The following is a 72089-nucleotide window of genomic DNA, read 5'->3' as shown; positions in this document are numbered from 1 at the left end:
TTATTTAATGGCTTGAATTAAACTTTAAAAATCAAGTGCCCAATGTACGAACACTCTCCACATCTGGTTCCCTTTATTTTCTTCTTCATTATTTAAAGTAGAGAACAGTTGATTCTCCTTTACATTTTAAACCACAGAAGTGTTCTATTCTCTAGCGAAGGTCACAGTTTGCAAATTGCATTAATTCATAGCAAATCAATGAAAAGCAAATAAAAACATTACAACACGTGTGCAATTCTCTCTAGGGTATTTGCTGCTCTACTGGGCCTTTTAAATAAAGCATCGGCTACTGTCAGCAGTTTGGAGACACACCGCTTTCTGCAGCATGTGAGCTGCCACAAGGATGATCGATGACTTTTCACTTCCAATGCTGTCAGATATAATTTCCCATGTGAGAACTTTGCGTTCTTTGAGATCGTACAAGTGTACTAAATACGATGCGTGTCAGTAACTTGGCTGACTTCGCATCGAATATTGGGGGCTAGTACATGTCCACACACATATGTGTGTGGACATGTATTAGCACCCAGGATTCGATGCGAAGTCAGCAAAGCATATATATATATATATATATATATATATATATATATATATATATACAGCTTCTCTTCATCGGTCTTGATAATGTTCTTGTCCGCTTGTATAGACATGTCAGTCAGTGCTCACCATGTATATCCTTTTGCTGCGCTCGAGAATTATTGGATTAATTGTGTTTCGGCTTCTTATTTGCGTGGGCAACCATGTTTCGGGTCATGTTGACGGTAATACTAATTGTCAGTACAAACAATATCGTTCTTTTTGTTTCTTTTGCAGATACCCCCCGGCCCCACTGTACACGTCTAGCTATATTGCCATTGCAATTTCAACACCCTCGGTTGATCAGCAACAGAAGCGTCTTCTTCTTCTTTTTCTTTTTCTTCTTCTTCTTCTTCTTCTTCTTCTTCTTTGTTTTCTTCTCCTCCTCCTTTTTATTATGCTTATTCCGCATCTTTTCTTCCTTTTCTGCTTCTACATCATCTTATTCATCTTCTGCTTTTCTGCTGTTCCCTTTTCTGCGTCCTATGCTTATTATTACTTTTTATTACTAATTTTTAAAAACTCTTATTCACCACAAAACACATCCACGAACTATTTGGGACCATGTATAAAAGAACACTATGTAGAGAGTCAGAGAAACAGGAACCCGGAAGGGAATTTCAAATCCTAACAGTTCGAGGGTAAAAACTATTAGAGTAGAGCCCTCTTGACGTAAATATCCCCCGGTAACCCAATAAGAAGCAAAATCCCATCTTTTCACTAGATACCAGAATTCTGTTTACCCTAACCCTAACCTCGAACTACTAGAATTTGGAGCTCCGCCCGTGTTTTCTACTTTCATAACTGTATTAACATGCAGCAACTTAGATTAAACGCAGACATCTGGTGTACTGTTTGTATTTTTAAAACACATCAACATTAGCCATACATATTTTTTTTTTATTCCAATATAATATTTATAATTAATGTTACTTTACTCACTTTCAGAATTGCTTCATTGTTTTTTTTTTCATTTTCCATTGTCCGATGATTGACGTTATGCAAAAAGAATTCACATGCAATTACGTTTTACGACGTTTTATATACTCTCGCCTTTTTCGTATTATTGTTTTCATTAAATGGTATCGATTCAAGACGCCCGAGTTCGATCCATTTGCTTAATCTTATTTCAATTACACCGATATGGAAGAAGAGATATAGAAAAACATAATAATTTTTGCTTTTTATTTTCCAAACGATTTGACGCATTTTACTCGCATAGTCGTTTTTACCAGGATATCCATGAATTGGCAGAATTAAATAAATGAACAAAGCATTGATTAACATGTTTAAATTTACACGCATTTAACGTGTCGTGTTTATTGTATTTTTGTATTAATTTATAGTTGCAATTTTCTTCTAATAAATATCAACCGAAATCATTACTTTTAAGGAATAATGAAAAAAAAAATCAATATCTCTTGTATTCACAACTATTAAAAAAATGCTATTTTGTAAAATAACAAATACCGGACTAGTGATCTGATGCTAATCCAGGAGAATTTCTATTATTGTTTGGCTGAAACAAAATGAAGAACGAAGTTAAAAAGCATTCGATTGACCTAAGATAAAGGCAGATCAGCAGAAAGTTGAGAAAATAGTGGGAGGAACAGTGTGAGTATGTACAAGAACTCTTGTTCAGGAATTACACATTTATAATATAAAAGGCCAAAATATGTTTAAATGTATGTATGTATGTTTGTATGTATGTCTCGCAAAAAAAAACTTTCGACGGATTTTCACGAGATCAGTATCATATTAAAGCCCGGCCATTCGGACGACAAATATCGAAAACTTGGCCCAAAACATTAATTCCTTCACCCTTAACTGGGCACTTTTCTAGCAAATACCGTTCCTCCATGACAATTTAGCCATACACGCATGCTCAAAAAAGTTATTTCTGTAATTAGTTTAAATATAAAAAAAGTCGACATAGTTTCGCTCACGCGATCATAGACCAGTCGTTATAGTAGCAGCGTCGTTATCTTTAGATTGCATGTTCAAGCTGAGAGGTCAAATAAATATATATATATTTATTATTTTTTTTTCGATTATTAAAGTTTTCATATTGAAACAAAGTTATTTATGCCATATTTTTTGCTCGTTTTTTTTTTCATCATGTTTGCTGTTTTTTCTTGTTTTTGTTTTTCCGTTTTTTTTTTAAAGAAGTTTTAACATCGTTCGTTTATTCTTTACTTTGCATCAGGTTCGCTGTTTTTTAAACAATATTTGAACAGGGTTATTACGTTCGCTTATTCTTTATTTTCCATCTTGTTTTGATTTACCCCCCCCCCTTCACTCCCCAAACACCCGAGCAACGCCAGGTACCCTCACTAGTTTTAAATAATTCACAAACTAATTCTCCAGTCCTAACAGTTCAGTGGGTTCACTGCCTTAAAATCCCTTTAACGTGCACTGATGCCAGATCAATTCTGATTCGAAATGAAAACACCTCTCAGTCTATGCTATGTGTTAAAAATTGAGATGATCGTTTATATTTATAACATATATGCTTGGTAAATCTACAAACCAAGCGTAGCAAAAAAAATAACATGCATACGATTTCGGAATAAAATAACACACTACGCTTGAAAGAGCGTAAAATCCAACAACCAACAAATCAATTTCAGTCACAGCAACGAGGTTATTAAACACACCACTACACACTCATGTGAAAACATCGGCGATTAAAGGATAAACTTTACGATACTTACCTCAACAGGCAATAAAGAATGAAATAAAAACGGCTATTCTCTACGAAATATAACAGCGTTTTTTATAAGCATTACGCAGCACGATTCACTAAATCGGCACAGCATTATCTTATCTCCCTATAATATGTAATACTAAGTAAATATGTAGGGTAGTCATTACATGTCGATTCCCGGGACCCATACGTTGTAAGCAGACAGTCGCAAGAAAACAAAGACAAGGAAATAATTCGACTCGCTGATTTTTTTTAGTAAACAACAGACATTTATTTACAGGTAATTTACAGAATAAGACCTTGTCTCTTGTTCGAAAGTCTTCTCGTACTCGAATGGGCTTAACAAGACTCTGTCGTGTCAAATACGTGATACTCTGTCTTTGCCCAACCATGCTTAGGACGCGTCTATTTCTGTCTTTCTCAGCCACGTCTTTTTACAATCTTTTTCTTTTTTTCCGTGCTGTGACGTCATCTAGCACACGGCTCGGTCAATTGCATACTGCTGTTGCTACTGCTACTGTCATACGCGCATCCACGCTCTGTTACAAATATAGTAAACAAACGGACTATCTGTGCTAGATAAATTCGCATAACAAAATAGTTTTGCACCAATTTTGTTCCCCCTTACGAAGATTGAAATGAAAATATAGTGTTATTAATATTTATTCCAATTTTGATCCAAATCCATGATTTTGTTGCCAGAAAATGTCTAAACTTTTAGAATTAAGCTTAAGAGGTTTGTAAAAAAAAAAAAAAAAAAAAAAAAAATGATGAACCGAAATTAAGAGAATCTTGCTGAATTAGTGCCTAATTTAATCAAAAAGGTCACAAAGACACGACCGGTTATAAGAAAGTTCGAGTGGTTATAACGCATTGGGCCGCACAGATACACACAAAAAACTTCCTTGTTCGAACTCCACGTCGTTAGGTTAAGGACAAAAACAAAAAAACAAAAAAAACAAGACAAAAGACAAAACAAAAGACAAAACAAAAAACACTCCGAATGACTGTTCCGTGCTGACACTTTTATTCCAGATATCAAAATGAAGATAAAGTGTTACTAAATCTTATACCTAGAATATTTATTCCAATTTTGATCAAAATCCATTACGTGATTTTGATTAAAAAAATGCAAAAATTTAAGAATCAAACTTAAGTTTTTGGTAAAAAATTAAATGAAGTTTACACAATCGTACTTAACTAGTGTCTAAAAACTAAAGATAAAATTTAATGCATATCTGAAATATTTAAACCATTTTTAAGTATTGTACTTATATGAGTTCAATTGTCATGTTTAGGGGAAGTATGGTGATAGAGTCCCTTCCCACTAACTGAAAATAAATAGAATTTAGGATCTATTTTTAATATATTAAAACCGATTATACACTTAATAAAACAATTAAATAAAAAATATAGATTAAAACTGAAATAAATATAATTAATATTAATATTGGCATCTAATAAGTAAGGAAATATCGCAAATTCGCAACTTATCTGTTAAAAACGCCCGTCTTCAATGCAAACTATTAAGGACAGTCATTTTTACTTGAGATAAACTTCAGCGTTCACAGCTTTTTGGAAAACAACCGCCATTACGTGCTATAGTTCGGTAATTGGACAAGTATGCCGTTTTATAGGGATGCGAGGCGCAAGAGTGAAAGAGGTTAAGAGAACAGAATTATCGGATCTATTCATGCTACATTTAAAATAAACTTGCTAAATAAAATCAGTACATTCTTAGACGAGAAAACCTATTATACATTTAAAAAAACAATCAAATAAAAAAACGTGAATTAAAAATTGAAATAAATATAATTAATATTAACATTTGCATCTAATAAAAAAGAAAATATCGCTAATTCACAACTTATCTGCTAAAAGCGTCAGTTTTCAATGCAAAGTGTTAAGGATAGTCATTTTTGGTGCTTCAGCATTTACCGACCAGCCATTTCCACGAAATTACAGTAGAATCATCGAAAAAACACTCAAATTGTTACAACCCTCCTATTCATGTAAATCATGGGAACAGTCACTGCAATTCATAAGGTAATACATTGAAAAATTTCTTAATATTCAGAAACTACTTGTCGACTGTTTCCGGCTATTCCCGTCATCCGCCGGGCACACCCTAATAACTTCGTGGAAATCGCGAGTTGGTAAATGCAGAAGTGCCAAACTTTTAAATAGAAGGTGAACCCCCTAAAATACCTCTACAATACCAAAGAAAATGAAATTTGAAAAATATTTATTTAGCAACATCTTTTGTTAAAATCTCTTTCTCTACTATTATAAAAAAGTCAGTTTGTATGTGTGCGTTCCTTCCTTATAGGATCCGAAACGGCTGAGCCTATCTTTTACAAATTTCACACAAAAGTTAATTTATATGTCTGGCAGTGTTCTTAGATATGTTTTGTACAGAAATTCATTCGATAAATATCGAAAATCGAAAAAAAAGTCCGATCTTAGAAATAGCTTTTCTATCTTATAGATAAAAATGAATAATAATCGCAAGGGAATATTTTACGTTACACCGACCAAGGGAAATATTAAAATATTAGCAAATCGTCTCTTCTTAAAAAAGATTTAATCTGGAAATATAGCTTAGTGGTAGAGCATTCTACTACATATCGAATGATACCCTGTTCAATTTCGCATTAATGAACTCAATTTACGATAAAAGAAGAGGCACCATGTAAAATCGCCGTAAATCATTTCTTCGTTTGTATATTTTAAAACTAAACACTAATCAGAAGTGACTGCTCCAGGACATTCATTGTCAAACCGAAATATCCGCTGACGCGATATTGTCAACAAACAGACGGAATTTGATAAACAACATTAGCATTGTTAATTTTCTTTTTTCGAATTAGTCTATCCAGCAAATTATTCTTCGTAATTTATAATAATAAATAAACGATTGATTCTATAATATTTCATACGCAATTTACATGAATTAAAATATCATGTTTAAGCGTATTGTACGACCGGGCAACGGTGGGCTGCCAGCTAGTTTCACATACATCAAAGATATCTGAATTTTAATGAAGAACTTCTACTCGTTTTATCAATCTTTCTTTCGAACACGGGAATCTGCACGGAATATCGAATGGCACCTTTTATTTCATCTATGAGGGTAGAATGCTCTCGTCCCGTCAGCCATGACTGGGAAGAAGTCCTAAGTAACTTGCTACTGTATAATTGTGTACAATAGTCCAATAATTAACATAATAAAAAAAAATACAAAAACATTTGGTTTTGAAGCACATGCTTGAGTTTTGCAAACTGAAAGGGGAAAAATGATTGAGTTTGTGCAAAGTGAAAGCAAAAAAAAAAAAACAATGATATAAATGTTTAGGGAATTAAAGTCAATAAGTCGATATGTACAGACAGACTGATCTGATAATTATAATAAATATATAATCTATACATCTGATACTTATAATAAATATATAATATGTAAATCTGATAATTATAATAAATATATAATATATAAATCTGATAATTATAATAAATATATAATATATAATTCTGAAAATTATAATAAATATATAATATATAAATCTGATAATTATAATAAATATATAATATATAAATCTGATAATTATAAAAAATATATAATATTTAAATCTGATAATTATAATAAATATATGATATATAAATCTGATAATTATAATAAATATATAATATATAAATCTGATAATTATAATAAATATATAATATACAAATCTGATAATTATAATAAATATATAATATATAAATCTGATAATTATAATAAATATATAATATATAAATCTGATAATTATAATAAATATATAATAAATAACTCTGATAATTATAATAAATATATAATATATAAATCTGATAATTACAATAAATATATAATATATAAATCTGATAATTATAATAAATATATAATATACAAATCTGATTATTATAATAAATATATAATATACAAATCTGATAATTATAATAAATATATAATATATAAATCTGATAATTATAATAAATATATAATGTATAAATCTGATAATTATAATAAATATATAATGTATAAATCTGATAATTATAATAAATATATAATGTATAAATCTGATAATTATAATAAATATATAATATATAAATCTGATAATTATAATAAATATATAATATATAAATCTGATAATTATAATAAATATATAATATATAAATCTGATAATTATAATAAACATATAATATATAAATCTGATAATTATAATAAATATATAATATATAGATCTGATACTTATAATAAATATATAATATATAAATCTGATAATTATAATAAATATATAATATATAAATATGATAATTACAATAAATATATAACATATAAATCTGATAATTATAATAAATATATAATATATAAATCTGATAATTACAATAAATATATAATATATAAATCTGATAATTATAATAAATATATAATATATAAATCTGATAATTATAATAAATATATAATATATAAATCTGATAATTACAATAAATATATAATATATAAATCTGATAATTATAATAAATATATAATATATAAATCTGATAATTATAATAAATATATAATATATAAATCTGATAATTATAATAAATATATAATATATAAATCTGATAATTATAATGAATATATAATATATAAATCTGATAATTAAAATAAATATATAATATATACATCTGATAATTATAATGAATATATAATATATAAATCTGATAATTACAATAAATATATAATATATAAATCTGCTAATTATAATAAATATATAATATATAAATCTGATAATTATAATAAAAAAAAAATTGCCTTTTAAATAAATGCGTCTTAATAAAATGTCATCTAATTTCCCGGAACGACGTAATTCTGTTCCACTTACAACATAAAAAAACATTTCGACCAAGACGCGAAAACTACTCACTTCAAAATAATGTGAAAACTTTGGCACGATTCCAGGGGTGGAGTCTTGTAAACGAATCTCGCCCATAAAAAAATAAGAACCAAAATGTTCCGATGTGTCAAGTAAATCAACTGGATGTCTTTTTTTTTTACAACAAATATCGAATATACTTATATTACCGAGCGAGACTTTGTAGCTTCAGTTATATACTGACGTATACTTACAAAGAAAACGCAAGAAGACAGCGGTCGATATGAACTTTAAATAGAGAGAATGAGATGACTTGTTTTGTTGCTGGGGCTTTGGAAGTAACACACATACATGTGTAGTAGTTGCTTATGCTCTAAAGCCGGAAAGATACCTTCATTGAGCTTGTTATTTGAAGCAATTTAGACAATATTATATAGAATATATACCTTAAAAATATATTTGCTAGATAAACTCAAGGATTATATATATATATATATATATATATATATATATATATATATATATATATATATATATATATATATATATTCAGAAGTTTAGATAAATTAAGCCATCTATATTGTCAGTTTCAAACCTGATAATAGGGAACCGTTTTAGGTCCCAATATCAAGCTCTCTTCAGCCTAACTATAAAATGCGATTAGATAGATCGGCTGAGAGAGCTTGATATTGTGACCTAAAACGGTTCCCTATTATGAGGTTTGAAACCGACGGTGCTTATGGATTATCTAAAATTCTGAAAATAAAAATATAAATATTAGGCTCTTATTTTGAACATGTTTCCTTATAATAGATCACTCTGCTGGAATTCTTTTATTTTAAAAATATAACTAATTATATATATATATATATATATATATATATATATATATATATATATATATACAAGAGGCAAAATATCGACAGCAAAAAATATATACTGGTGCATATAGGTTTAATTATCAATTTAACAAGAAGTGTACCTCAATAAAAGAAGGGATTATGAAAGCTCTTTATGTCAGAACATTTCGAAGCCTAATGCTTCGCATCTGAATTGTATAATCGATACCTTTTTCTCTTGTATCTAAGCTCCGCCGGGCATATTAAGCTTTTATTATCGCGATAAGTCTTCATTTAAAGAATTCTTCAATACTTCTTTGATCCTCTCTTGTATATATATATATATATATATATATATATATATATATATATATATATATATATATATATATATAACTACTTCATTTACTCACATAAAATTAATATACGAAAGTATAAATTTATGCGTAAACATTAAGTATTTACTTCAAAAGTGCTCAATATGTAGGTAGAGCAAGTTAGTAATTTATAAAATATATATGGCGATTAAGCTACACTGAATATTCCGCGTTTCATCTACTCTAGGATTCTTCGGGCTTATGCGCGAATTTTGTGGTTGTCTGTCGTTTTTATATATGCACCTTCTATTGAGTTTTCAGTTAGCCAATCAGCTTTCTAGTATCCACCGAACCCTTCCTATCAGCCAATGAACATGCACTTACAGGACAAACGCCCATTTGATCTCTGTTTGACCTGATTCTTTGTGTGTGTTCTATTTAGCCTGGATATCTAGTGTCTTGACCTGTTTTAAATCTAGGTTAGGTTTTCTTTTATGTTAGTTTATATATATATACATATATATGTATGATAGTTTAAGCATATACATGCTCATTTATTTTATTTATTTGTTTATTTTCTATTGTTTTTGTTAGTTTTAAAGTTATTTTGTATCTCTATCCTAGAGTAAATTTTATCCTGTGAACACAGTTGTTCGCTATTTCTCTTTTACAGTTTAATAGATGTTTGGGTTCTTTAAAGTACAGGATAGCAAATTTTTCATAAAGGCATAATCTACATGGGTCGTCTAGGTCTCTACAGGTGTTTGCTTGTCTTACTATTTTCCATTCGACTACCGGCGAACGTCCGCTTTCCTTAAGTTCCCAGTATTTATTTGCTAGCTTTGTTTTCATACGGTATTTTTTATTGTTGAATGTAATTTTGTGGTCATAATATCGAATTTTGAAATCTAAGGAAGTCATACCTACGTAATATTTATTGTTATTCGTGTTTTCTTTCGCGAATATTGTGGCCTGGTAAACTATGGTTTTGGTTAGACATTTATTTTGAAGTGGGCAAAATGTGCGGTATCTACAGTTGCATTTATCTTGTTCGTTATTAGTATTTTTATTTTTATTTCTAGTATGGTTGTTGTTGTCCGGAGTTGGTTTATTATTATTATTATTATTATTATTATCATTATTATTATCATTATTATTATTATTTCTGCTAGTTATATATGTGTCTTTTGTGGTAGTTTTATTTTTGTCAAGGTGTCTACTTTTTTATTGCCTATTTTGTTGTTGTTTATATAGTTATTATTTAATATTTTGTTATTATGTGCTTTAATTATCATCTCTAAATTTTCGCAGCAGTTGTAGGATAATTTAGGGTATTTTTATTGAAAATTTTGTGTAAGGGGTTGGTTGTGGGAAAATGCTTTTCGATAAGATCTAGAAATTTCTTGCCAAGTTTTATTTTTAACATTTGATTGTATGAGGCCGTATACAAGATTATATTTCTTTTTCTTCTATTTTTAATTTTAATTATAATATATAACTATAATATTATAACTATAATATTATAACTATAATAAAATTAAAAATTAAAAATAGAAGAAAAAAAAATATAATCTAGTATACGGCCACATACAATCAAATATATATATGTATGTATATGAATGTGTGTGTATATGTTTGGCCTTGCATATGTCTCTCTATATATACGTGTGTGTGTGTGCGTGTGTGTATATGCGTTCTTGTACCTGCATGCGTATGCGTGTATATGCGTACATATGAGTATATATAAGTGTGTGTGCATATATATGTATATATACTTGTGTGTGTGATTAACCAATATATGTATGGGGTGTGTTAGTGAGTGGATATGCGTGTGTGTGTATACATTTTTATTTTTAATTTTTTAATTTTTTAATTTTTAAATATTTTTATGTATGTAGATGCATACACGTGCATGAGTGTGAGTGTGTGGGTGCATATATATACATATACACACAGTTATATACATATGCACGTGTGTGGTGTGTATGTATGTGTATGTGTGATTGTGTGTGCGTGTGTATGTGTGTGCGCATATATATCAAAAAAGAAAGAAAGTCATAAAAAACCATAAAAATCTTTACTAAATGGACCAAAAAGCCCCCTCCCCTCCAAAAGAACTTAACTCTGATTGGACCCCAGCCCACGCTGACCATTGAGACTGACATTTCTCTGAAAAACACACTCAGAATCATTAGATGTCAAATGTTCTCCAGAATAACCCTTCACTTAAAAAAACTTTATATAAAAATTTATCTGAAGAGAGCTGCACAAAGCTTGAAACGCGTTGTAAAAATATTTTAAAATAAAAAATGATAAAAGGCTGAAAACCCCACGATTGCTGATGGCAACACTCTTTTAAATATATATATATATATATATATATATATATATATATATATATATATATATATATATATGTATATTATATATTATATATATATATATATATATATATATATATATATATATATATAGATAGATAGATAGATTATACCGGATACGGCGTGAAGGCATTTGATGTAATGGAAAACATTTCCAGATCGAAAGCTAGTCAACAGAAGGTGGTCTATGGATTGATTTCACCCCTTTGTCAGAAACATTGGTCATGTAGCGCGAGAACTAAAGAAGAAAACAAGGGAAGCAGGACTTACGAACCTGTCGAATGTAAACCTAATTTTACTTTCTACTCGTGTATATAACAAGGCCAAAAGGAAATGCTTTTTCAATAGCTTTTTCTTATAATCAATCAGACTGCTACTGTATTACATGCAAAAAGAGAATGGCTGAAATTATAGTTGGTTTTCATAAAGTGGCTTGATTACCAAAAACTGTTCTCTTTTTAAGATGCGATTTAATACACATTGGCTTTTGCACTCTTAATGCAATCATAACATGGAAAAAGTGCATCAACGTGCGTATAATTTTAAAGAACAAAAACATGTTTTTGATGAGCAACAACAACTGAAATAACCCACTTCACAATCATGATATCTGATAGAATTATTATGCAACAAGCTATATCGTCTTTCAGTAAAAGACCGACCATCCTTCCTACAGATGAAATGGATATTAACGTGTTTCTTTTTTATGGTACTCGCAGAAACAGCCGACATAGCAATTGCCAACAAAGAATCTGATAATCATCATAAACAACTTCTGTTTTGTCCTGACATGTTATTATAATTTTGTCCGATGTTGTATTCTTCTGAATTAATGTCTGCAATTGAGAATGCTATCGCAAATAATATTCATAAATTTCCTTTTTTTTGGTCAGCGTAGGGCGCACAAGGCTTCGGTCATTGCCCTATCGCCGCAATGTTGTATCTCAGTGCGTGTTTCCAAGTACTTTAATAAAATATGCTCTGATGAGCTCGTAGAACTTGTGCCTTCTCAACGTAAATACTCACCTCCACCAACCGACAAGCAACAAAATTCCACCCTTTACTCTAGAGATCTTTAGATGCGGAAAATCTACATATTCTAATAGTTTCTTTCCTCGAACTGCGAGACTTTGGAATTCCCTCCTTGTGCCCTTCTTCACTTATTGTAGATATTTAAATGTAATGTAAACAGACATCTAGCTGATCAACTCCCTACACAGTAAAATGTAGACAAAAACTAAAATTGTAGTCTGCTACATTCAAGTGGCAATGTTGTTGTGGGGTGAATAAGAGTACATAAAAAATTGTGAATCTCTTAATTTTTTCTTCATGTTCTTTAAGACTATATTGTATTGGGAATCACATATTTTTTATACCTGAAAACACACACACACAATTACAGGTTTTTACAGGTTTAAGCCTCTGTATGTGAAGGTTGTTTTTTAATTAATTTACATGATCAAATATTTGAGCATGTTCTGTCAACAAACACAATAATAAACGAAATCAATGCAGTCCAAACACTTGAGAATAAATTAGGTTTCTATCATAAACCTTACTAATTAAAAGTGGAAATGTGGAAGACCAAACAACTTCAACTTTACGTTTTGCACACAGTCACGCGAGTCTTAATGATAGAAAGAGAGAAGAAAAAACCCTAAAAAGGAACATAGCGAAAAGATCTGTAATTTTGTGTAATATATACATACATACATACATACATACATATATATATATATATATATATATATATATATATATATACACGTATACAATAGAAAAAATGTGAGCATGAAAAGTAATATAGTTAAGCTTAATCATGGAAAAGTAAAAGACTAGTTGTTAAAACTGGAAAAGAAAAGGAGAAAATATTCTAGTAAAAATGTAATAAATTTATAAATTAAAATATTGCAGCATTAAGAATTGATTATATAATGTTATAAATTGAATTAAAAATATTCTTAATACTTCAATATTTTAAGTTATAAATTCATTGTATTTTTACTAGAATATCTTGTCCTTTTTTCCCAGTTTTAACTACTAGTCCTTTACTTTTCCATGTTTAAGCTTAACCATATGACTTTTCATGCTCGCATTTTTCTATTGTATTCCATGATTTTTAAAGGCTTCCATTAAGTTCACTTGTTCTTTGTTTAATATTAGTCTTAAGTTTTTGCCCCATAAACATCACATACACATCTGTAAAAACAATGTACGACACTCGTCTGCTTTCAATAAAATACCCCTAATTATCTACCTTTCATGCTTTCATTCTGTTTTTTTTTATTTGTTACTTCTTTTTTGTGAGAGCAGTGAATTGGTAGTAACACTCGTCGCTGAAGCGACGTAGTTGCTATGGAAACCAGTCATAAAATACGTCGCTCACCTCCTTACGTTTTTTTTTACGATTTTGAACACAAGTAAATTCATCATGACTTTTGTTTTACTAAACGAAAATGGAAATTTTTTTTCACAATATAGCTGAGAAGGTGATCTATAAGCTGTAATAATTGTTTAAAATTTGATAAAAATGAGTGAGCGGTTAAGCTTTAAAGCAGTTCTAAATGACTAAACCTGCCACTTAACCATATATTCAAACACGGTATTGTTTGAACGATATAGGTTAATCATTTACATGAACCATTACTCAATTTGTATACACCAATCGAAATCGATTAAAAATCTTCTTCATGAATAAAGTTTATATAATAAAATTTTTAAAAATATAAATTTTGAAAAAATCCAAGTTCATTTAATACCTTTTTATTGGGTTTCAGAGCATATAATATCGTATCGTAAACATCTGATGAGTACGTGATTAAATATGCAGAAAAATACATAATTTTACAGAGTTGTTAGTTGTAATACGAAACAATATTGTAATGGTTGCCGTTTGAAAACTATAAATAACCATCTGAAAAGACCTGATATTTAGAACTTGGCGAATTAATATATATATATATATATATATATATATATATATATATATATATATATATATGGTGGTCAAGGTCTGGTGTGGACGTGTATTAAAAGCACACAGATGTCTTAGCATCATCCTGTGCTTCGCCCAGACAAATGAACCCCACGTGCACATCGTAACCACTGCCACGCCGTATAACTGGACCTCCACTGCCTAGTGGGCCAAGCTTCTTTTAACCAAAGGCTAAAGGTGAGGTAACCCTGACAGAAACCTCCAGAGGAGCTTAGACCCTGTCTTCTGCGGCATACATGACCCACCGGCGTGTGAAGTATTCTCTGGTGCCCAACAACCTAAGTCCACGTCATGGATCAAATGGCATGGTGGGTGGAGAGGGCTCCCGTAAGCCGTGGTGAACGCAATCTCTCTTGGGGAAGGAAAACCCGGATATAAAACCTGCGGCTACTGCTGCTTCCAATGATGGTGAATTGCTCTTCTTTTTGGTTCAATGTGACACTTCTTTAGAGAGTAGGATTGTCTCAGTGCAAAGTCTTTCCTCACTATAAAAAGCTTTAAGCACAGACATTACTTGATATGTAATGGAATACACATTTTGCAATCAGTGTGTATCTCGATAACAAAAAGGTTGGCTTTAGCCTAAAATGGCAAACGGACATTCAATGAGGACTGATGCAGGTATCAATGTCAATGGCAATAAGGGCTCTGGAACTTCCAACGTCTGGTCTGGTAGGCGTTCGGGGCACCACAGCTTGGCCCCGATCATCAGTGAATGTGCAGAAAATTCATAGAAGTTACCGTCTGGCACGTGCTGCTAGTTGCGCTCATGTTTGCGTCATCTGAGCCAGAGATATATTATGTAATGGCAATACTCGAGAACGAGTTGCTGCCATCATATATATATATATGCCTGACGAATCTTAGTGTGGATGAAACGCGGAATATTCTGTGTAGCTTAATTGCCTTTTATATTTTTACAACTTACTATACATATATATATATATATATATATATATATATATATATATATATATATATATATATATATATACTCACAGCCCGAATGCATTGCAGCTCACATGAGCGATGAAAGCCAACAAACCAGAAGACATAAGTTTCGCCCTGATTTGGGCTTATCAATTAGACACATCCAAACTCGGGATTCGTAAACCTAGCCTCTTGTATGCGAGACGAGCACTCTGCCAACTGAGTAAATGCGCCACGCACAAGAAAATTTATTAACTAACACAGATCAAGCAAACCGCGGCGAAATCAGACAGTTGAATGAACCTACTTCGTCTCAAATTCTTAAATTAAAAAATAGGAAGCTGTACTTTTGAAATGACCTTCGTATATATGTAAGTATATATGTGTACGAATATGTATACCTTTCCTCTTTGCATCAATTTAAATGTTATACCCCTATTAATATATATATATATATATATATATATATATATATATATATATATATATATATATATATATATATATATATATATATATATATACTGATAGGATATAACATTAATTAATGCAAGTATGCATACATATATACGAAGGTCATTTCAAAATACAGCCTCCTATTTTTTAATTCAAGAAGTTGAAGAACTAACCCGACGGGGTAGTACCATTAAAATAAAAAATGCGCGCCTGAATGTATTTTCTACATAGTCACCACTATTTTCAGTGAATTTTTGCTTGCGATGAACAATGACTGGATCGCCCTTTGTAATACGAGTGTCGTTCTAAAAGTAAAACCTAGCATTCCTTTTTTATTTAAAACGCTTAAGCACTTTGTTTCATCTTGCGTACTAATTGTACAACGTAAAAGAAATTCCATCCATGGAAGAGTTCACGAAATTCACAAAACTTCCTGCATTTAATTCATATTTTATGCAAATTAACTTCAGTTTATAACATATTTGTCCACCAAATTTCTGTACACACTGTCCAATACATATTTTACTCGAATTCGCTCCAAACAAGTCAAACTTCCACTGAGGCGTAAGGGGCCACTATAAATTAAGGTCTTTTTCTATAGGGAAAATCTAAGTAGGGAGTTGAACAGTGAGATGTCTGTTCACGTTACACTTAAATTTATGCATGATAGTACATTCGTTGAATGGATTTCAAAGCTGAGAGGGAAAACTTTCAAAGGGATTCTACAGTGAAGATTTTGATCTTGAGATTTTGCTGCTGGTCGGGTTAGTCGACGGTATTTCCGTCGAGGGAGCACCAGTGCTACGAGTCCGTCGCAGCAGCTGCCATTATAAGTGCAGAAGAAACATAGGATGCAACATTGTAGTGATGACAATAGCAAAGTTAACTAATTTGCATATTGCTATGCAAAATGATACTTTATTAATTTATTATACTTTTTTTTTTATTTTTTAATTGAATATAATTAGTATAAATAAATAGTTCTGTTTTATTTCACGAACGAATGTTTAGTAAGTCAATAGAATTCAGAAATGTCAATCATGTTGGGTTCTCCTTGATTTTGATGGTAGGATACTTGTTTGGCACCATTATTGCGTTCCTTTCTTTAGAGGAACTGACTTGATTTTACAACCAGTTGTGATCCAGCCTCCACATAATTTGATTCCTGTTCAGCTTCATTGTGTTTTATTATAAAGTAGAAGATGGAAAGAACAGTAAGAAAAAAGTTTGCAGCTTGTTTGACAGACTCTTCGTGTTTGTATTATTGCCAATCAATGAAATGCACCAAATGTACATTTCTCACTTGATCAATACTAAACATTACGTAATGGTTGTTAAGAAGTGTTATGCTGCTTTGGCTGGATGAAAAAAAAACTGTTGTAAGGACGAAACAAATGTTTCAAAAGGATGGAGAGGTTTCCACATTTTTAATGACTAAATGAAAAGACGATAAGGTCAGTTTGGTGATCGTCTCATCAGTAGACGGTATCATCTTGCACGAACTTCACACTTACGGGATCTTAAAACCCTAAATTCACCATCTTTTTCTTTTCTTTGGTTGTTGCAAAAGCTTTAATGATAACGTTACTGCGAATATTTCTCTCCAACGGACCCAGCATGTTGTATGTAGAGGCAATCGCAAACGAAAAGAGAATACTTTTCTTGGTGGAAGGAAAAGCTATTTCTTTTGTTCATTTCCCACACACCAAACCTGAAGGCTATCAGTACACTGTACTAGAAAATCTTTTGTCGTAAATCTCATTAGCATGGCGACAATTTTAACAAAGTTTGACATTTAGATGGAGTAGAAGGAGAGAACAGGCTCACGATTTCGTCGAGTATAACTTGCCAACTGCCACGCGTCGTTTTCCTTTTCTTTTCTATTTCTTCGCCCCTTTCCTTTAAATCTTTATCCCTGTATATGAATCTGAGTCCGTGATGCCATGCTTACGCAAGACCCCAAATGCTAACGAGATTATGTTGTATAATCTCAGCGAGAACACACTCCACAAAGACGATCGGCGTGGAAGTGCCTTAGTCATATTAGGACGATTTAAGTGTTCTCATATCATGAACCATGTACGGCACAATCACGTTGACACGCCGGTTCTCGCCAGATCACTGGTTAAGCAACATTGAGCCTCGCCACTACCAGATGGGTGACTATTTAGGAAGGCAAGGCCGTGTATGTACCTTCTGGCAAGGTTAGCTTAGGACCAGCGTTCTCATCGCGACAAAAGAACTGCTCTCTTCAAAAGCATCTACAAAGTTGTTGATGACTTATATCCCTCCAGAGTCTCAAGGCTATTGATGGATATCATGAACTGATCTGCATTAGACGGACAATAGTTATTTTATATGATCGTGGCACACAAGACACTTGAAGAGAGATAAATGCAACTATTAGCCCACATCTGTGTAGCGAAAAATTTCTATTGCCAATCTTTGTAATTTGACAATTAGATGCTCTGGACTCTGTATGCGAGCTTTTCTAGTACATCATATCTCTTTATATACAGCATATTAACGTTGATACGCCAGTGAATGAGTTGTTTGACCATTTGGAAATACCAGGCGCTGTATGTTGTTGCTGATAATCATTTACTCATTTCGGATGAATCAGATGATTATTGTTGGCATTCGTTTCTCTAATATCGTTCAAGTTAGAATTATTTCTAGAAATAAATCGCGTATTTACGTGAGGAACCACGTGAACGTTGCCAGCATCCTCGAAGTGAAAGTATTTCTATGGAATAAACTGGATTAGAAATCCATTTACGCCAGCTTGTCACTGAAATCAAGTAGTGTTGATTCAGGAGATGTGTGGTTGAGATTGTGCAACCCTTACTTCAGAATTGACTCACCGCACAAACGCTCTTACATGAGTATTCATTGTGTTTCGAGATAATGAGACCTGAGTATATACTTGCTATTCTGTAGTTAGTAGCAGACGTTTTATCCTTAAACTTGGTAGTTACAAAATGAAATGAAAGCGAAGAATAACTTCTAATACGGTCGTTAATCTTTTGATTGCACTGACAAAAGCCACCAGGAGTTTCATTACATCCAAACTTTGTATTAAATCAGGAAACATATTTGGGTAAACCCACAGAACTCCTACTACAATCATGTTCAGCAGTGTATCTTGACCAGCTTCCCTTAGTGATTCATGTGTTTCTCTCATGGAACTTTTGATAGTGTGAAAAACTACCCGTGGCTTATCAACCAGTCGTACCCAAATCTCTTTAGTTTTTGGTTGAGCTACTAACACAAACTAATATTATAATGATTGCAGCAAAATCCCACCACTACACTAAAGAGATTCATTGATACCGGAAAGCCTTCTACTCAAATTAGTTTCCTCCTTCGAACTGACAGGCATTGGAATTCTTTCCCGGGTTCTTATTTCTGAAATGCAGAAATTCAAGTGTAATGTGATATGACATTTGTCCCAAATATTAGATCTCTTACATCTCTGTGCGTTGTTTGTGGTGAAGAAGCAGTAAAGAAAAGCAAAGCAAGATTTGTCCTACTGAACCGATTTCTCGCTGTGAAACAACTTCATGTGTGAAGAATATTAGAGAAGGGATTTTTATTTTCATAAATTCAGCAAAGAAATGTAATTTTATGTGAGGATTATCCTATATATTAATAATATGATTGCAGAAATTCCCCTCTGGACCAAATTACAGTAGGTTTGAAATAACAGATGCCACATACAATTTTATTATGTTTAAAAATTTTTACCCACCATCTTATGTAACTTTTGAACGCCGTTACAGACACATGTATTCGTTATAATAAAATCCCATCTTACTTTCTACGAGCGACATCACCACGATTGCCAAGATCTACAGACGAAATAGTTCGTATTTTCCTTTCTACCTAAAAGGTCCCCCCACTCTCCTAGTCAAGACCGTGTAAATATATAACCATTATAACTATATTGACCTGATACCCTTACTAACTGGATTAGACATTCATACACATAAAACTACCATTACACTTCACTATTCAAAAATAATGATTTCTATCCATTAACATTCCGCCTATTCTCATTGGCTGCGAACATGAAATTCTATTATTCCGGATTCACACGATCATACAAGAAACGAACACTTCAGCCCTTAATTAAATTATGCCATTTCGCATTATTTGGATTAATATTATTTACATATTGCAACATTAAAACATTACATCGCATCCTTTTTTTTTAACATGTCCGGTTTTATCCTGCAAAATTATCTGATGCAAAAATGAACTGATCTCTTAGTAAAGGATTAGAAACTGTTCTCTGTAACCGAGTATTAACATAAAAACAACGAACCACCGATACTTAAATTACATGAAAACGTTTAGCCAAGAAGCGGCGGACCTTTTTCTTGGATTTAGCAGTAAGTGATGTGGTACGGTTTTTCATAGCAATTAACGAACCAACAATATTTCCCGTCGCTGACAACATTTACACATTAAGTTGCAGCAACTATTTCTTTTTTTTTCTTTTTAACAATACGTGTTATGGTAAGGTTTGTAAAAAATTTGTCTTTTACATAAAACAAAATCGTCCTAGCTTTCTTTAATGAGTTGATTTAATACAAAAATATCGTTGGATCGAGCGTCAAAACTTATAAACTGCAAATATGAACAAATCTCTGGCGGACTTTTATGAAATTGACCCCCCACCCCATGTAAATTGACCCCCACCCCATGTAAATTCAACAATTTACACTTTATTCTCGTTAATCTTATCGATTTACACTTTATTCTCGTTAATCCTATCGATTACAAACTTACTTTCATATTAAAAAAAAATTATATGACGTTTATCGCCGGTGATAAGTTTTCAATTATAACATTCTACTAAATTGAACACGTACTTTGTGACCATCACCGAGAAAAATATTGCGACAATATTTTTCTCGGTGATGGTCACAAAGTACGTGTTCACTTTAGTAGAACGTTTTAATTGAAAACTGGTCCCCGACGATAAAAGTCATAAACTTTTTTTTTCAATTTATTTTGTGACAACATTTTTCTCGGTGGTGGTCACAAAGTACGTGTTCAATTTAGTAGAATGTTATAATTAAAAACTGATCTTCGACGATAAAAGGCGTAAATATATATATTTTTTAATTTTATTTTTTAAATTAGAAAGTTTAGTCCGTAACTGATGATATTAACGTCAAAAAAAGAAAAATGTAAATTGTGGAATTCAGAAGGGGGCAATTTCATAAACGCCGCTGAATCTAGTAATAAAAGAAGGTTGTAGTAACCCCCTAAATCAAAGTGGCACCGAGTCTATATTGAGGTTATATATATTTTGCACTTTCGAAATAATAAAAACTATTTCTTTTTATATAAAACACATTTTTACACCGTAAGCCTAAATTACGACCAGATATATTATCATTTTCATGACTTTTCTTTCGGTTTGTATTTATCTATATTTACGCCAGTTTTTTTAAAACTTTCTTTATCTGTCAAATAATTTACGCCACTAAAGTACACATTTCCCCTTTATTACATTGCCTATGGATATGCTTATTTGTTATATACATTTTTACTATGGTTGCTTTTGTTTAGTTCTCTTTTCAGGACTGCTCAGACATGAACTATTTTAAGTACTTTTTTTTACCTTACCACCAACTACAATATTTCTTTTAAACTGGCGACTTCTATAGGTTTTAGACTATGCTGAATGAATATTTTAACTTTGGCGGAGGCAGGTAGTTTTCGAGATATAATAACATGCATGATGCACTGTAATTCATTGTTCTGCGCACGCGCGACAAAAAGTGTACTTCTCTCCGCACGACACTGCCACCCGTCCCCAATTATTTTTGGTTTATAGTCTTTGCGGGTGGATATGCTGACAACATATATCAAGGTTGAACTTGGGGCAAATACTTTTACAGTCCCAACCGCCTCATAAAATTGGGATTCTATTCCGAAAGCCGTTCTTACTATTGCGAGATTAGTCGTGTCTATTCCATACGACGTTCTTAACATGAGGAGGTTAGGGGTGTCTATTCCGAAACCCGTTCTTAACATAAGGATGTTGGGGATTGGCCACCACCACCAACCGTAGTCTAATTTTTTACGAGGAGGCGGCATCCTTCCACCGGTCAACGTTGGTTAACGGGCCTGCTAGTAATAAATATAATACTTGTGGAACATGTTAATTATTCAGTAATAGTCTCTCCTCTATTAAGCAAATATTCTCATCGTTGGCCCCCGTTCGTGTTTGAGTATAAAGTTCTGCCATTTGTCTTCTATTTTCTTCACTGATGCTTATGTGTGACATGACTTTGAAGTCCATGGTATAAGAGTATATAAAGTAAACCGACATTAAAGAAGTAAATAGAACACTTGATTGCCATTAATTCGCCCAACATAACCAGCATGGCACTGGCATCTAAACTGATATACAATATTACTATTTTGGATGTAAGGCAAACTATCCTTGCGGAAAGACGGAAAAGCAGATCTCGTAGTATATACCACACGCAAGGTCACCGAATTGAAGTATTCGTAAATACTTCTTCGAATCTGTTTTGAAATTCTATTACTCCCCTCCCCTATCCACGGTAATTTCAAATAAACCGGGCATTTCAAGGGTCCAAACTTTTTAGGGGATTTAAAATCCGCAACTTTTTTGAAAATACAACTCTGCTATTGGCCAGCATTTGGTTGACAACCCGTGCTGTGCCGATAGATATAAAATAGATTGGTTCGAGGTGCTACATAGAGCGGACTCCAAAAACCATTTAAAGATTTTGGAGGCCGTCTCTATCGCGATGCGTCAACCTTCTTTGTGCCGGCAAAAAGAAACATCAAACGCATTGTTTCGTTTTGGGGAACTTTGAATTTTTTCTCCCGCTTTTTTTTTCTCCCTCGTTGTGCCAACATTTTTAATCGTTTTTAAACGTAAATAAATTTAATTAATGTCCCCGTACGTTGGCATATTAAATAAGTTCCCCAATAGAACTCTTTATTTTCGTTACAATATTATTTAGATTCCTATCGATTTACTCCTAACGAGATGATAGCCGAAAGAGCTCTCGAGAAACTTCCGCCTAGTATTTTATTTAAAACTATATATATATATATATATATATATATATATATATATATATATATATATATATATATATATATATATATACTAGCATGTTAGGACGCCCAGACGGTCCATATATATATATATATATATATATATATATATATTACTAGCATGCCTCCCGCTTAAATATTTTATTTTGATTAATGCAGATTTCGTATTTATTATTATACTAGCAGGTCGGCCGACTTTGCCCGGTCGTAAAATATGATATTTTGATTAATGCAGATTTCGTGTTTATTATATTATATTGGCCCCAATATGTAGTAATGATTTAAAAAGTTAAAAAAAAAAATTACTCGTGCACCAATAAACAAAACGTTTAGATTACGATTTACTTTTTCCTTTGAGGTTAATGCCTGAGCTATGAAGACATGTTTGCTGTAAAGCTAAAAGCTAAAAATTAAAACATGAATCAATGGCTCTTACGATACACATGCATATTCGTAGTATCGTCGCTTGACCTTCAAATTCCATTTTTAAAATTTTCACTTTTCTACCGATTTTCCTCGGCTTAACCCTAATATAAAGTTTCGCAAAGGATAACCCTAATATAAAGTTTCGCAAAGGATCGAAATTGAAAAATTGAAACTTTTAAGTTGTAAAATAATTTAAAGTACTTCTGAACGCATGCGCAACTTTACATTTATACGTTAATGTCGGTTAAATTTGATATTCATTTGTTCATAGATGAGACAGCAACGAATAACCAATGAGTGCTAGATATTTTGGTTTCGATTCTAGCTGATTGCACCTAAGTCAGTTTTTTAAAAACTTTTTAAATCGCTACTATATACTGGGTACAGTATAATAATCAATACAGTATGAAATTTGCATGTCATATTTGAGTGTATTTTTCGACCGGCCCACACCGGGTGCCCACTACAATATAAAAAAGAGCTGACTCTCTAATAAAAACAAAATCTGCATGAATTAAAATATCATATTTAAGCGTATTTTACAACCAGACAACACTGGGAGCTCTACTAATATGTATATATATATATATATATATATATATATATATATATATATATATATATATATATATAGAGAGAGAGAGAGAGAGAGAGAGAGAGAGAAGAAGTGAGGAGGGAGAAGCAAATATATATCATGTGTATCGAATGTATCCAAATAAGAGTTATCATCTCTCACCATAATCTAATGTCGCCATTTCTTCACCGCATTTTGCAAATAAATTCTGTCTCAAACTACATTATTTTTTTGGTTTGTCCGGTTTCAATCCTTATAGAATTTTCAGTTCTTCCTAAAGTAATAATCATCTCTACACAGAAATCTCTCAAAGAAATTGAACTGGAGCTTTTCGTTTTGGTCTCTTCCTAAGTGTAGCAACCCTTTCTTCTTTATTGGTACGTTTTGAAGTTTTTCCAACTCTTTTTACATGCATGCATTTATTCAAACAGAAGCCTTAAACCTGTTACAAGGAAATGCTGTTACCTTTCCATCTAAATAAGAAGTACATTAGATTTTTTTTTACATAGGCATCACCACTTATCAAGGCCATGAGGCCACTCGAGGATAAGGGTTAAAGAGTGTACAGTAGAAACTGGTTGGTTGGTTGTTTTGTTTTACGGCATATCAACCCTTTTCAGGTTATTTAATGCCGAATCTGGTGATTTTGAAGAACTATTTTTTAATATAGTATATTTGTTTTTTTAAGTCGTATTCTATTTAACCAATAGTTGGGACCCTAACAGGTGCTACCACTCCGGGTCAGAGTGGACCTGGGAGCAATGGCAATTAAAGGGTAGCTCCACACTCCCTAAGGCCTGCAAGCTTGGGCCCTCACCATCGGATATAAGGTCATATCCAGGACCAGTATACATTGGACAAGATAGTAATCGTAAGGAAATGGAAATTCGGTAAATTTGTTAACAAGTGGAACGGCTAATCAAGAAGTTTGATAAGTGGAAAATGAGATTAGGATAAGCCGAGACTCAAACCTTGTAAGCCAGGTTCAGAAATAGATTTAGAAATTGGAATGTTAGAATTTACCTGTTGTTAAATTCTATATAAAATATAACTATTTTATTGTAATATAATTATTTATATATAATTCTTTTATTGCTTGTATTTTATTGTTTGTATTGTAAAAAGAATTTGATTGTTCGTTCTTTTATGAAAACTGAATTAAAAATGTCAGCTAAAAAGAATGAACAATACAAATGAAAATATATTGTAACAAATAGGTTAGGTTAAAAATAGGTTAGTTGAGAATTCTTTGTTTGCAGAAGTGTGTTTTAGACAAACGTATGCTTAGCCACGTGAGTTGGTCACGTTTTGGAACCACACATCTGACGTCATAGCAAAAAGGGAATTCTCAATATAGGAGCTAGTTTTTAGTCAGATCAAGACGTTCGGGCAGTAAGGTTCGAGCAGTCAGCAAAGGCAGTCGGAAAGAGTTGACATGATCAGAGGAGGGTCCCTTTAGAAGCGAAGGGAGAACGTTTAACCATGTAGATACGAATTTGAATTCCTGACGTCATCATTTCAACCAGTCAAATGAAATAAAGAATCACCATCGATATTTGTAACTGTTTGTCTTCGTGTCGTCATTCAACAATCATCTTAATATGAACTTTGTATAACCCCCTTCCAAGCAATGTGTCCTCCTCCACCATCATAAGTAATGATTCTCCTCTCTGATGTAAAAGAAGAGTAATACACATTCATTCAATATTGAATTCTCTCCAACTCTCTTGTTATAAATGTCTCTCATCATCATTGTAAATCCTGTATTACATGTACCCGTTATATGTCCCTGTCATCGATCGATATATGATCCCCAATATGAAACTCCTGTTGTATAATAGTGCTCATATTGGAGATCATATATCGAGAGATGGCAGAGACATGTAACGGGTACATGTAATTCAAGATAGACGACGATTAGAGAGAGAGAGAGAGAGAGAGAGAGAGACGAGAGATACATTTATAACATTTTACAGTTCTGTGGACCTTATAACATAGATTAACGACTGAGAGAGGGTGAACCATTCTTTTAACACAGGAGAGGACAGTCATTACTTATGATGGAGAGGGGGACACATAACTTGGATGGGTTATACAAAGTTCATTAAAGATTATTACACATTACCTCTAATTGTTGAATGACGATACGAAGACGACAGTTACAAAACATGACGATAACTCCTTTGTTATCAGATCGACCAGTCGGATGATGATGACGTCAAGGAATTCAAAGTCGTTTCTACATGTTAAATGTTCTACCCCTTCGCTTCTAAAGGGACCCTCTTCTGATTATGTCAGCTCTTTCCTCCCAAATCTGCTGGTTCTTTGATTCGGACTCAGCTGCCTCCGATCTTCAACTGACTAGCTCCTATATTAAGAAATTCCCTTTCTGCTATGACGTCATGTATGGCTTCAAAACGTGATCGACTCACGTCGCCTAAACATACGTGGTTCGACACATGTTCCCAAACCATTTCTACAGACAAAGAATTCTCAGTAACCTATTTTTCAACCTAATCTATTTTCAATATATTTCTAAATTGCATTGTTCATTATTATCTAGCTGACCTTATTTTAATTCAGTTTTCATAAAAAGAACTGAACAATTAAATGAATTTTACAAACAAACATATCTAAACTATTTTATATGAAATTGAACAATGAGAAATTCTAACATTCCATTTCTGAATTTATTTCTGAACCTTGCTTACAAGGTTCGAATCTCGGTCTATCCTAATCTCATTTTCCACTTATCTAATGTTCTTCTTACAAGAAAAGGCGACCCTTTTTCTGGTAACACCCCGTTACGGGATATGCACGTGACTAGGGACCGCTTGTAAACTTAATATTTACATAAAACTTTCTTCACCGGGAAGCCGGTTCGACCCCCTAGGGTGACTAGCACTTCAGGGTCAGGGGAAGGATTGTACATGTTCGATGCAAAATCAAATTCCGATGTAGATTTTATTACTCGATTATTGTATCCAAGACCACTCAGCTACTTCAAACATATATATATATATATATATATATATATTCGGGACACGTGAAATAAAAGAAAAAAATAATAAAAAATTCTTATAACATAACAAATATATACTTTTTCGGGACACGTGAAATAAAAGTACAAAATAATAATGAAAAATGCTTATAACATAACAAATATGTACTTTTTCGGGACACGCGAAATAAAAGTATAAAATAATATAAAAAAATGAAAAAATGCTTATAAGATAACAAATATATACATTTCTGAATATGTGAAATAAAAGTAAAAAATAATAATAAAAAATGCTTATAACACAACAAATATGTACCTTTTTGAGATACGTGAAATAAAAGAACAAAATAATAATAAAAATTCTTATAACATAAATATATATTTTTTTTCGACACGTGAAATAAAAGTATAAAATAATATGAAAAATGCTTGTAACCTAACAAATATAAACCTTTTCGGTGCACGTGAAATAAAAGTACAAAATAATAACAAAAATGCATTTAACATAACAAAGTGTGAGTAATGATACGCATGTAAAAATTCCGAGTTGTAAATCTTAATTTCGTATTTGTTGGGCAGCCAATTTTAGAACTATAGCCATTTAAAATCTGAAAAATAAAAGAAATATATTTTTTTTATCAAAGTATCCTGGAATTCGTGTAATTGTTGAACGTTTGCATGAATTATTAAGGGATATATTGTATTTTATGTATTTTTATAACATGTTCGTTGCCATTCTCTGTTATACTAATTATCTGAAATTACTCGAAGCTGAACGTGAGCCAACCTAATATTCTTCAAATAGTATATGCTGGCAAGCAAAATTCACTGGAAATAAACTTAAGATCATAAAACACGCTTATAAAAATGTATTTATGGTTTCAATAATTTGATAGAACTCTGAGTTAAATCCGGATTAGAGTTTCCAGATCGTTTAAAACTTTTGGTGCATATTCTGGTAATTAATGTTCGATGCCAACAAGCGATGAAAATGTCATTTTAATTCCTATCTGTTCGATAATAGTAGAGAGATGTCCCCGATGCAACTAAAAAAAGATGAAAAAAAAAACAAAAAAAAAAGCAAAAACAATCGACTTATTAAAAGTAAAAGTGAGAGAAACTACAAACTCGTAAAAAGTCATAAGTAGATACAAAAAAAAAAAAGATTTAATACAGGCTGGAACGATAAAATTTGTCGCCATGGAAAAGTCGGCATGATTCCATTGCTGTTTGATGAAAACCGGTTTTCTTTTTTTTTTTTGCAGACTGTCTACTAGTTGGCCAGTTGTGTACAAATCCCAAGAGCGACAGGAGCCTTCTATCATGTTTGAAAGTAATACAATGTTTAACGAGCGAGATTGTAGATGCACCGCTGTACAACTCATGCTCTCTAACGATCCAAGTTATAAACACAGGACCATTGTCAGCACCCTCAAAATGCAAATCAGGACGGACCAACGTTTGCGGGCAAAACTGAACGAAGTTTCCAGCTACGGTTATGGTATTTGGTGTGGTTTAAAGTGAGGGCCACCTCACATCTTTAAAGTCGACTTGAAAGTCAACAGTAAAATGTACCTGGATGTGCTGAAGAGTGTGGTGATCCCCTGATGCAATCAGATGACTGCTGGCAGATCCCAAGGGTCGCAGCAGGACTCGGCGCCAGCCCATAAGTCTAAAGAGACTCACGCTTGGTTTCAGAATGAGTACTACGACTTTGTACCCTTCACTCACTGGCCCCCTCCTCCCCGACCTGAACCCGCTGGACTATTTCGTTTGATCATACGTCGATAACATCACCAACATGACCTCCCAAAACGCTAAAGCCAGCCTGATCATCGCCATCCGCCGAATATTTGCCCAACTCCCGGTGGCGCTTGTGGAAAATAGATGCTCCCAGTTCCAAACCGTATTGAGGCGGTGATTGAGGCTTAAGGTGGTTTATTGAATAGTAAAAAATCTCCGGCGGGATACTGAAAAAAGAGAGAGCAAAAGCAGACGCGTTGCTCAAAAAAATAAACCGAAAAACCTGATGGATAACTTGAATAAGAAAATCGATATACGAAGTGCCTTAAATAAGTTTCCAGACATTTTTGTACAGGTATTTAAAATTATATTTAAAATTGACTATTTAAAAAAAAAAATTGTTGCTGTGTGATGGTTAGCCGTAATCATACTGATAATAATTATAATAACAAAAGTAGTATTGGTATTAAAAGTACTAGTTAAGAGGTGCCTTTAATAATCTCACAGACTTCCAAAGGAACTGGAATACAGTCTACTAAAGCCTGATTGTCACAGCTGGTGAATTTCAAAAATGCAATCTGGACGGGAGGACATTTTAGAAAAAAAACGATATGCAATAAAATTCTGTTTTACACTTGGAAAAATGCCACAAAAATGTATGGATTGCTTCAGAATACTTTAGAACCATCTTGCATGAATCGAGCATCAGTTATTTTAGTGGTATAAGAGATTCAAGGAAGGTAGAGAGTCAGTGAAGGATGCTGAGAGATGTGGGAGGAGTAAGGAAGTCAGAACACCAGAGATGATTGGCCAAATAAAGAATTTCATTGATAAGAACCGTCGTGTGTCTATAGAGATATTAAGTGCACAGTTTGATGTCAGTGTGGGAACTGTACACACAATTATTCGCGAGGAAGTGAAGATGCAGAAGATTTGAACGAAGTTTGTCTCAAGGATGCTCAGATAGAAAAAACAATCAACATGTTACAGGCAAAAATGAGAGTAAGTAAAAAGCTGTAAAAAGTCGTAATTAGATAGAAAGAGAAGATGATTAGAAAAAATAAAAACGATGGGCCATCAGAAAAAAGAAGAAACTATTTAAATCGGTTACTAGAAAAAGAAATAGAAAAATTCTACGCGCTACTAGAAACAGAAAGAGAAAAAAAAGGACGAGTTACTATAAAAAAGAGAAAAAAGTGACAGGTAAGTAGAAATAGAAAAAGCTGAGCGATAGCTAGAACAAGAAAAACAAATGCCGATACGTTACTAAAAACACGAAGAGAAAAAATATGAAGGAAAGATCAGAAAAGACGACGTCATCATGACAGCAGGGAGATGATCGGGCTGATCAATCCGGATCCCGCAATTCTTGATGCTTTGGTAAAAACTGGATCAATTGCTATGACCCAGAGACCAAGAGAGTTCTCAGTGGAAGCATGCTGGCTCTCCCTGACCCAAGAAGGTCAGGCAGAGCAAATCCATCGAGAAACTTATGATGATCGCTTTTTTGACAGCACAGGCATGATTTACATGCATTGGATTCCCATTGGACCGACAATCAACAAAGACTACACTGTTGTTGTTTATAGGGAGTTCAGGAAGAGATTCCATCGAAGAGACACTTGTTACGGTATTTTCCTCGCCTTACGGTGTTATTTATAATGTTACTGGATTATATACATGTGTATTATATACTGTACTATATTTTGTTACTAATTGTTAATGCCGTAGCCCGGGGTTCTACCATACTCGCATACACATGTCTCAGTTTCTTTCCGCTTTGTTACTTCATTTTTTAAAAGGAATTTAACGTTACGTTTAATACCTGACAACGCCGGCGACATCTGCTAGTTTATATATAAACTCTGCTAACAGAAGTTCTGTTTAGTTTCCAGTACACAGAAAGACGGGATTTTTGTTTAGTTAAGCGAGTTTTTACTGTGGATGTTTTATAATGGAGAACAAAAGATTGGAACTTTGACATGACCTGCAAAATTGTCGACAATCCCGACATACTCATCTCTTGTCTATCGGAACCTACTAAGTGACTTTTTTTGTTTTTAGCCTTAAGATTGATCTGTGGGCCTTGAAATTGTGAATCTGCCTGTGAATAAATTTTTTCGATACAGTGTAACCCGGATGTGAAAGACTTTTTCTCCTGGCATTACAACTCTCTTATAGCAGGGTTAAACTATATTAGATGTTCTTATATCAGGGTTATATTATACATTAACACAGGATCTAATTTGGGACCAGAGAAAATCTCTCACATATCCGTTTTTATTATATTATAATCGGTCTCTTATATCCGGGTTACACTTTATTGACGACAATAAAATTTTATCTTGAAGCGAGCTTGCACAATCACCATTTATTTTGTCTTTTCTGGAAATGTTCAAAACATTTTCGAAGCTACTTGACTTCCCTGCTACTATTCTTCACGAACCCGCAATGTTAAAGCGATTGCTAAATTATTAAAGATTTGTCGCACGTTTCATGGGTGGAATCTTCACCCCGCATAAGAAAATAAACATTAAAACACAGATGCGATTTTTGTTTTTGTAACCTATAATAAACAGGAAATTGAATGTTAGAAATGTTTTTCTCTTCAGACCACTTGAAGGAACGTTGCTTATTTCTGTATTTCTGCAGAATATTAACGACATTCTCTTCATAGAACACGGCAACGAATTTGAATCGAAATATTGATTTCTTTTGATTTACAACATGCCTTGTCATTATTTTTCGCTAGAATGTCGCTTCTTGTTTTGTATTTTTCAAAAATAGAAATCGCTTCAGACAATCATGAACCACTTCATGTATTGGTTTTGTTTTATTTTACGGCACATCGACCTTTTTCGAGTCAATGTATGTCGAATGTGGTCTATTTGGTAAAATGTTTTACGCTTCACATTCTTTATATCTTCAAATATTTAATCGTGAGGTTTGGTTTGGTTGATTTTTAAGGGAAAATTATTGTCTCTAGCTTTGGTTTCGTAGACCATAATTAAATATAGCAAGGGGGAAAGGAAAAAAACTGTAACATCAATATTGGTGCATTTTAGGCCAAGAGGCCAGTTTTATGCAAGTAAATAAAGTACTACGTCAAGGTAAAAAAAAAAAAAACAAAAAAAAAACAATTAGACAACGATATTTGTTAGATGGATAGATTCTGACCCAGAATAGAGCAATTCCCCACCCCCAGTTTTTAGAAAAATCGCTCATAGAATGTGAGGACTAAAAGATCAAACAAGCTGCTAAAAGTAAACCCAAGGTTCATTATTACTCTTCTATTATTTTCGTCTTCGGGGTAATTCCCAAACGTTTCGGCCGATGTGATCTCTAGTCTTCTTCAAGTGCATCTTATCGAACTCGGGAATCCTTATATCGAACTTGAGAAATTTCGAACGAAAACCTTTATTTAATTCGTAAAAGAAGATTGTGCTCGTTCCGTCAACTACAACCGAGTATGAATATTTTTTTAAAATTATATTCTTAGAATCGCCTGTAGTTAGGATTCGACAATTAATTCCATAAAATCCTTACTTAGAATTGATTATCACTAAACATTTTATACGGCATAATCACGTTGACACACCGGTTCTCGTTAGATACCCGAAGTTAAGCAATATTTAGCTTGGTCAGTACCAATGGATGACCATTTGGGAATATTAGGCGTTGTATGTAGGAGAACGATACCTCTTACTAAAAAAGCTAACGTCATCATCTCCCCTTACGTAGATATACATGCGACCGTGAACCGGTATTGAATTTCATACTATCATGAAAGCCGGGCCAATCCTCCTAGGGTTAATGCCGCTTATGTATGGTACTTTATCCGTTGCGCCATTAGTCAATGTGAAAGACATCATAAATGAAAACAGTTGTCCGAATAATCAAAATTATACAAATCATTAAGTTACATCTAAAAAATTAAGAAACGTCTTCATATTTAATTTACCTTAGTTGTTATTTTATATACCTGCTTTGCAAGAGGTTAAACACAAGGTCAAGTGTTGGGTTTAAGTTATTGTGGAACCCATTAGGTTCGAAATCGGCACATCCGGGTTTTCAGTGTCTGTCGTTAACCATTTAGCCATATCACCATCATGCTTTATTGTGTTATTATAAATACTGATTGGCCTGTATCTTATGTAAAAACTAGCAGGGAGATCCGTCGTTACCCAGATTAGAATGAGGACCAACGAATGTTTCACACTCCCATATTTTTATTGCCACGAAAATCGGTGAAATCGCACATTTTTCAATCTAATCGATTGATTGCCTGCTTTAGTTTTGGGGCCCATCACGTTGCACAAGTAGGAAGCTTCAGATGTCTCCTCGCAATGCTTTAGTCCACAATACATTATAGTTTACATTGCACTGTAGAGAATCTACTGTTGATTTTACAAAATTATTTTCTACATTTAATTGCTTAAATTAAAGTTCAAAATGCAACAGTCAAGTATCTAGATTCAGTTGTGCTCTAAACAAAAACATTAATTTCGAACACGTTCCTATCATATCAAAGAACCTACGGTTGATGGTATATACCTGGCCTTACTAGTTGTGCGATGATAATGTCTTGAATTAAAGTTTAAAATGAAAATAGCATGTATCATGTTGCAATTATGCTTTAAACAGAATCATCCATTTCGAACGCGACCCTGTTATATTAAATAAACTACTGTTGATTTTATATAAATGGGTCTTTCAGCTCGTGTGGTAGTATTACTTCTCAAATGCACTTGTGATGTTAGGCTGTGTAAGGCGTAAACTTTAGGCAAAATCGCCCGTTCCTTTGATCGGATTATTTAGATTATTGATAATCGATACTTATCGAAGACATTCACACAAAAAACCTATTTAAGAACACTGCGAGGCACATAAAGTACCTTGTATGTAATTTCATAAAAATCGACCCAGCCGTTTTCGAGTCCATAGGAAACGAACTCACACACATACAGACAAAATTCCTTTTATATACTAGTAGAGATTCACATAAACGGGTTCTTACGAATGTTGGCCCTCAAAGAAGCAACTACAAATGATCACCCAGAAACGCGCATTCTCCTAAAACCGAACCTCCGTACGGCTACACCGACTCAATTCATTTAAATACTAATAGGGTGCTTCACACATTTTAAAGAAGAAATTCTCATCACTTTCCACGGTCTTATCACAATTTTTTATCTGTATAGAACTGTTGACCTTCAACATTTTAGTTGTCGTCCACTTGATCTTTCTTGAATCAAACCTCGTTCAAATTATTTCTCTAGATAGCTGAAGTCTGGTAGCCTGGAATCATCTTTAAAACACTTCAGCGTTGACTGAAACACAAACAGAAGCCACGATAACCGCGAACATATCAAAATGCAAACCAACGAATGTGCACCTTTTTTTTTTCTTTTTTTTTTTAAAGAAAAACACTCTAAGAAAGTTTTAACGTCTCTTCTAAATTACACAATTTCTAATTTGCGTACGTGGTAAAGGAAAAAAAATCTACCTGCAGATTTAGAAGAGGATTTTATCAATTTACTTAATCACATGCTCGAATGAAAAATATAATACCCAGAGAGCAAAATAATACAATAATAAGCCGCACTGGCAAATAAAACAAAGGGCGGATGGACAGCAGGCTATATGAAACTATCGCAGCTAGTACTTAAAATGCGAACAATATTAGAAGAGTTTAAAATGTCTGATGCGGGGTTAAAAATATAATCGATTTATTAAGTATACACAGACACACACACACACACACACACACACACACACACACACACGATATCGCTCTCTCTCTCTCTCTCTCGCTCGCTCGCTCTCCTTAGAAAAATTAGAGTTGTCTAAAGTACGAAACTAAACCACATATTTATAATACAAAAGTGACGAAGGTTTACTGCATTTTTCAACAAATCTAGCGGAAACCGACAACCAGGATAGTTGCTCACAACGAAGAGATTTATAAGAGAGTCAACAATTAAAATTCGGACTTACGTAAATAAATTGACCTTAAATGGAAGACTTACATCAAATCCGTTGCCAAAATCATTGGAAACATGGATAGATTATTCTCTCCCCTTCCCCCCAAAAAAGTATTTAAATTCCGACACAGTCTTCTACCTGTACAAGAATCAAATACATCCTAAAATGGAGTACTGTTCCCACATCTAGGGAGGAGCTCCTTAAAGTACCCTTTCCTGCTTTGGTAAGGGCTAAAATCATCCTCCAAATTTAGTGGGAGAGTAATTTTTCGCCTTCCTATTTCTTCTTTCTAACAGAAGAGACGCTGCGACTCTATCTCTGCTCTATCCTTAATTTATGGTAGGTGCTCGACTGAGCTCCAATCTATGCTACCCCCCGTAAAACGTTCATAACAAATACTCGTCTATCTACAAGAACCTTCACCAATTTCCCCCATTCTCTATCTGCACCTAAAATTAAACGAAAATTCCATGAACAGAGTTTCTTTCCTAGAAGCATCCGTCCATCTACTGAATACAATACCGTTGGGCTGCTTCCCAGCTGGCTATAACATGGTTGTTTGCAAATCTAATGTAAATAAATTCTTGTTGAACCTTTCGCTTAAATAATTAAGCACTACCCAAGTTCCACCATTACTGATCATGCCTCAACATCTACCTAACACTTATTATACCTTATTCTTAAGTGACCGCCAGACTTTGATAAGCGATGACCCTCCCCTCCAATTAAAAAATACTATAATCAACGTATTCATCAAACCTCAAATTTCAAATTACACATGTTATTGACTTGCATTCAAAAAGTTGTAAATGAATCTAACATACAAACTCATAATTTCACCCGAACTTTGGGCCAGAAAGGGCTTTTCCATAACTCCTATCCTTGGAACGAATTTTTAATTTTAAGTTCATTTCTCAGTGTATATGATTACTAGGGCTATAACAACAGAATATTCTATTCATTCTTTTGACTCTCGAGTATATATCCGACACAGTTAGACATAATTAAGCAACCGAGAACCACAACACTCTACATAAAAACGTAAGATATCTATGGATGTATACCTGGGAATAAAAACAAGGAAAAGAATATGCTCTTGTCATAGATCTACTCTCGGCCTGCAACAACAGGGTGAAAATACAGGGTGGCCCACTTAAAAGAAGCCCGACCTATCTAATCTTTCTCTTATCAACGAACTGACACCACAAGACAAAATGCAATTCTTTTTCCAACAAGATGGCGCTACATGCTACACGTCTCGCAGATCACAGACACGAATTCATGACATGTTTACGGAAGAGAGAACAATAAGCAAAGGGTTATGGCCACCACGTTTCCCGAACTTGTCATCATGTGATTTTTATCTTTGGGGGACTTTAGATCAAAAACTTTATGCAAATAATCCTCACAATCGAGACCAACTAAAGGTGATCATAACCAACGTTATCAGAAGAATCACCAAAGAAGATCTACATGCAGCATCTGCAAACGTTGTTAAACGTGCCCAGAAAATGCATAGATGTTAACGGAGAGCACTTCCAGCTTCTTTTATAACACTACAGGTAATTTAAACAATAAAAGAATATTTCTCCTCACTACTACATTTTCTGGGCTACTTTTAAGTGGAACACCCTGTATTATCGTCAAAATGCACCACCTCATTCTAGATTTTTCTCAGTTTTATAAACTTTTAAGGGGTTTATTAGAATTAATAAAACAACGTCCACTAGTTACAACACTTCTTTTCAAAACACAAACAGAATTTACGAGTTTTCCAAACATCGCGTCAAAATTATGAGATATTAAACTAATACATTACCAAAAGGATTACGCCATGATAAGTATATGATAGCAAAGTATTAATTTAAAGAAATACTGCAGCTCTGTATTATATTGCCCTCTAGCAGATAATGTTTTCTTCCGTCTATTATGTAAATAGAAAATATCTTTTTATATGTCGAGCTAAAACTTTAAAAATACACAACACGCACCCACAAATTGTTATTCTTTTGATCGGCGTATATAAATCACCAAAAAAGATTTATTTTCGGAGGCCAAATGGGCATTAATATAATTTGATTTTTTTCAAGACGTGCATACATCTTTTAGTTTTATCATATAGCCTGTTTTCCAGCAACTAACCAATAATTACAAGAAACCCTCTCTACCACCAATAGCAATGGCCAACGACCCTTTATCTGAGAGTCCATCTTTCAAACTCCTTGGCCTAACGTTCACAGGAAACATGAGTTGGAACAATTACATTGAAGGCATTGCCAGGGCCGCTGCAAGAAAGGTAGGCTCTCTCTACCGTGCTAGAAAACTACTAACACCCGAAAGTATCCTGTACCTCTATAAGGCCACCATTCGCCCATGTATGGAGTATTGCTGCCACATCTGGGCTGGTGCATCTGCTACTAGTCTCTCGCTCCTTGACAAGGTTCAAAAGAGAGTCGCAAATCTGATAGGCCCTGAACTGGCATCTAAGCTTCAGCCTCTGTCCCATCGACGAAATGTTGCATCCCTCTGCCTGTTCTACAAGTATTTTAGTGGTGAATGCTCTGATGAACTGCAATCACTTGTGCCCCCACGACGCGAGCACCCTCGACAAACCCGACAGGCTACTAGATCCCACCCCCACACTGTAGAGGTCCCTAGATGTAAAAGATCTTTTTACTCCAATAGTTTCTTCCCCAGGACCGCAAGACTCTGGAATTCCATTCCAGGTCCCTGCTTCCCCAACAGTACTGACGTGCAGAAGTTCAAGTGTAACGTGAACCGACACCTTGCTGCCCAAATCCCTACATAGTACCCCAGTAGTTGTTGCCCCTGATAGTAGCCCCCTACACCAAAGTGGCAATTTGCCTTGTTTGGGGTGAAAATGTAATAAAAAAAAAAAAAAAAAAAAGGGAAATAAATATACTGATTACAAAAAAATGTTTCGCTTAAGCTAACTCGAGTTGTGAGTGTGTGCGCATCCAAAGAGAGGAATGGGCTGAACATCGCAGAAAGAGAAAAGGGAAAGAGGAGGAGTAAAGAGAAAAGGGATAAAAGTTATCTTATACTGTTTCCCCGAGCAATACAGGGTTACCCTGCTAGTTACATATAGTTTACATATATTTCACAACAAATGTGAAAATGAACTACTTAATATCTTAAAGAAACTGAATCACAATGGATGATATATAAAGCTAATAAATGACAACAGTGTCATTCCATATATCACCTAACTAGCAAAAAGTGTATTTACAACGTCTTAAGTACCATCAGAGGTGTGAATACTAAAAAGGCAGATAAAAATCTCTCTTATTCTTTCTCTCTCATGTCTTCCTGTCTCTCTCTATCACTCTCTTTCTCTCTCATTACACATATGTACGTATATATATATATATATATATATATATATAGCATAAATGACTTTATTTATAGAAACATTATTGGCTACATATGTGCACAGATGTTTCAGCGGCGATCACTTTCGAAACACAGCTTCCTAAGATTTCAAACATGAATATATATATATATATATATATATATATATATATATATATATATATATATATATATAATGAATAGATAGGAATTGGTAAAAAACATGAAGAAAGTGCTCAATACTTCTGTAGAACTAAATATGTTTTTATTACTGTTTAAATCTGCTTGGTTATTCATGTTTTGATTATAGGAGTCGTGTTAACGATCCGATAATTTTATTAGACTTCACAGAAATAAATATTATATATATATATATATATATATATATATATATATATATATATATATATATATACATAGTAAGTTATCCGTATTTCATTTTAATGGGCGGGGGTTAATCTGGAGAATGTTGTATAGCACTTCTATTAATAATTCTATATTGTTTTCGACTTTCCATAGATCGAAGTTTCAATTGATTGTATGTATTTTATGGAAAAATGTATTTCCTTTTAATATAAACTATTTTCCAATTTTTTCGAAACTATACCGTCCCCTCCAAAGCATTTTCTTGCCCATTTTTATCGCCGACCTTATGTTTTATACTTTATCTTGGGTATTATTTTTTCTTTTTATTACTTGATAATATCTTGCCGAACGTTGAACTAATCTTGCAAACATGATTTCAGCCATTTATAAATTTGCGTTTGTATGTTTCTTTAATATTATCCTATAAATCTTAGGAATTTTTAAAATTCTTTTTCCTTCCGTGTAGATATTGCCATTCTTTTTTAATGCTCTTTTGAAAGTTTCCCCCCAACATTTCGACCAGTCCCTTAGACCTAAAGTTATTCAAAACTTCAACCAGAACTAGCGCATATACTTACAAAACTGTTTAGACGTTGCCTTAAGTAGAATTACTTCCCATCACCCTGGAAAATCTCATCAGTATGCCCTGTATTTAAGAATTCAAGTGATCGCTCATCCCCCTCTCAGTCTCCTGTGCGTCATGAGTAAGTTGCTGGAATCTGTGTTAAATAGTGACGTAATCAACCATCTCAGCAAAAATAACCTTCTTAGTGACACACAATATGGTTTCCGTTCTGCTAGATCTACAGCAGATGTGCTTACAGTTATATCTCATAGGATTAGCGAATCTCTCGACGGAGGCAACCTTTCTAGGGCAATTGCTCTTAGCATATCAAAGGCCTTTGATAGGGTATGGCATAAAGGTTTACTTCACAAGATCTCCAGCTATACCATAGCTAGAAATGTCTTCTAAATTATTAAATCATTTCTTTCTGATAGGTTCATAAGAGTAGTAGTTAATGGGCAAAAATCAGAAGCTCACAGTATTAATGCTGGAGTCCCTCAGGGGTCCATCCTGGGCCCAACTCTTTTCCTGATCTACATTAATGATCTTCCAAATCACATCCTTACATCATTCGTAGACATTTATGCTGATGACACTACCATCTATGATAGCACGTCTAAGACAGTAAACGACCAAGTTCTCTCTGATTATCTCTCCTCTGATCTTGAGCAGGTGGTACAATGGGGAAAGGAGTGACTGGTAACTTTTAATGCATCTAAAACCAAGCTTCTCTCTTTATATCATCAGCGTTCTGATCCCCATCTGGCATCAATTGGGATGGATGGCTCTCGTCTTGGGGAGGCCTCAAGTTTTGACAAGCTTCTGGGCTTGACCATTACTCCTGATCTGAAATGGAACGCGTACATCAAATCTGTTGCCAAGGCCGCTGAAAAAATGGTCGGATCCTTCTATCGATCCAGTAGATAGCTCACTGCTGATGCAATTCTCTATTTATATAAGAGCCAGGCACGTCTAAGGATAGAATACTGTTGCCACATCTGGGCAGGAGCTACTAGAAAGGATTTATCCTGCCTTGATAGAGTTCAAAATAGACTTCGTAGCCTCGTAGGAGATGTCCTTTTCTCTTCGCTACAATCTCTATCTCACAGAAGAGATGTTGCGAGTTTGTCTCTGCTTTATAGTTATTTTCATGGAAAGTGTTCGACTGAGCCTCAATCTATGGCACCCCTTGGCCAAACTTTCACAGGAAACATTCGTCTAATTGACAACACTATCAATATTTTTTTTAATTACGTTTTCACCCCAAACAAGGCATATTGCCACTTTGATGTAGGGGGGCTACTATTAGGGACACAGGCTACAGGGGTACTAGGTGGGGAGTTGGGTAGCAAGATGTCGGTTTACGGTACACTTGACCTTCTGCATGTCAGTACAGTTGGAGAAGCAGGAACCTGGCAGGGAGTTCCAAAGTCTAGCGGTTCTGGAGAAGAAACTACTGGAGTAGAAGGCTCTCTTACATCTATGGATCTCTACTGTGAAGGAGTGGGATTTACTGCTTGTTAGGTTTCTCGGAGGTATTTACGTAGAGGGGGTACAAGTGCTTGCAGCTCGTCGAAACATACACCGTTAAAGTACTTGTAGAACAGGCAGAGAGATGCTACATTGCGTCGATGGGACAGAGACCGAAGCTTGGGTGACAGTTCAGGACCTATTAGGTTAGCGACTCTCTTTTGAACCTTGTCTATGAGTGAGAGACTAGTAGCAGATGCACCGGCCTAAATATGACAACAATACTCCATACATGGGCGAATGGTGGCCTTATAGAGGTACAGGATACTTTCAGGGGTCAGTAGCTTTATAGCACGGTAGAGAGAACCTACCTTTTCGCAGCGGTTCTGGCAATGCTCTCAATGTAATTGTTCCAACTCAAGTTTCCTGTGAACGTTAGGCCGACGAGTTTAAAAGATGTACTTTCAGTTAAAGAGTATTTGGCCATTGCTATAGGTGGTAGAGAAGGTTTCTTTTAGTTATTGAAAGAAACAAGTTTAGTCTTGGCAGCATTGAATGTAACCATCCATTTTTATCCCCATTCCACTACAGATTGGAGGTCATTCTCTAGTGTTTCTGCCATTTCTTTAGATATGTGTTCATTTGTTTTCCTGTCGTGTCTGTTATAGAGCGTGGTGTCATCAGCATATATACCCATCTCACAGACAATTTTGTCAGGGAGGTAATTTATGAATATTAGGAATAATAGAGGTCCAAGGATAGACCCCTGAGGCACTCCCGCATTTATATCACATTGTTTCGATGTACGGCCATCGAGGACAACCTGGATTTTTCTCTCATCTAAGAAGGATTTAATTATGTTAAGTATTCTACCAGTGATACCGTATGATCTGATTTTTCTGAGAAGACCTTCGTGCCATACCCTGTCAAAAGCCTTAGATATATCTAGAGCTACCGCTCTACCGTCTCCTACTTTGTCAAGTGAATGGCATATACGCTCAGAGATTACAGTTAGAATGTCTGCTGTGGAACGGTCTTGCCTAAATCCATATTGTTGGTCGGTAAGACGTTTAGCATCTGTAAGGTGATGGACTAGAGCTTGGTTAATTATGAACTTAAATATTTTGGCAAAAATGGGAGGTGGCTAATGAGGCGGTAATTTGTTGGGTCTGTTCTTTCGCCAGAATTCTTGAAAACTGGTACCACAAAAGCAGTTTTCCAGCAGGCAGGAAAGCAAGATTCATTAAGGCATTTGTTGTAAAGTTTTGAGAGGATTGGAGCTACTTCGGCGGAGCACTTTTTTAATAGCACAGCCGGGATTAGATCAGGTCCACATGCTTTTGCAGTGTCAAGATTTTTTTTATAATGGCATGCACCTGAGAAGGAGTGATTTGCAGATCGTCAAGTGTGGCGTCTGTCCGCAAAGGAAAGTCTAGGAGAGGATGGTTAGCAGGGTCTAGTGTGGAGTTGGAGGCGAACCGACTGGCAAGCATGTTAGCCTTCTCGGTTGCTGAGCAAACAACTTCATGATTGTTGGATTGTGGGGGAATTGTTGATTGCCCATTATTTACTACACTGTTGTAGATTTTCCAGAAGTCACGGGTTCCTAATTTCTGAACTTCGATGCGTTTTTAGTGGTTTCAGTAAATTCTCTCTTAGCCGTCGTTATTTCTTTCTTACAGGTACTTCTGGCTTCTATATACTTCTGTCTGTTTGAACTGGATTTATGTCGGTTAAATCTGTGGTACGCGTGCTGCCTTTGCGCGATGGCAGCTGCACATGTGGAAGTAAACCATTGGGGAGAGTGAGGCTTGCTATAAAATTTCCGCGTGGGGACATGTGCTTCAATTTTTTTTTTACACGGTGGTCACCACTTATCAAGGCCCGGAAGCCACTCAGGGATAAGGGTTATTGCAAGTACATTACGTTAGTGTGGAGATTTGATGAAGCGTTTACTTAAGGGGCGGTTCATTAGGAATTTGTTAACGTTGGACTTGAAGACATCGAAGTTGTAGACAGGTGGGAAGCAGGCAGACGGAACAGAGTTCCACAGGCGTGTAGTTCTAAGAAAGAAGCTTTGTTCATGGAATCCACGTTTTAATTTAGGCACAGATAAAGAGTGGGGGAAATTTTTCACAGTGGATTCAGCTAGACGGGTGTTTTCGTGAAAGATTGGCGAGTGGATTCAGCTAGACAGGTGTTTTTCGTGAGAGATTTGAGTTCAGATGAGCACCTGCCATGGAAATAACGATAAAACAAGGATAGGCTCGCAACGTCTTAGTCGACGTTAATCCTTCGCAGGTTTCATGTCTTTTTTTTTTAGTTTTCTTCTACCGTCTGACTGCCAACTTTCTACATGCGATCTTTCATTCATTTTTCATTTTCATTCATTCATTTTTCATTCACTCAGGGATAAGGGTTATTGCAAGTACAGTACGTTAGTGTGGAGATTTGATGAAGCGTTTACTTAAGGGGCGGTCATTAGGAATTTGTTAACGTTGGACTTGAAGACATCGAAGTTGTAGACAGGTGGGAAGCAGGCACATGGAACAGAGTTCCACAGGCGTGTAGTTCTAAGAAAGAAGCTTTGTTCATGGAATCCACCTTTTAATTTAGGCACAGATTAGGAGTGGGGAAAATTTTTCACAGTGGATTCAGCTAGACGGGTGTTTTTCGTGAAAGATTGGCGAGGGGGACCAGAGATTGGAGTTCAGATGAGCACTTGCCATGGAAATAACGATAAAACAAGGATAGGCTCGCAACGTCTTAGTCGACGTTAATCCTTCGCAGGTTTCATGTCTTTTTTTTTAGTTTTCTTCTACCGTCTGACTGCCAACTTTCTACATGCGATCTTTCATTCATTTTTCATTTTCATTCATTCATTTTTCATTCACTCAGGGATAAGGGTTATTGCAAGTACAGTACGTTAGTGTGGAGATTTAATGAAGTGTTTACTTAAGAGGGCGGTTAATTATGAATTTGTTTATTATATATATATATATATATATATATATATATATATATATATATATATATATATATATATATACCAGCATAGTTGCCCGGCGTTGTCCGGCGTTGACCGGTTATTTGGAGGCGTATGTTGAGCAAAAAAAAAAAAAAAGCGGTCAATTTTTTTTAACTTTGACCCCTATTATGACCCCTTAACATTTATTGTTTTGGGCTCAAATCAAGTTATTAAGTTAGATCCATGTCCAAGGTACCTATATCTAAAATTTCAAGTGTTTAGACACAAAATTGTGGAGGAGTTTGGTAGAGTTCTCAAACGTCAAATCGTTGAACTCTGAACCCTTAATCGCCAAATTTCTGGCCGAAAACCGATCACATCGATTTTCCCAAATCTCAGTACCCTGTATATCAAATTTCGAGTCTGTAAACTAAAAATTGACAGAGTTATTGCGTAAGGAAATGTACACACACAGACACACAGACAGATACACAGACAGATAGATACACAGACACGTTCACTTTTATAGACTTACTAGCATTTCAGCCTGGCGTTACCCGGGTGTTTGGAGGTGTACGCTGAGCAAAAACAAACAAAAAAATGGTTATTTTTTTTTAAACTTTGATCTCTATTATGACCCCTTAACATTTATTGTTTTGGGCTCAATTGAAGTTATTAAGTTAGATCCATGATCAAGGAACTTATATCTAAAATTTCAAGTGTTAGACACAAAATTGTCGAAGGAGTTTGGTAGAGTTTTCAGAGGTCAAATCGTTGAACTTTGACCCCTTAACAGCGAAATTTCTGGCCGAAAACAGATCACATCGATTTTCCCAAATCTTAGTACCCTGTATATCAAATTTCGAGTCTGTAGACTTAAAATTGACAGAGTTATTGCGTAGGGAAATGTACACAGACAGACAGATACACAGACACACCCACACCCACACAAGAACACACACACAGACACGTTCACTTTTATAGATATACTAGCATGGGTGCCCGGCGTTGCCTGGATGTTTGGAGGTGCATGCTGAGCAAAAAAATAAAAAAATAAAAAAATCGATCAATTTTTTAAACTTTGATCCCCATTATGCCCCCTTAACATTTATTGTTTGGGGCTGAAATCAAGTTATTAAGTTAGATCTATGTCAAACGAACCTATATCTAAAATTTCAAGTGTTTAGACCTCAAATTGTCGGAGGAGTTTGGTAGAGTTTTCAAACGTCAAATCGTTGAACTTTGACCCCTTAATCGCTTAATTTCTGGCCGACAATCGATCATATTGATTTTCCCAAATCTCAGTACCCGGTATATCAAATTTCGAGCCTGTAGACTAAAAATTTACAGAGTTATTGCGTAGGGAAATGTACACACACAGACACACAGACAGAGAGATAGATAGATTGATAGATTAAACAAAAATATATACGTATACATAAATATATATTGAAGCAATATTGTGTATCCTGTAAACTTTTTACGCAAATATTATGCAAGTATAAATCATGTAGAATATCTGCATGAATATATTTACACGTAATAGTTAACTAAAGATGATAATCCCATAAGAAAAATGAAAAAAACTAATAGGGAATTAATTAAAATGAATGTTTAAAAGAATATGCAAATTAGCTAGATCTTTTGCAGATGAATTCAATTCCATGACCCATATATAAGAAAATTGTATTTTCTTTTTAAATAAATAGAAAAAAGGGGTTTTAATATGAATATCAATACACGCAAAAGAAACACGAATTTATAGGCGTATTTATAGGGAAAATTGGCAGAGTTATTGTGTAGGGAAATGTAGACACACACACACAGACAGACAGACACGTTCACTTTTATATATATACTAGCATTTCGGCCCGGCATTGCCCGGGTGTTTGGAGGTGTATGTTGAGCAAAAAACAAAAAGCAAAAAAACAAAAAAAAGGTCAATTTTTTAAGATTTGACCCCTATTATGGCCTCTTAAAATTTATTGTTTTGGGCTCAAATGAAATTATTAAGTTAGATCCGTGTCCAAGGAACCTATTTCTAAAATTTCAAGTGTTTAGACCCAAAATTGTCGGAGGAGTTTGGTAGAGTTCTCAAAGGCCAAATCGTTGAACTTTGACCCCTTAATTGCCAAATTTTTGGCCGAAAACCGGTCACATAGATTTTTCCAAATCTTAGTACCCTATATATCAAATTTCGAGTCTGTAGACTAAAAATGACAGACAGACACTTTCACTTATATATATATATATATATATATATATATATATATATATATATATATATATATATATGGGAGAGAGAGAAAAAGCAGACAGAGAGAAGTATATGGAGAGAAAGAGAGAGAGAAATTGGAGAAAGGGGGAAGTGAATAAGGTAGAGAGAAAAATCACAGCAAGATCGATAAAACGATACGAGTGAATTTATAAACATGGAGAAAAAAAAAAAGAAAATACGTAAATAGTTAAAATATGAATAAAGGCAATCCGACAACTTTTCCGAATCTCTGCATTCTGCTCTTTTGTTTTATTTTTCTGCTGTGATTTTAATGCATATAAATAACTTATTTTATCCGTTATCACGTTATCGTGTTATTCATTTATTAGTTCCATAGCCATGGGCCACTTTATTACAGAAAGGCAACACGGAGTTTGTAATTATGTCATTTCGTCTTCAATTATCATCAACTGGACTATGCGCCGCATGAAATTCGATCTTTGATTTACCTGTAGATTTGGCCTCTTCATCACTGATACAGTTTGACGTTATCTGCCAATAAGCAGAAGAGATTAGCATCCTCGCGAATAAACGTGGTGCACGCATACCGACGTACTTAATGATGTCTAATATTTAACGTGTTCGAGGCATTAGCTATTTTACTTGCGTAGAGTGTAAATTCACCGATATAACTTACTGATGTTCTGAGAATGTGCAGTCTAATCATGACCTTAATAATAGTAGACCCAATCACTGAGAAATGACGTCACGCTTGAGGTCCTAGCAAGCAAGAGCCGTCGAACAGTAAGACCGTCGATAATGAATGAGATTGCATTGAAAAAGAGAGAAAAGTATTAAAAATTACTGAACATAATCAGACGTATTTATTTTGAATTTTTATCTTTAATTTTAAAGATAAAATTCAAAATAAATACGTTTTGTTGTGTCATGGATTTAAACAACTAATATTTGTTTATAATTTACTTTAAAATTGCATTAAAAAAGAAAACGATACCCGATTTGATTTATGCTGAAACTGAACTTTATTCAATGTAAATTAAAAAAATAACAAAAAACAAGAATTATGTATGTGCAATAATGTAGAATGTTTGAAGCAAGCGACAGCCAAATATTGTAAAAAACTGAATTATGAATTTAAGGAATACACAAACAATAAACAAAAAACGAATTAAAATCGGACGATAAATAATTTTTAAAATGGAAATTATTTAAATACAAAGTTGCTAATGCAGAAATATTTCATTTTTAAATCAAACTTACAGAAAAATCTGTTGGATAATTTAGTTAAAAATGGTTTTCTAAATTTTCTGAAAATGTCCAGCTTTCCTGAGGCTATGCATTCTGCTAACAGCCTTTTTCTTTTCCTGCAATATTTTTAATTCATATAAATATTGTGTTATCGTGTTATTTATATATTAGTTCCATAGCTATGGGCAACTTTATTACACGTTATATTATTTACACGTTATTACTTCAATACGGTCAGTACTCTGCATAAATACTAGAAACTGATTAATTAAGTTTTCTGTGTGTTTTTTTTTTAATTAAGTCGAATTCTAAATAAAAAGCGAATTTTACAAGTGAAAACCTTGTCAATGCAAAAATTCAAAACTATTTAGGAATAAATATACCAACAGCTTTTCGTAATATTTGGATTAATCAGACTACTTTTCTCATATTTAGTTTTATTTGAACAAATTTCTGCCGACATTCTTCATGTATAAGTCGCCATATTTGACATCTAGATGATAATTTCATAATTATGTTATAGTTAAAATAAAAAATAAAAGAAGTAAAAATATAAACTTTTAAACAAAACATATAATATTTCTAAAATATTTATAACAAAAAGTGGGCTAAGTTCTTACAGCATAATTTACAAAACTACGATAAACATAATTGTTAAAACAAGTGTTATTCTCGTAAATAGTTACCTATAATTCCCATTAGCCGAACCGGTGCTATTTTAAAGGTCTCCTATAAATACTTTTTTTTTAAATATTCATTATCTTAGTAACTGGTATAAGATGATAAAGAAAAGGAATATATTAATTAAAATCTAATTTTTCAAAATTAACACACGCTGAATCAAAATAACAGATCAAGAGGGATAACTGAGTTGGAGATATCTGAGAATTATCGCCTCTGAGTAATTAAAATGTGTCTTGAAATTTAAAATTCTCTAAAAAGTATGAAAATTAATCAGTTTTAAAATGTGATTTAGAATTAAGCATTTACAAATCATGATGTTCTTCTTCTTCTTCTTCTTCTTCTTCTTCTTCTTATTATTATTATTATCTACTAAGTTACAATTATATGTATATGTTTTAATATTCGTAATTAATGATTCTCATATAGAGTTAAATTCATTACTATGCCTGCTTAGTAATTAATATCAATCATGGCGACTAATACACCTGAAGATGGTCGAAGCTTACATCGATTAAAAGGTATTGAAAATAACACTCAAGATGACAACAGTAGTTCGATTTATCCAAATAAAAAGAACAATCAATCATCATCTAAAAATGTAATAAACAGTTTTGTTTACACATTTTTTTAGAGGAAATATTGTTGTATAATTTAGGGGGCTCTCAATAAACGTATAAATTGAGTCATGCTGTATAGTATAGCCATGATGATATATTGCAGTTCGTATTTATATAAAGGTATCATATTTTATAAAAAGAAGAATATCTGCTACATACCTCTTCTTGTTTTATTCTTTTAGGAAACTACAGAAATGATGACGACTTTATGTTTTACAAAATATAAATTTATTTCAGTGTCTCAGTGGTCTTCATCTAGAGTCTGCTTACGTATCTACATGCTTGTTCTTTCAGCCCCGCATCCTGGCTTTGTAACAAAACAACCTCTTCACTGACTAAACTTCTGGTCTCTGACCTGTTGCTTCTGTTATGTCATCATCAACAGCACACATCTCCTTACGTGTGACCTCTGTCATGTACGCAACTGTTGAAGGTCATTTTGTTTATATTTAACTTAGCTAATTTATGTAAACATGCAACAACCAACACCATAAACTATTTAGATGTCTGAATTTTATTCTGTTAAGAACCACAAGATAACGACTTTATTTTTTTCCAAAATATAAATTTAGTTCAGGTTGTCTTAGTTGGTCTTCATCCAGGCCTCTGCTTATGTGAGTACATTGTTTCTTCCTTTCAAGCCCCGCTTCCCAGACTTGGAGTGTGTCTGTTCATTTTGGTGACCAAACTCAAACTCTCAATCTAATCGTCTGGACCTCTTGACCTATATGTTCTGTTACGTCATAATTAAAAGCACACATCTATCTAACGCGTGACCTCTAACGTATGCAACCTCTGAAGATTATTTTGTTTGTATTAAACTTAGTTATTTTCTGTAAAGATCTTCAGCTAGAATCCATTTCTACATTCCAGAAAAAATGATTCTCTTAACAATAAATAACTTCAAATATAAACTATTTTAACAATATCCCTGGATAGATAGATAAATAGATAGATGGACAGATAGATAGATAGATCGATAATAACTATTTAAACTTTGAACAATGTTATTATCTAACAATATGTCTGCATAATTTATACTTTTGAAGCCGGATAAGCATTACTTTAAAAACATTACAAAAGATTACTGCATGATGAACTTGAAACATGCTTTTTACACAAACAAGTCTTAATGGAATTGAATAAATTTAAAAGAAAGAAATGAATAGGTTAAAACACAATCTAAGACTAAACGTTTGTTACGTTTATTGACTAAAGAACTTTCGAAAATATAATACTGTGGCATGTGTAATTTATTATTAAGAGAATAGACTGGAAAAGAAATTATTTTTTAAAATGTTTTAAAATCTAAAAAAAAAAAATAAAAAAATAAATTTCGACTTTCTGACCAAAAATTCACATTTTTAGATTTTATAAGAAAATCAACATTTTAAAGGTAAAAATAATTCAACATTATTTGCTGCATTATCAGGAGAAAGGATTGTAAAAGTATACGCAAATTATTTAAAACCGGGTGCATTTTAAACTGTTAATTAAAGTCACGCGTGAATTAGTATTGGAATACGCATTTAACAAATATAAAATTTCACAGTATCTTATTATTATTTTTATCTTTCAGAAAACAAATCTTATTATTATTTTTATCTTTCAGAAAACAAATCTTATTATTATTTTTACGTATTCAAATATAAAATATTTTTTTCTTAATAATCTTTTTTATCTTTCAGAAAACAAAATACACTCACTTTTGAAACAGCTTTATGAATCCCTCGCCAATTTCTTTGAGAATTCAAACAAAAAATAATGATCCTTCATAAATATCAGTATCATGGTTTCTATATCATAGGGCTTATTACGTTGGCAGATTACGCGACTTTTAGTGACGGCATGTTATATTTACCTCGGTCTCGGTCAGATACACTGATGTAATTCAAGCAAAATAAAAACAGCAACACCAAAATAAGCGTAATGCCAATTATATTCTTCGAACAAGCTTAAGCACAAAATTAGATTTTGTGCAGGATCTGGTCATAATATATGATGCTTCCCCCCAGATAAATGCCACCTACAGAATTGTTAAATTCTCATCAAACCAAATACCATGAATAAATATATATAAAGAAATAAAGAATTTCAAGCAAAAAAAAAAAAAAATGCCAAAATGATCGAACTCAAAATGGATCGATATGCCGTATACCAAAACAACCAAACCAAACACCATAAATACTAGATTATATAAATACTAGATTATATAAAGACTAGATTATATAAATACTAGATTATATAAAGACTAGATTATATAAAGACTAGATTATATAAAGAACTTGAAGTAAAATTTAAAATGAATGCGGGATGCAATAATGTTTTCCGTGTCTAGGAGCCTACTTTCTTTTTTAGCAGCACTGAGGAATATAAATGCCATATGAATATAATATTACAGATATCTTGGTGGTAAGCCTAACCAATTGTATGCTGTAAATAAAAATGATCTTTGGGTGGATTTGTGATATTTTTTCTTTACATTTGATGTAGTTTATATAAACCCTATATATAATAAAAGAGGCGCAGTTTTTCCCCGCTAGACCAAAATACCGAAGGTTTACAACAACAGATGGCACATACAAATTTATTATGGTTACGCTATTAGCCATTACTGTATTTACATATAGAACAACATTTTAGATGCATTAATTCGTAATATTAAAACATTAGATTTAATCCGAGGAGCGCCATCATCATCATCGTCATAACCTACGTAACGGATTGATCTCATTTCATTAACGCGTCATTGCTTGGTTTAAATAAAATAAAAACAAGAGATTATTTCTATTCCGTTTGTCCGGTGCAGTGGATAGCGGGCCAACCTTATTGCTTTCTAGTTGCACGTTCGTTCTCAACTATAGGAATACTTTTATTTGTTTTTTTTAAGATATCGAAATGAACGGAGTTTCTTCCCATTCTGCAGAGAGAGAGAGAGAGAGAGAGAGAGAGAGAGAGAGAGAGAGAGAGAGAGAGAGAGAGAGTGATTAAAACAACGTAACGGATTGACCTCATTTCATTAACACGTCATTGCTTGGTCTCAACAGAATAATAATAAGAGATTATTTCAATCCACCTTTTGTGACACAGTAGATAACGGGCCCGCCTTATAACCTACTGGGTGCACGTTCGTGCCCAACTCAAGGAATACTTTCTTTTATTATTATCGAATACGTACACTAGTATTGTTTTATTTTTTATATTTGTTTTTTTCTAGATATCGAAAGAACGGAGTTACTTCCTATTTGACAGAGAGAGATAGAGAGGGAGAGAGAGAGAGGAAGGAAGATCGGGAGAGAGAGAGAGTAACGGGATAACCTAACGTAACGGGTTAACCTCATTTCATTAACGCGTCATGGCTATGTTTAAATAGAATAAAAGCAAGAGATTGTTTCCATCCTACTGGTTGCACGTTCGTGCCCAACCAAAAGAATACTTTTTAAAAAATTATTAATATCGAATTCATAGTTATATTGTTTTTTCCTTTTATTTGTTTTTTAAAATATCGAAATGAAACGAAAAACCTTCATTTGTTTTTTGTTTTTGTTTTTATATTGAGGTTTTATTGTTTTATACGGTGATATGTGAAATAATTGAAAACAAGTATTGCAGTTAATACAAAAATAAATAAATAAATGCTAGATACATGAAAGAAGTTTCGTTTCATTTCCTTAGGATAGACTTCCACGCTTTCGTTCGTAAATAAATTTCTGTTTCTTAATAAAACTTTGAGACGCACTGTTTTTTTGTCGCGGAGCCATACTGCGTACTGCTTTTATTTTTTATTTTTCCCCTCACTGCTATATTTTAATTTTTTTTACGGCTAGTGGTTGCTCAATACCCTTACTACACTACCTCTCTTCACCAGTTCTTGATATTCCGATAACTGTTCTTACCATGAGGAGTTTGGAGTTTCTATTACGAAAGTCGTTAATAACATTAGGAGGTTGGGATTGGGGAGCAGCAGCAGCAGCAGCACCACCACCACCACCACCAACAACAACAACAACAACAACAAGAACGGTACTATAATTTTTATGGAGAAGGAACGCTTCTACTGGTCAACGCCAGTTAGCGGGCACTGCTCGTATTAAAATATTTTCATTTCTATTACAGCTCTAGTCTTACACTGTCGAGCTATTTGAAAAAATATTATACTTGAAATATAAATATATACATTAACAATCACATGATTATATTTTCGTTTTCTTCTTAACTTTGCAATTATCAAAACAACCATAGTCACATTCCTAACACATTTTCTGTCCACACATTTATAATTTACATCTCATTACTATATGGGTTATAATTCTTATTCATCAGTTTGGTGCAAACGTTTTGGTCAGTTTGTAAAATAGACACTTTAAACCATTGTAATTTATATTGGGCATATTATTTAACGTATCATCATGATTATTTTATGACTTTTTCTTTTAGATTATTAAAGCATCAGTCATATCTTTCTGCAAATGATCTTTTCTAGTAAACAGAAAAAGGTCCATCTTCCATTATGATAATACTCGTCCCTACATATCGATAATGACTTAATGAATCTCAAGAGAATTTCGTCGGAAAATTTTGTCCCACCCTGCAAACTTTCATATCTTAGATACCTCGGAATATCAAGGATAATAAAACAAAAGGACTTTACAAACGAAGGTAGTTGATCGATGGGATCATGTTGTAGAGAGTAAAAGCCGTTATTGTTATGATTAAATATCTTCCAAAACACAGATTTTTTTTTTTATTACGGAGAAAAACTGCAGCAAGAACTTCCATTGCAAAAAGCTGGAAGAATAGGCCAACCAACAGCGAGCCAAGTATTTTCTTAGTGAATAACCACAAGATAACGACTTTATTTTTTCCAAAATATAAATTTAGTTCAGACTGTATTAGTTGGTCTTCATCCAGGCGTCTGCTTATGTGAGTACATTGTTTCTTCCTTTCAAGCCCCGCTTCCCAGACTTGGAGCGCGTCTGTTCATTTTGGTGACCAAACTCAAAATCTCAATAACCTATGAATCTATAGATAAGGAAGGTTTCGTAGTCTGGATAACTGGAAGATCACTCCACTATGACCAGGAGAATTATAATGGTGCTCAAGATCAAGATTTAATGATAAATGCTTTAAAAATGAGTGGTCTCATGCAGGTTCTGCCGCACAAAATAGAGAGTGTTAGCCACATGACATCCAGCTGTAAGGTTCTGCTGGGGGAACGGCTACTATACAATCTTACACAATGGAGCGTGTAGATATCTCCAGTCGACCATATGTAAAACGGTGAATATCAAATGCAGCGGCAAGTCCTGAACAGTTAAAAATATCACACAATTGACTATGATTATACAACTCTTACAATTACGTACCTGGAAAACGGGACTCTAAAACTTGACATAGTGATATGGGTTAAGGAGAAAGAAGCAGCATTAGTAGATGTTAGTGTATCCAATGATGGTGGGTTTAATAGAGCTGAGATGGAAGAGATAATAATACCAAGGTTTTATGTACGACATGCAAAAGAAATTAGAATTTTAGGAAGGGTGAACCAAGTGCAAAAGAGATTCAAACAAGTGCACTGGCGGTTAGAATCTTAAAACGATCTCTCGGTTGGAATGTATGAGATAGCAGGTGAAGGCCTGGCATTCGATGCCCATTGGCAGGTGAATGCCCTGGCATTGGTGGGATGCCCAATTTCCAACCTGAACAAACTAATAAGAAAAAATAATGAAATTTAAAATCGGTGAACAACTTTGCAGCAGATACTATTCTTTTTTTTATTACTTCGCTGCATCATCTTGCATAGAAATAACGATAGAGTTATTTACGCACGCGTCTATACGCGAAGCTTTCGTCTTGTCTGTCACACGTCAGTTTCAAAATAATATTTTCATGGCTAAGTGCGCCTTATAAGTAGGATAGGTATGAACTTTACAACAAGAAGGTCAACGCGTCCGTCCGTGGTTCGGCCACGCATTCCAGGTGCAATCATTTCAAAATATTTTCTGTGTATCTGTCATATACAAGATGTTTGATCGACAGATACCCGTACTTTCTTGTATATAATAATAAATAAAAAAAAAATTCATCACCAAGTTTGATGAATGCATCTTTGATAGAAACAACTACGCATTGTCACAATGGTGGCAGATATGCCAGCAAAAGGAGTATTTAAACATTCAGACATATACGAGCTACTTTATGTTATCATACACACACATATATTATTTAATATATACACATAAAATGTTAAAAGGAGATATAACATATACGTATAAACTGCGTCTAGATATTATATGCAAACTATGAATTAGGATATAGAGTTGATTCTTTAATGTTAAAAGTTCTGTTATGTCGTTTAGATTTTACTTGTTATTATTAACTTAGATTTATAGTGATAAAGAAATCTATTGTTTATATTTGAAAAAACAACTACAGTGTAACCCGGATATAAGAGACTTATATATATATATATATATATATATATATATATATATATATATATATATATATATATATATATATATATATAAGAAACTCCGCCCCCCGCTCCCGCAGGTCCTGGATATGACCTTAAAATATATCCGATGGTGAGGCCCCAGCTTGAGCTCTTTGGGAGACACCCTTTAAATGGCATTTTTCCCAGGTCCACTCTGACTGGAGTGGTAGTACCTGTTAGAGTCCCAACTGTGGGTTAAAGAGAAACTGACTTGAAAATAAAATATATATTAAAAACATTTTCTTCAAAATCAATGAATTCGGCATTAAATAACCTGAAAAGGGTTGATATGCCGTAAAACAACCAACCCAGCTCCCGGCAGCTCTCTTATATCCGGGTTACAGTGAACTAAATTTTCAAAACAAACTAATTTGAATGCCAGTAGTTCATTTGCAACTATTTATTGTAATACATTTACATTATTATGCTTCGCAAAACTAATGTACAACATAATACGAAAAGATTTTAGAACAAATTCCTCAATTTCTTACAAGAAAAATATACAAAAACATTTTTAAGATATGTTGACAAGATATTGAGAACCTCCTAAAATTTATTGCACGAATGCTCGTTTCTTTTCAATACATCTTAGCAGCATATTGTAAATATCTGATGTTAGATTTGCAATTTTAGCGGCTGGTAAGTGGTTTGCAGCAACCTTAACTGCCTTCGCGAGGTCACAATTGCCGTTAAATACATATTAGAATAAATATCTCTCTTAATGATGCTACACTAATTTTCAATGGAATTCAAGATAGTTATTTAATGGTCATTATATAAAAGAATCTTCAACAAATCCTTTTTTTAAACCAGGGGTTTGTAAACTTTAATGCATGATACCTTGTCTTATGTATATCTATCTATCTATCTATTTATCTATCTATCTATATACTAGCAGGCCGCCTGGCATTTACCGGCCCTAAAATATGCTTAAACATGATATTTTGATTAATTCAGATTTCGTATTTATTATTATATTATATTGGACCCAATATATAGAAATAATTTAAAAAGTTAAAAAAAGAAAAGACTCGTGCACCACCACCGAGAATCGAAACCAAAACGTTTAACTTGGGATTTACCTTTTCCTTTGATGTTTATGGATGAGCTATAAACACATGTTTGCTGCAACATGAACAAAAAGAAATTTTTTAAGCAAACAAAAAATTATAGAATAGAGCACTAGAGATAAGCGGATACAGTGAAAAACTCACATATATTAAGAAGGAAAATAAAAATTAAAATAAATCTAAGAACAGAGGCCGGAAAATAGTATGGTTTAATCCCCCTTACTGCCAATTATCCAACATAAACACAGGGAAAGTATTTTTGAACCTAATAGATAAGCATTTTACCATAAATAATCCACTTAGGAAGATATTTAATAGAACAACCATTAAAATAAGTTACTCGTGCACTAAACACATGGACAGAATAATTAGCACTCATAATAGTAAAATATTAAACAACTCTAATAAAAATAAGGTTACGGTAGACAAATGTAACTGCCAAGTGAAAAATAACTGCCCACTGGACGGTAATTGTAAAGTTGAGTGCGTAGTTTATAAGCCCACGATCCACCCAGAAGATAATAACAGGGACAAAAAAGTTTACTTCGGTATCTCCGCCGGAAACTGGAAACAGCGTTTTTATGACCATAAACATTCTTTCAATAACCCAGAACTTAAGAACAAAACCGAGTTAGCAAAACAATGGTGGTTATTAAAAAAATGAGAACCGATCCCCAGTGGTTTCATGGTCAATCCTATGTTATTCGGATGTTCCTAACGGCTTTAGGCAGAGATGCAGTTTATGTCTCGAGGAAAAAAATAAGAATTCTGAAGTACGAACACAATAATCTCTTAAATAAACGAGATGAACTGATGGCTAGATGTAGACATAAATGTAAATTTAAAATAACCAATAACTCCAGGTCCAACGAACAGATAATTCTATAACGGTAAAGAGACCGAATTTAATACCACTAGATTATTTACAATAAACCCTTCCACCCCAACCCACTGGCAATTATAGTGCTGTCCGGTATATACTTGATGATATTTGTTGTCCGAAATCTAAGTTGGGTGTACTTATTCCGAAGTACCTGTTTATCCAAATTACTCATAAATAAATGAGATAGCTTTAAGAAAATAATTTTTCTCTGCAGATAATACATTAGTTATTAAACTGATTTAAGTCAAAAAGATCAAATACTACCACGAGACATTATTAAATTTAATATAAATTAACACAAAACTTTAAAATAATAACTATTTTATTTATTTTTTTATGCGTGCATGAAAGTACTTTTGTGTACGAAATGAATAAAAGTATATATTAACCGAAACTATATACGTCCTATGTAATTGGGGGCGACTAATAATGCAATTTTCTGCATCTTAATCAATTAGGAAGTGAAATATTAGTGAACAAAATTACAAAGATCGCTATAATCACCAATAAAATTAATTACATAAAAATATATAAAATATTAACTACATAAGACTCAATTTTTTGAATTCATAGTAATATATTACAAATACAATATTTAAATGTATTATAAGATAATATTTATTTCTAACTAATTTTAACATGATAACATACAGATAGTTTTAAAACTTTGTATATAAATTTTTTTTATTTATCTTTTAACAGACTTACTTTCCATGACTCAACTAACTCTATGACGCGCGTTTAATCTCCATTTTCTTTCCCTTCCTTTTCTCAGAGATTCTAGACTAATGAAAACATGACAGGCAGCGAGTGGTCACTCTCTTCTTATTTCTTTTTTCTTTCTTCTTCTCTTTCCCTTACGCGCAGTTTATTTTATTTATTTCCTTCTCTCTATATCCGTATATTTCTCCCTCTTTTTCCTAGGTTAGTAAACGCGTGTCAAGGCATTTACGTGTAAGAACGTGCATATTTAGGGGCGTGTGTGTGTGTGTGTGTGTGTGTGTGTGTTGCATGTGTGTTGTGTGTGTGTGTGTGTGTGTGTGTGTGTGTGTCTGTTGTTACGTCGAGCTACCGGACAGCCGTTATAAGTATCATAATGTTCTTGTGTTTTTTTTTTAAATCCCTCCCACCCTCTCTATAAAATGTATTAAGTGGATTGCAACTACCACCCCCTCTGGTTTTTTGACGGTCGAGACCCGATTCTTTTTTTTTCTTTATTTCAGTATCAAAAATGTAATTGTCTAGTTTAGATGCTTGAAAATATCATAAGGTTGAAATAAATTATTGCATCGACAATTATGTAATTTCCGTGTTATATTTTTATATTATATATATATATATATATATATATATATATATATATATATATTTAGTAAGATGATTGATAATTTATAATTAAAATCAAAAATCGGTTTCACCCATAAGAAGGAACACAACAAAGTTAATAAATTGTATGATCGTTTCGGAAACGATGTTTTTTATTGAGATAGACATTAAATCATGCACAATAATTTTAACATATATTTTTTGAAACAAAGTCTCCTTATCAGAAAAAATATTAGATGTTTTTTTTAAGACACCAAAAATAAACCTAGCATTTTTTAAGTAAGGCAGATGTATCTGGAAAATATTTAAATATAAAGCAAAATAGCTTTTTATGATGTTGATAAACAAATAAGATAAATTGAGAATAAAATCATAAAGTTAAATTGGGTTTAAATGTAAGTTTAAAATAAGATGTTTTAAAGAAAAATTAACAAATACCTTATAATGTTCGCTTTTTAAAAATCGAAAGTATCATCGTCAGAGCATTCATTTTGATGTTAACTGTAGCTTATGAATGCTTGAAATGTTGAAATTTTAAAGTAAACGCCAATGGAATAGTTTTATCGGCTAGAATTCGTTAGTAACGCCGAATTTCAAATTAAACAAGATACTTCAAAAAATAAAGGGAGATAATTATATTTGGCTAGGAAAATGATCAAAGGGAGATACTCACTATTTATGTTGTTTTTTGACAGATAAAAAAAATCTTATTATGGTTTATTTATGGTTTTATTTTTATTATAATTATATTTTAAAATCTTAAGGGCCTCATATCTACAAAGTGCACAGAATATGTCCCCCGGCATATATGCTTTATATGATCCTAATATTTCCCATTTCAAATTGAAGGGAATATTTTTATCATTGAGTCGTCAAATATGTTTAGATAGAGTAGTTTGGTTTACCAGGGAGGGATTTTTAAAGGAGTGTTTGTGGGTTGAAATTATTTTTAATAAGTCCAGATGTGGAACCGAAGTAAATTCCGTTGTGTTTAATGTATTTGTTGTCAGGTAGATTAGGGGTGGCGTTGGTATGTAATGGGTTTGTTGTATTTGATTGGTAGATTGGGTAAAGGGGTGCAGTTATTGAATAATCGTGTGGTCGAGTTATGGTTGCCATTAACATAATTTATATCTGGGGTTTGTGACACTGTGCAGCTATAAATCACATTTTTAATTTTGCAGATACCTTTTAGAGGGCATTTATTTTTTCTTCCACAGTTACAGCCTGCTATAGTTTCTATATTTGTATTTTGTATCTTACTATTTTTTTTATTGTTAGAACTAATTATGTTTTGATGACGGTTTGGCATAGTTGAGTAAGACACTTTGATCGTGTTCTTATTAAAGATTTTATTGTATCTATGAGGGGCTTTAAAGTTTTTTTCTAATATTTTAAAGAATTCCCTGGCTATGTTTGTCTCAAAATTTTTAGAATATGAAGGGTTGAACCATAGGATCTCCTTATGTCTGTTTTTACGCTTACGGACTTTGGTTTGTTGTTTAATTGTGATAGTGGCTAATACTTGCGGTTTAATTTTGTTTTGTATTGTATTTTTATTATTTTTTGCCATTCGTATGCGGTATGACATGGCCATATTATAGGTTATTATGTTTTAATAGGTTTATTATAGTTTTCAAGGCAGTTTTTGTTTTTATCCCGTTTACTTAGGTATTTGATTTGCGATTTGTATCCTGAGTTTTTAAGGGCCTCATTGTAATATTTTTCGTTTTTATTAAATATAGATTTGTTAGAAGATAGTCTAGAAATTCTTAAAGAGACATTGGGAACTATTGATTTCAATATTGACTTAGGGTGGTTTGATTCATTATGGACATATATTAGGGATTGGTTTGGTTTATGATAGAGCTCAAAAGTAGAGTTTTCAAGATTTAAGGTTATGTCTCAGAAATTAACTATGTTTTTTATTAGGGCAGATTTTTATAGTAAGTCCATAATTTTTAAATAATTTATGCAAGGGTTTAATTGCTTTTTCGTAATTTTTATTTGTGGAGTTTGTTATGAAAAGTGCATCATCTCTGTATAGGCCCAATTTGAATTGTTCATGGAGTACAGAATTAATTTAATCTAAAAGGAAAAGGCCCACCAGATCGGTGACCTGAGCTGAGTATGTCGAACCCATTTATATATATATATATATATATATATATATATATATATATATATATATATATACTAGCATGGGTGCCCGACGTTGTCCGGGTGTTTGGAGGTGTGTTTTGGGCAAAAAACAAAAAAGTGGTAGTAGGAAGGCAGGCTCGAACCCTTACCGCGAAGGCGGAAAAGAACGGGAAAAAACCTGACGTCTTTGTTGTTAAGACCACCGCCAAACCGGAAGTGACGTAGGTTTAAATTAAAGCTAGACAATCGAAAAGAGGGGGATGACTTTCGAAAATATCGGTGAACAAAGCGACCACTCTGTAGAAAAGTGCCCAGTTGAAGGTGAAGAAATTAATGTTTTTAGTCATTTTTTCGGTATTTGTCGTCTGAAGGGTCGAGCTTACAAACGATACTGATCTTGTGAAAATACGTCGCCTCAGTCGAAAGTTTTAGGCAGACATACAAACATACATACATGCATTTATATATTGGTAGCTCAAATTTTCGACCCAAACCGATTAAAAATTTTCCCTATCTCTGAATACACTTTATGTCAAATTTCAAATGTTTAGACTAGAAATTGTCTGAGTAATTTGGTAGAGACCGCAGAGGTCACTTTTTAAAAATCTTTGACCCCTATTATGACGTATTAACATTTATTGTTTTGGGCTCAAATCAAGTTATTAAGTTAGATCCATGTCCAAGGTACCTATATCTAAAATTTCAATTGTTTAGACCCAAAAGTGTCGGAGGAGTTAGGTAGAGTTCTCCAGGGTCAAATTGTTGAACTTTAACCGCTTAACAGCCAAATTTTTGGTTGAAAACGGATTACAAAGATTTTCCCAAATCTCAGTACCCTGTATATCAAATTTCGAGTCTGTAGACTTAAAATTGACAGAGTTATTGTGTAGGGAAATGTACACAGATATACACACACATAGACAGACATACACTATCACTTTTATAGATATATAGATTGCTTATCTAAAGTGTCCTCACGTCTAGATTGCATTTTTGAAATTCACCATCTGTGATAGTCAGGCTTTAGTAGGGTGTATTCCAATTCCTGCTGTAGCTGTTAATTTGAATCTGAAATGATATAAATTATTTAATCATCTCATAAGGTCTCTACCAATAACATATCAAATTTTCAAGAGTCGACGACAATTTTAAATACCCGTTCACAAAACGCTTCGAAACTTATTGATGGGCCATCGTATATATATATATATATATATATATATATATATATATATATATATATGTGTGTGTGTGTGTGTGTGTGTGTGTGTGCGTGTGTGTACAAAATAAAACGTAATACACATGAATACATAAATGATAAGTTATATACAGATATATATACGTACACACGTATATACATTAATATACGGCATAATCATGTTGACACATCGGTCCCCGTTTGATCACCGAAGTTAAGCAACGTTGAACCTGGTCATTACTAAATAGGTGGCCATTTAGGACTTCCAGGTGTTCTATATGCTCTCCGCTTATCTCGGCATTGTTTCCAGTCGTCCTAGACTTCTCCTTGCCACTGCACTCAAGTAGTGCCGATTCAGGAGAGGTGTGGTTGAGATTGCGCTACCCTTGCCTCACGACCACACGCGCTGTTGTCCCTACAGGGGGTATCCTTTGTCTTTCGAGACTGGGCGCACACATCGATATATATATTTAGAGAAATATTTACAACCATATATATATATATATATATATATATATATATATATATATATATATATATATATATATATGCCAGCATGGGTGCCCGGCGTTGCCCGGTTATTTGGAGGTGTATGTTAAGCAAAAAAAAGGCGGTCAATTTTTTAAAAACTTTTACCCCTATTATGCCCACTTAATATTTATTGTTTTGTGCTCAAATCAAGTTATTAAGTTAGATCCATGTCCAAGGAACCTATATCTAAAGTTTCAAGTGTTCAGACACAAAATTGTCGGAGGAGTTTGGTAGAGTCCTCAAAGGTCACGTCGTTGAACTATGACCTCTTAACAGCCAAATTTCTGGCCGAAACCGATCACATCGATTTCCCCAAATCTCAGTACCCTGTATATCAAATTTCAAGTCTGTAGACTTAAAATTGACAGAGTTATTGCGTAGGAAAATGTACACAGACACACAGACAGACAGAAAGACAAAGACACATGCACTTTAATAGATATATAGATATACTTCAATATACTATATATGTCGGCCCGGCGTTGCCAGTGTGCTTGGAGGTGTATGCTGAGCAAAAAAACAAAAAACAAAAAAAAAAAGGTCAATTTTTCTAAATTTGATCCCTATTATTACTCTTTAACATTTATTGTTTTGGGCTCAAACCAAATTATTAAGTTAGATCCATGTCCAAGGAACCTATATCTAAAATTTCAAGTGTTTAGACTCAAAATTGTCGGAAGTGTTTGGTAGAGTTCTCAAAGGTAAATTCGTTGAATTTTGACCCCTTAGCAGCTTAATTTCTGGCCGAAAATCGATCACATGAATTTTCCCAAATCTCAGTACCCTGTATATCAGATTTCGAGTCTGTAGGCTAAAAATTGACAGAGTTATTGCGTAGGATAATGTACAAAGATACACAGACAGATAGACAGACAGACAGACAGACAGATACACAGATACCTTCACTTTTATAGATATACTAGCATTTCAGCCCGGCGTTGCCCGGGTGTTTGGAGGTGTATGCTGAACAAAAAACAAAACAGAAACGGTCAATTTTTTTAAGTTTGACCCCTATTATGACCCTTTAACATTTATTGTTTTGGTCTAAAATTACATTATTAAGTTAGATCGATTTCCAAGGAACCTATATCTAAAATTTCAAGCGTTTAGACCCAAAATTCTCGTAGGAGTTTGGTAGAGTTTTAGAGGTCAAACCGTTGAACGTTGACCCCTTAACAGTGAAATTTCTGGCCGAAAAACGATCACGTATATTTTCCCACATCCTAGTACCCTGTATATCAAATTTCAAGTCTGTAGACTTAAAATTAACAGAGTTATTGCGAATGAAAATGTACACAGACAGACACGTTCACTTTTATATATATATATATATATATATATATATATATATATATATATATATGTGCATAAATATGTGGATATTATTATGTTTAAACGCAGCTACAAGCATACTCGCCCATATATATTAATAATTAATAAACATAATTGCATCAGTCGCAATATTTATATGAGATAATATCGTTGTAATAACGTATGGAGATTTTGGTTTGGGCAAAATTTGATTTCATGAAGCGCGATTGCTATCTTTTGATCTAATATAAAAGAGACAACACACACGGGAACAAATCACAGTGTGTGAATAATATATTTTCGTGCCTATGTCTGCCAACTTTTATTCTTTCTAGGAGAGATTGCTCACCGATATTATTATTATTATTATTATTATTATTATTATTATTAGTAGTAGTAGTAGTAGTAGTAGTAGTAGCAGTAGCAGTAGTAGTCGTGGTACTTACTAGGAGTTTTTATACCGGAAATCATTAGAGATTACTCTTTGATAATAACCGGTTGTGTTCTCATTTTTTTTTTTTTAATTTTTCTTGCTTCAGGGGTTGTATGGTGCAACGGACCTTAGCACAGGGTCTTCGTTGTAGCCTAATCCGCGATTGTAGAATATCCAAGTTCTCTTTAGGCTATGTACAATTTCTTTTATTGCCCCAAGTTGTACCTCGTAGGCGCTTGCATAGCCTGGGATGGGTTTCGGGTAGTTTGAAAGGTTACTTTTCATCAGCTCTGTTCCGCTGACCACTACTGGTATTATGACTATTTGGTTTAGCCTCCATGTTGTCTTGAGGTCATTTTTGAGAGTGTCATATTTTGTCCGTTTTTCTTTCCGTAGCCATTAGGAACCGTGACATCGATGACCTGTCTAGGTGACGGCATGCCTTCCCAGATTTCTAATACTCTCAACCTCTATCGATAACCTTTGCAAATTATATTGCTTTATCGCAACAGCCGCTTACCATTGCTTTCTTGCTGGCAGCCACCATTGGTTTCCACTTAAATTTGGGTCGATACAAGCCTCCCCGACACCCCTTTTCGCACTCATCCAGTCGTGGTTTGTTTAGTACTCACTATAATCGATCTTTCCAACTCCTTGACCCTTCACCCTTTTTGGTTAGTATCAGCTGAGTCTGACGCATTTTATTTAAAGGAAGTGTACAGTTTATAAAATTTCTTGCAATTTTAGTTACTTTGGATTATTATTATTATTATTATTATTATTATTATTATTATTATTATTATTATTATTATCTCACTAGGGGTTTTCGCACAAACCATCATCAAATAATTCTCTTTAAGTACAACCTGTGGTGTTTCCTGGAATCTGAGTGACATCAAGTCTCCACAGATTTCCAATACTCTTCACCTCTTTCGATAAATTCGTTTATTAATTTGCGTTATCGCAACAGTCGTTTACCTTTGATTTCTCGCCGATAGCGACCATCCACAGGTCCCGGTCACTTTCGCATTCATTCAGTGGAAGTCTGGCTAGTGCTTTCTCTCCTTGGTCTTTTCGTCCTCCTTGATCCTCTTCGATTATTTGGTGTCACTTATTTTTTGTCGGGTGGAGGATAACACACAATTATAGTTTCAGTTTTCTTGATTCCATGTAGCTTCATTGTGTTTTACCTCTGTAGCAGTTTCTATTTATCCGGTTCGTGCCTGCGGTCTATGTGTATTAGTCTCCGGATTCAAGCGGTTTCTTTAATATTTTAGTCGTTTTCATTATTTTTATCTGCTGTATATTATCAGTATATACTTTTGATTCCAATTTCTCCCATTCTTTTTAAAACGTTTTTCGGAATTGTTCCTAATGCTCCTACTATTATTGGTATCATCTTGACTTTCTTCAGCTTCCGTATCGCTTTCAGCTCTCTGGCTAGCTCTGTGTATTTGCCCCGCTTCTCAGTCTCCTTAGGATTGGTAGTACTTTTCCTTTTTGTTAATTATTATGACATCCGGTCTTCTTTCTTGGATAGGTTCATCTGTTTGTACGTACATGCCCCATAAGATTTTATGATTTTCGTTTTCAAGTACTGTTGCTCGTTTATGCTTGTACCATTTGTCTGGGTGTTCAAGATTCAGTTTACTATACTACTACTACTACTACTACTACTACTACTACTACTACTACTACTACATTGGTAAACACATTGGATGTCAGGAAGCACGTAAGTAATTTTGAATAATTTGAATACATTCATGTTTTGTAATCTATAAATAAAAGTGAAAAAGTTTATTTTTATTCTTTTTTACTTCTTCATACTACTACTACTACTACTACTACTACTACTACTACTACTACTACTACTACTGTAGTCAACGCATACTTTGCTGTCAGGAAGCACCTAAGTGAATTGGAATAACTTGAATACATTTAAAAAAAAATACGATTCATTTTTTCTCTTCAGCTCAGATTTTTGGAGGCTTTCATGAAATTTGAACTGTATGAATTTCTATTTCTTCAAACTAAAAAGATAAAATCTGACGAGTTTCCATTTTATTCAAATGATATAATGTACAACCCCCCCCCCCCCAACAGTAAACATCTCTCATAATTTATCACAGAGTAATGCATAAAGATTATGTTATTTTGTTTATAACATTCACCCTCTCTTTAATACATGGTTTTGATTGCCACTCTTATTCTATACGTCGAATTAATCTCGTTCTCATATGACCATCTCTGTCTCCTAACGTCTCTGCGACTCTCCGTTTGTGTGATACTCGAGAGACATAAAATATGGAAATAATATAACGTTTTAAATAGTTCATTATAAACAAAAGGGAATATCAACTCGGGAATTAATACTATTTACCGTTTAGTTAGTGAGGAAATGCCACAGGAAAACTGCCTTACGAAAGCCAACAAACTCCCTAACGAAGTCAAAACTATAGTCAAATTGGAGCAGAGAAGGTGGACATAGAAAAGCCATATGCGTAGTAACAATATTCAGCTATTCATACATATGTCTCATACACCCGGGAAACGTTAAAAACTTGATCTCTGTAAACATCCACGCTAAACCAGTGCAAACATAAAATACATTTTGTGCAATAAGCTCATATAAGTGAAATACCATATGGAAAAAATATTGAGTGACTTTGTTTTAGTACAATAATGATATACATAATAATGATATAGATAATAAGGATATACATAATAATGATATAGATAATAATGATATAAATAATAATAATGATATAAATAATAATAATGATATAAATAATAATGATATACATAATAATGATATGCATGATAATGATATAGATAATAAGGATATACATAATAATGATATTGATAATAATGATATAAATAATAATAATGATATAAATAATAATGATATACATAATAATGATATAGATAAAAATGATATAGATAATAAGGATAAAGATATTAATGATATAGAAATAATGATATACATAATAATGAAATAGATAATAATGATATACATAATAATGATATAGATAATAATGATATAAATAATAATAATGATATAAATAATAAGGATATACATAATAATGATATACATCATAATGATATAAATAATAATGATATAGATAATAATGATATAAATAATAATAATGATATAAATAATAATGATATACATAATAATGATATACATCATAATGATATACATCATAATGATATAGATAAGAATGATATAGATAACAATGATATAGATAATAATGATATGGATAATAATGATAAAGATAATAACTATATGAATAATAATGATATTGATAATAATGATATGGATAATAATGATATGGATAATAATGATATAGATAATAATGATATGGATAATAATGATATAGATAATAATGATATGGATAATAATGATATGGATAATAATGATATAGATAATAATGATATGGATAACAATGATATAGATAATAATGATATGGATAATAATGATATGGATAATAATGATATAGATAATGATGATATGGATAATAATGATATGGATAATAATGATATGGATAATAATGATATGGATAATAATGGTATGGATAATAATGATATGGATAATAATGATATAGATAATAATGATATGGATAATAATGATATAGATAATAACGATATGGATAATAATGATATAGATAATAACGATATGGATAATAATGATATGGATAATAATGATATGGATAATAATGATATGGATAATAATGATATAGATAATAATGATATGGATAATAATGATATAGATAATAATGATATAGATAATAACGATATGGATAATAATGATATAGATAATAATGATATAGATAATAACGATATGGATAATAATGATATAGATAATAATGATATGGATAATAATGATATGGATAATAATGATATAGATAATAATGATATGGATAATAATGATATAGATAATAATGATATAGATAATAATGATATGGATAATAATGATATAGATAATAACGATATGGATAATAATTATATAGATAATAATGATATAGATAATAATGATATAGATAATAATGTTATAGATAATGATGATATGGATAAAAATGATATGCATCATAATGATATAGATAATAATGATATGAATAATAATGATATGGATAATAATGATATAGATAATAATGATATAGATAATAATGATATAGATAATAATGATATGGATAACAATGATATAGATAATAATGATTTGATAATAATGATATACATAATAATGATATAGATAATAATAATAGGGATTATAATGATATACATTATAATGATATACATAATAATGATATACATGATAAAGTAAATAATTACTAATGATATAATAAATAATAATATAGATAATAATTATATATATGATAATAATATACATATAAATGGTATAGATAATAATGATGTACATAATAATGATATACATAATAATGATGTACATAATAATGATATAAATAAACATGATATAGAAAAAATTAATATAGATAATAATGATATAAAAACTAATGATATAAATAGTAATGATATAAATTATAATGATATAAACAATAATGATATTAATAATACAGATAATAATTATATAATTAATTATGATACATAATCATGAAATACACAATAATGATATGCATAATGATACAGATAATAATGATATAAATAATAATTATATATATAATAATGATATAGATAATAAGGATATAGATATAATGATATACATAATAATTATATAGATTAAAATGATATAGATAATAATGATAGAGATAATAAGTATATAGAAAATAGTGATATAGATAATTATGATATAAATAATAATAATATACATAATAATGATATACATAATAATGATATACATAATAATGATATAGATAATAATGATATAGATTAAAATGATATAGATAATAAGGATAAAGATAATAATGATATAAATAATAATGATATGGATGATAATGATATTGATAATAATGATACCCATAATAATATACATAAGATTGAAACACAGAAAGATGATATACATAATAATGATGTGGATAACAATGAGACACAATAATTATATACATAATAATGATATACATAATAATGGTATACAACACAATGATATAGATAATAATTATATAAATAATAATGATATAAATGATAATGATATAAATGATAATGATATACCTAATAATGATATAGATAATAATGATATATATAATCATGATATACATAATAAAGTATAACATTACTAATAATATAATAAATAATAATATACATACTATTTATATATATGATAATAATATACATATAAATGGCAGAGATAATAATGATGTACATAATAATGATATAGATAATAATGATGTACATAATAATGATATACATAAACACGACATAGAAAAATAATATAGATAATAATGATATAAAAAATAATGATATACATAATAATGATATAAACCAAAATGATATAAACAATAATGATATAGATAATAATGATATAGATAATAACGATATACATAATAATGATATAAATATTAATTATATAGATAATAATGATATACATAATAATGATATAAATAATAGTTATGTGTATAATAATGATATACATAATAATCATATAGAAAATAATGAAATAACTAACAAATATATAGATGATAATGATATACACAATTATAATATAGATGGTACTGATATAAATAAAAATGATATATATAACAATTATATACATAATAATGATATAGATGATAATCATATACATAATTATGATATAGATAATAATTATATACATAATACTGATATAGAAAATAATAATACAGATAATAATTTTATAATTAATTATGATACATAATCATGAAATACATAATAATGATATGCATAATGATACAGATAATAATGATATAAATAATAATTATATACATAATAATGATATAGATAATAATGATATAGATAATAATGTTATTCATAATAATGATATATATAATAATTGAAGACGTAATAAGCATATAGAGCGTAATGATATAAATAATAATGATATACAGAATAATGATATAATAATAAGATACATAATAATGATATAGACAATAATGATATAGATAATAATGATATAAATAAAAATGATATACATGATAATCATATACATAATACTTATATAGATAATAATGATATAAAGATAATAATGATATAAATAACTGTGATATAAATAATAATGATATACATGATAATGATGATTTAGATAATAATGACATATATAATAATGATATAGATAATAATGATATAGATAATAACGATAATGATATATCTGATATATATAATGATATAGATAATAATCATATAGATAATGATATATATAATAATTATATAGATAACAATGATAAAAATACACTGATATAAATAATAATGATATATATACATTATAATGATAAAGATAATAATGATATATATAATAATGATATATATATAATGATAGATATAATAATGATATACATAATAATGATATAGATTATAATGATATAATAATAATGATATAGATTATAATGATATAAATAATAATGATATAGATAAGAATGATATAGATAATAATGGTATTATAATAATGATATAAATAATAATGATATAGATAATAATGATATAGATAATAATTATATACATCATAATGATAAAAATTATAATGATATAGATAAGAATGATATAAATAATAATGATATACATAATAATGATATAAATAATAATGATATACATAATAATAAATAATAATTATATACATTATAATGGTATATATAATAATGATATACATAATTATGATATACATAATAATGATATAGATTATAATGATATACATAATAATGATATAAATAATAATGATATAAGTGATAATGATATACATAATAATAATATAAATAATAATGATATACATAATTATGATATACATAATAATGATATAGATAATAATGATATACATAATAATGATATAGGTAATGATATACATAAGTGTTATATAGATAATAATTATATACATAGTAATGATATAAATAATAATGATATAAATAATAAAGATATAAATAATGATGATATAGATAATAATGATTTACATAATAATGATATGCATAATAATAATAACAATAATAATAATAATAATAATATAGATAATAATGATATAGGTAATAATTCCATAGCTATTAAGGATATAGATAATTATATGCATATATATACACTACCGACAAAAAGAAAATCTGCACTTGTAATTTTTTCAAAAACTGCAAAATTAAGCTAAATTTAGTGTAACTATTTAAAGAAAATATACCTAATTTTATTCGCTTTTTATTCCAATATAATTTTACCTGTTCAGATTTGTCTTTTAGTTTAAATATTCTTATTTTCACATCAATTTAAAAAAATAACTTCAAATTGAGGAGCCGAAAAAATTTCGCACTAACAAATTTGCTTAAAACCAGCTGCAATTATCACCCCTAAATGAGTTTAAAATATCCACCAACGGGCAACAAAGCATCTCTAATCGTAATTGTTCTTGGTCCAGGTTATACAACGTAATATTTAGTCCATATGCTACGACTTTCCCTTAGTAATCGTCAGGAGCTCATTAATCTCCATCTTTTTGGTTTTTCCAATCGAGAAATCGGTCGCAGATTGAAATGTGATGAGAAAACGGCACGAAGACTGGGCAAAAGCACCAACACACCGGCAGTGTTTGTGATGCCCATAATTCTAGTCTTACTAGAGTTACTTCTAACAGAGAAGACAATGCTATCAAGATCCACAGCCTAAGAAACAGATGTGAAACGGTTCCCTAAATCCAACAACAGTGCAATCTTGTTAAAAAGTGCTATCTTCCTACTGTCAAGAACAGATTAAAGGAATTTAATTTTGGAGGATATGTGGCAAGACGCAAGCCAATGATTTCTGTAAAGAACAGAAGCACCTTCTGGACTTCTGATTTTTCATATTGGTTAAAAGTGCTTTTTAGCGACGAAAGCAAGTTCAATAGGCTAGGTAGTGATGGTAAGCAGTAGTACGTCAGTCGGAGAAAAGACGAAGAATTTAATCCTAGGCGCTTAGTTCAACGCTGCAAGGTGGTGGAGGTTCAGCTTTGATGTGGGGCATTATTAGTGCCAATGCTCCAGGGCCTATAGGTCGCTTGCAAGGTCGAATTAATTCGACCAAGTACATTAATATGTTTACTGAGCATTTTCTACCCTACTTTGGTCGGAATTTGGATCATAATCCCATCTTCATGCAGAACAATGCTCCCATTCACACAGCTGT

The sequence above is a fragment of the Euprymna scolopes genome, chromosome 4 (genome assembly GCF_053919585.1).
Source record: "Euprymna scolopes isolate OS-2025 chromosome 4, ASM5391958v1, whole genome shotgun sequence".
Taxonomy (NCBI): domain Eukaryota; kingdom Metazoa; phylum Mollusca; class Cephalopoda; order Sepiida; family Sepiolidae; genus Euprymna; species Euprymna scolopes.
The sequence above is the reverse complement of the archived record's forward strand: the minus strand, read 5'-3'. Positions refer to the sequence as shown.